Raw genomic sequence first — 65301 nt, forward strand, 5'->3', positions numbered from 1 at the left:
TGTGTTGATAGCTGTTCATTTATACACAAGTTTGTGGTGAGAGAATGGGGGAAATTTTGTGCACATCAATTTTAAATCCTTTATTTTAGCTCTTATCAAACAACAGAGAAAAGGATTCAGGGGGATAAAGTTCTGTGGAGGGGAAAAATACTGATGGTTTGAGGTGTTCATTATCCATAGATATGACTGTGTTACCTGCTTAGTGCTTCACTTTCTCTATGATTCTGAGCCTGTAAACCTGATTAATTTTCACACTGAGAACTGGAGCATGTGTAGTTTATAATTTTATATACACATTTTATAGCATGAGCAGTAGGTTCCCTCCAGCTTGCTTTATTAGTACTGTTTTTCGCATGGCTGGAGTTTTCTTCTTGTAACAGATAATCCCTTCTGAGATGAGTAATGACACAGAATATTGGAGTGGGTTTTTCCCTGAGCAGTCAAGGACAAATCAAAACAAAAGAAATGTGAGCAGTCACACCCAGTGTTGCATATTTTGATCATTATATACAGGGCACTGCTCTTGAGAATACACTTGGAGTCAGTCTGTTATTTTCAACTTCACTGCTTTTGATGTGGCCAGAACTGGATTTAAGATTTTTAGTATTTATCATGTGTAATATCTCTTAAACACCAGTTTAAGGGAGATATTCACACAAGAAGTTCCCCTGGTGTTCTGTGTGTGCACATCTTTGATTACTTGGAGGTTGGGTCCTTATGCTGTAAGGCATTGAGGTGCTGAGCATCCTTTTTTTCTCCAAAAAAGAAAATCCCAACAAACCAACTTTCATTATCACTTTGCAATAAATAACTTTTCATATCACTTCTTAAAAAAAACCCTTTCTTCCTCCTGTTTGATTTTGTCAAAGGCCCAATTAAAAGTGGCGTTCAGTGGTCACATTTTGAGATCTATTTAGGCACAGAAAGACACCTCAGAGAGTTTTCAGAAGTGTTTAGTATTTGGAATGTTTTCCCACATCCAGGTCTCTTTTCTGCTGCATGGAAAACAACCCCTGTTGAGAGAAAAGAGCAGCTGAATTCCAGTGACTCTCTCCCTGGAGAGTGTGAGGCTGTTAGAACTTGTTCTCAGTTTCAGCTCAGTAATTCTGTGTTTACTTCCCTGCTCTCTGGGATCCTGAGGAGGAAGTTCATAATATGGGTGTAATTTGAGTACCACTCTCTAGTCCTACTCTTTCTGTCAAGACTGACAAGAAAACTGCTTTAGATCATGGAGGAGCTCTCAAATTCATTTGGGCTCCTGTGCAGGGATACTCCCTGTGTTTATTTAACAGCATTTCGAGTTTCCAAAATAAATTATTTGCTGAAAGAACCTTGAAATTTGTCTGTGATAAACGTGAACCTGAAGACTTCCCCTGAACTATGTCTAGCATGAACTTTATTCACTGTAGGGATCATGTTTATATAATTGAAATTTTTGACAAGATTTTTTAGGATGTAACATTTTGTTTCCCATTACATGAGCAAAACAGATTATTGATTATGAAAAAAACTCAAGGTTTTGATTTACAATTTGTTTGCTGCTTCATTTCTTTTTCATTATTCAGTATCCTACATTTACAAGTGTTTAGCAAGAACTGAAACACTTTAAATGAAAGATTGTTCATAGAAGTAAATAAAATACTGGCAGAACCTTCCTCTCACGCTGTCCATGGGTGTGTCAGACAGTGTGCACACTTACCAGATTCATTTCCATCAAGATAATTAATTGCAGAGTTTTGATGAATTGTAGTGTGACCAGAGATGGTCAGTGTTGGTAAATATTACCAAATTTGTGAGGGTTTTAATTATTATTGGGTTAAAAATACTAAGAGTTCATATTAAGACTGCAGTTCCAGGAATTTGGTGATTTTTTTTTTCCCCCCCAAACCATGTATCTGGCATTTGTTATTTGTCCTTTTATACTGACAGTGTTTATAAACAGTAATGCATCTGTACAAAAGTGTGCACTAAAAATAAGTCATTAAGGGTTTTCAGCCTTCAACTCTTTTAAATCAATGCTAGAATAAACTTGGCAGTAGATCACAGGTTTGTTTAGAAGATGAGGCTGAGAATTACCTACAAAATGATCTCTTTAGCACTACCCTTAATTTGTGGGTGTGATTTCTAGTGTCAGTAGACACCAATTCTCTTCTCTGATTATGTGAGCACAGCTGAAAGGTGCAGCCAGGAATAGTTGGTTAAAGGTAATGAAGACTTCATGGCATTTCATCGGGGGTTTGTGGATAGTTGCTCTGCTTCTCCCAGAGGAACCACAGGAAAGCATCTGAAGTTTTGAGAAACTCCAGAATTCAGGTTTGAATAAATAATTGCTCAACAATTAACCCACAAATATTTTGCTACATGTCAAACTTCCTAATTACCAGTTTGCCACACTACAAAGCAGACTGGCAGCCTATCTGAAGTACTGGAAAGGCTCTGAGCTTTAAAGTTTTATTGTATTGGGATGGTCAAACAGAGCCTTTGTGCAGAGCTGTCACCTTCCAGTGGGTTTAGGAGTTCACAGAGGTTTGAAATTTTAAGGTTGGAACAGCTGCTGTAAAGTTGGGTGATGTCACACTGAGTGTTTTGGATGTGAAAGCCCTCTGAGCGTTCAGAAGCCTCTTAAATGTTTGTACTGTTCAAGCTTTTCAGAAAAGCTGTGAGAGCCTCATTAAGGAGCTGCTACTCTCTGCTACAGAGGAAGTTTTGCATGAGAGTGGTGAGCAGGACAAACAGCAGCAGCTCTGAGGCAGCTGTGAGCAGCCCCTTTTAACCTCATTGCAGTGTCACTTACACAATGGCCATTAATAAAGTTAAACTTTGACAATTGGAACACCGCTTGTTTCTAAAAATGAAGAATTAAATCTTAGCCTAATCTGATCCCCCTGGCTTTTTTATGCCACACCACCCTCTGGCTATTGCTGAGGGGGACTCCTTCTGGAAGAGCAGGCATCTATTTTAATTTAAACTTTTATATAAGAAGAAAATACCTCAAATATATTTGTCTTTACATTTTGGTCTTTAAACAGAGAAATCTACTGACGTGTTGTAACTTTACCTGGTCAGCAGAAGAATTTATTTTGCCATTGGCTGAAGATCTGTGCCTTTGCAGGGTGGCTTAGCACATCTTGCAAACACTTCACTTTCACCTTTGCTTGCAGCAGCAGTGTCAATCACTGCAGCCTGTGAAAACTGCATGGAAAATTCCTTCCAGTGCAGCCGTTTGGAAAAGATCCCTTTCCCCTGCAAGCAGAACAGATCCCATTCGTATCCTGGAAGGAAGGACTGCTCCAGAACAACTTGTTTTTGTTTCAATGGCAGCTTTGAAATTTTTTGAATTTTCAGTGGGGTTTCTCTGGGTTCTTTGGGCAGATTTATTAGTGATGTACAAACCCATTAACTTTTGTTTTGCCGTGACGTTGCCTGTATCTACAGCCACATGGAATCCAAGAGCTTTGTTTGCAGTCTTGGATTCCAAATAATTCTGTGATGTTTCCAGCATCCTCAGAAGCCAAGGATATATACAATCATTTGGATAAGAGGGGGGAAAAAAAAAATCACAAATCAGCTATAAACTGAAAATGGCACCCAGTGGTCATTTAGAAGTGATTCTTGAATATTTACTTTGTGGTAATAGGCACTGAAATGTCTCAGGAAAATATTTTTTCCTCTTATGCTAATTTACTTATTCTGTTTTAAAGCAATAAGGATCTAAACCCATAAGAAGTTACTATAACAACAGTGACATCTTGTTAAAATAATCATTTTAGCAGTGGGCCCAGTGGTGACACAAACACAAGGACTCCTTATCTTATTGGAAGAGTTTTTTTGCACAGAATCCTGCATTATTTGCAGTATGTTAACTCTGTTCCAGACATTTTACATCCTACCTGATAATCATACGTTGTGACATGAAAGAAATACCAAAATAACTGCAACTCTGACTCTTTTTCTGTTGATCTCATGAAGGTGTGTGCTCAAGTCAGCCACACCTGATCATATTGCTTGGGAAAGCAAGGGAGCAGAAATAAATGCCTCAATTAATCATTGTAGAAAAAAATCCAGATCTGTAAGCATTTTGCCCAAGTGAGGAATTGAGGATTAAACCTCAGGAGCAGCCAATGCTTTAAACATTTCAATGAAAAGGTCATGTCCAAGTGGCTTGTAGCCAATATCACTTATCCTGGCTTTTGTATTCCCTGTCAGTCACGAAGGGGGAACACACACATGCTGGAAAAAGGTAATTGTTGCAGATTAAAGCCTCATGCGAAATGAAAGAGCCATCAAAATTCTTTATAGTTGCTTGGCATGAGTTCTGATAATGCAGAGTTCTCTTTTATTAGTATTTTAAAATGCAGCCATCTACCACAGACTAAACAAAAGTCCCCCAAGACAATAGGAGCAGCCAGTGAGTAGAGTGTCTGGAACTGCTGTGCACAGCTGGAGCTGGCAGGTGAAACACAGGCACACAAGTGCTTGTTCAAATAGGAAGATTTAGATTTCTTTTACTTTCCCCCCCACCCTGTTTAAGACCACCTCATATTTTAGCTGCAGATCAGATTTTTTTTTTGTTCTGCCATATTTTAAATCTATCTACCAGCCTTTATTTTACAGAGAAACATCTTTTTCTCTTGTTGAGAGAACAAAAAATGCCCAATTCCCTGATGCTGCATGGCTGCTCATCACAGGAACTTAAAAAATAATAATGATTAAACTTATTTTTCGTGAAGCTCACGTGCAACAACTATTTTTGACACATTGTATGTGGTAACAGCATTAAGACATTTCTAAAAGACATGTAGTATGTGGTAACAGCATTAAGACATGTCTAAAAGACATGACACTTCTAAAAGAAATTTTCTGGAGGGTTGTGCTGGAGTAAGTTCCACACCAAGGAGGAATACAGGACATTTTCTTGCAGTCAATAGACATTGTGCAGCTTTACTTCTTGTTCCACTTGAATTTTTGCACAGGTGTTGACCTCTCTGTGCTCCCTGTTTCAGGTTCTGTTGTTCCTGGTGAAGTCAATGGGTGCTCTTAGTGCACACAAAAAATGCAGCCCAGGGAAGCTTCCACCTGCCCAGTCCTCAAGGAAATATCAGATGGGAAGAGGCCTCCTAAATTCAGAGGTGATTATTTTTGCTTTGATGCTTTTTAGTGCCTTTGTTGGCATATTCTGATCAGCATGATCCCAAAATAAAACTAATTGAGGCTGACAGATGCTGTCACACATTCAGCGTGGATGGAGTTCACTGAGATTTTGCAGCTTTAAGTTACCTAATACAGAAAAACAAAAAACAACTCTAAAACATTATCAGCAACTGCTTTAAGTGAAAAAAACCCAAAATGTTATGCTCAAGTATGTAAATGCAAGATATTCTCTCAACAAAGCATTGAAATAAAATGCCAATAAGAAAAATATCTTAAAGAGAATGTTTTAAAGAAATCACAAAAATGTCAGCTGGACTCAATTTTTCTGCTTGAATTTCTGCCAAATCATTCCAATTTTTGTCATTTCCCTTTTTTTTTCCTGAGCAGTTTTTGATTCAGACAACTGTGGAATTTCCTGTTCTGTTTTTGTTTTGCTACTACAGCTAAAGCAGCCAACAGCCAAGGTCACTGTAGAAAACCAAACTTTCAGTAAAATTTGAACAAATACATTCCCTCCCCATGTCTGCAGTTTCTGTTCTCTGACCCATTTCCTTTCGTGGTGTTTTGGTCTTTCCAGAGTCTGCATGTTCACTCATCTTCATGTTTCTTCTTGACCACAGTGAGCCTGTTTTCCTTTGCAGTGCCTGTTCCAGTGGGGGATGTGTATTTTTAATTATCTGCTGTCCTTAGTTGAAGAGATTTGTCCCTGCACTATATAAGTGTACTTCTGCTCGGTGAGTACCCATGCACAGCAGTTTTATTAAAATGGTAATTTGCTTTCTCCGAACATTTGTAGCTATCACTGCTACATCTGTAACAGAAATTCCTGAGTAAGAGCACTTGAAACTAGTCCAGGGTTGCTTTAATTTTTGAATTGTGCCTGTGCAGAGATCAGTTTCAGATTTTAAAGAACTTTTTCTGTAGATACTGAGATTCATTTTTCCTGACACTTTTCCATAGCTAATGCCCTCAGCAGTGGGAAATAAGAACACAGTATGATGATGATGATGATAACAGTAATAATAACAACTTATTTATTTATCCTTAAGATACAGTTCTTTCTGTTTGTTTTCAAGATGTTTTTCAAAAAATAAGAAGACCATCTGGAGAAGATATATTTGTTAGTAATATAGTTTAAATATGGATGTTTATCTACCAGTGTTAAAGCAACTGTTGGGAGGAGGAAGCCTTGAAATGTTTTTGGTTCATTACTGACTTTAGGCTCCCCCAGAATTCAGAACTGATCCAAAGCCCTCAAATCCTTGGGATCCCTTCCTATAGCCTTGGTATATTTTGGAGAAATTTGCACCCACAATGTTCTCCCTTCCTGAGTAAGGGCAGATCTGACAGCGTGTTTGGGAGATACCAATGCCCAAATTTCCTTTGTCTGGGGCTGCTTGGCCAGCAGCATCATTTATCCCAGTTCTAGGGGAGCTGTTAAGCTTTCTGTGGGAATCAGAACTCTCCCTCTTACATAACACCAACATTTTGTAAGAAGAATTATGAAAAACTGGGCAAAAAATGCACCAAAAAAGCTGCTTCTCCAAGTTCTGGTTGTAACTGCTTGGAATTAACAACAAGGTGTTGTACTGGATTCTTGGGCTTTATCAATTGCTTGTAAACAACCTTAAGCACTTGGTGCTGAGGAATCAAAGTGTTTTTCTTTTAGTGCTATTTTTACACACAAAAAAGCCTCTATGATAGGTAGCAAAAGGATTTTAACTTCCACTGGATGTGTTAGAAGAAGAAAATATCTCTTAAGCCACCGGTTGCTGCCTGTATATTAATGCCGAGCAGGTTATTTTGATAGCATGCAAGTTAAATTCATATTCTGTATTTGTTGCTGATGAATGATGCAGTGATAATTGTGAGCTTTTGTGGAAGGGGACTTGTAAGTTCTTGGGGGCATTTCTGTCCATAGCTGAGTAGAACTGCAGATTATGCAAGCTTTTCCAGTTGCCAACAAAATGATGGATCAAGTTCACAGCACAAGTAGCCCGTGAAGCAGAGCAGGAACTGCAGGAGAATTATCTTGATACCTGCAGGTTACAAAGGATCTGCTTTTTAATAAAAAAGTGCAAAACCTCTTTGAACTCCTGTGCCTGTAAATAAATCCCCTGAGCTCAGCAGGGATGTCTGGGAGATTGTGAGGACTGGGCAGGACTGGCGTGCCTGGGGACGAGATGTGATTCCCCATATCTCAATCGGGGTCAGCAAAGTCAAATAAGGGAAGGGGAGACAGGGAGAAATGTCTGATACTTCAGGCATGCTGCCTGCCAACATTAAGCAGAGCTGCCCTGGAAAAGGATTTAGTAATTTGCCCTGCTGGATTTGAGATCCAGTGTTTCACTGGAAATTGGAGCGGTTCATTCCTTAATCAGGATGTTTTGAGTGGAAAGTGTTCCCCCTGTACCCACTAAAGTCATGCAATAGGAGTTTTGCTGTAATGACTCTAATGAGGCTAAGATTTGATTGCACATCTTCTAATCCCACATTTCTGGGCTGATTCATGGCTCCATTTATTCCTCTGTGACCTTCTGGAGCCTGGAGGAGGCAGATTTGGCTTTTTGCCATATTTGTCGGCATTAGTAAAAACAGCATCTCTAAAACTTCTTGAATTCTGGGTAGTTCAACAGAATATTTTAAGCACAAGAAATCTGAAAAACACTGATGTGCCTAAATCATTCTGTCATTTAAAAAATGTGTAGTTTGAGAGCATTTTGGTGTAGTGTTTAGCTTGAAAGATGCCGCTAAGAACTTCTTGGTGCTTGGTTTGAGGAAAAAAGACTGGGAAGACAGATTGCAATCCTGAAAATTGATGAGACAATTGCATAATTAGGCTGTAGTTAATAATTGTTTGTCAATAGGCATTGTCTTAATTACAAAACCTGCCTTTAAATTTTGGGCTTGCAGCATTATTTTACCTGATAGTAAAATAAATGGAGCTGAGCTTGATTTAGGTTTGGTGCTTTATTGGGCTAGGATAGATGAGATGCCTGTTCCTGAAATATTGAAGCAAGAAGGTGTCTGAGATCTTTGAAAATAAAACTGTAGGGAGAAATTAGAAGGAAAAGCTGTGTGAATGACTTATAATCACAGTCAATGCTTGGGAAAACGATTATTTTTCTTTCTAGTAGTCTTTAATAGCATTTATACTGTATTCTGAGGTACAGTTTGGTAATTTGAAAATGCCAACTTTGTTGTTTTATGGTGAAAATTTTCACTCTTCAGTGACAAATAATTTCCCCTTTCCCAGCTTTCTTTTCTCAACCAGGAGCCTCGTGCAGCTCATTGCTGTCTGTGAAACTTGTAAGCAATTCTGAAATTCTTCAAAGCACACTCAAATCTTGTCAGCCCCAGAGCTCTTTGACAGGACAAAAGATGCACATGCAGGAGAGCATAAGGTCATTTGATCAGTGTGCTGCCTTCTGAAGGGGTGGGTGACCCTCTGAGGGCTGGGCTGAGGTGTGAGTGCTTCACAGTGAGATGAAATTTCACTTTATAACTCCTTGAGGATACGTGGATGTTTTAACTGCCCCTCCCCTGCCTTGGGTATCCTGTCCAAACCTCATGTCTGCTTCTGCAGGGGACAAACCTGTTCCCCACTGCTCCTGCCATTGAACAGAACAATCCAAGGGATGTGTGCAAGCACCTGCAAATCAGGCAAGTCTTTAGGCTGACTTGGGTTGGGTTTGAAATAGGTTCAGCAGAATCTGCCACCTTAATATGTTGAATTCAATAACACAGAAAAATTGCAGCGCCTGGAAAATTAAAAACTTGATCTCCAATTAACTCCTGTGTGTTCAGCATCAGGCAAGAAAAAAATAATCCAAATTAAACAGCACCATGTTTCTCATCCAGAAAATTTTTGACTAGAAATGCCATGAGCTGATGTTTTGAATCATCACACCAAGTACAGATCTGCATGTAAGGCTCTGGCCGGGCCAAACTCCACATTTCAGTGAACTGCATGTTAAATTGAGGGGTGTTTGTTCTGAATTTTTTTCCACATATTGAAATTATGCTGCCTTTAAATTCTGTATCTTTAACAGGGAATTCTGTGTCAGTAATGAATGGATGAAAGTGGGAAGTTTGAGGACAGCATGCAACTAGAGAGGCACAGACACCTTCTGGCCCTCTTCAGGAAATCTGTCTTGTCTGGTACAATTTGGCTTTTTGAAACATTTTTCTAGTACTTGTGGGCTGAAAGGGATTTTGGTTACTGTGTCTGGAAAACGCTGGGATGAAAATTACCCTGGAAAGTCCTTCTAAGACCTTAGCAAGTAAAGTTTTCCTTTGTCATATCATCAGAAAATGCTGTGTAAGAGAATGTTTGCACCTGCTGTGTCTCCCATAACTGTCCTGAACTCAGCACTGGATTTTGTGTTCCTATTTTTAAAAGCCATCTTGCTAAATAGGTACAGAGAATGTTCCCTCTGGAAGGGGAAGGGAACAGCAGTGCAGCATTAGGGGAGCACTGTGAACTTGGAGTGCCTCATATCAGCTGAGAGAGCAAAGGAGGCAGATAAGAGAGCTGAATAAATTAGCATGGGTTTTGTGTACAAGATACTGACTTGCAACTCTGGCAATGTCATCGAGGAAAAACTCTTTTTTAAGTCTTTCATGTAGTGTGAATCACCTAAGGGAGGGCTGGAATCCTCTCTGTAGGAATTTATCTTACCCACTGCTTAAGATGGAACAGATAAACCTAAGGAAAATACCTTGCTTGGCTTGCAAGCATTGGAATAAGCGTCTGCAGAAAGAGATGGCAAAGCAGGGATATTGCAAGCAGACTTGTGCCTGCTGCCTGCCAGCTTTGGAGTCCCTTTATAGAAGCTAGCAGCCTTGCCTGGAAAAAGAGCCAAGGAGTTGTTACAGCTTTGGAGAAAGCTGGGAAAACAAAGAGAAGGGAGAGCCACGCAGAGCTCCTGTTTGGACAAACTGCATATGATTGGGCTGAGTGTGTTCAGGGAAAGAAGTGGGGAAAAGGAGTTACAGCTTAGTGCTTCCACCCCCCCTCCCCTGCCTTTTTTTAATACGCGTTCAGTGGTGATTCACTGCAGGGCTTGTCTGTGCTTAAACTTGCCTGCTTTAATTAAACTGATCATTTAAATTGATGTTAATACCTGAGTGTGTGCAAGCACTCAGTACTTGGGTTTTACAGAGCTCTGTGTGCCTCTGTAAAGTACAAAGCGGATTTAACCAGTCTGATGAATATTCCCAAATGTGTTTGGAGAGTCTAAATTACCAGCAAGCAGTTTTTCCCCTTCTTTCACTCTGTGTGTGGGTAAATGTTCTGTTTTGGGAAGTGTGTTGCGCTGACAGTTCATTTGGGATTATTCATGACTGCAGAGATTCATTCTGAAACTCTGGAAGTAGTAGGAAGTCTTTTTGTGTCTTTATCTTTGAGTCTTTTCTTGATTTATGTTGACTTCTGGGAACTGGGCAAAGATACTGGCCTGGAATTCCAGGGAAAAGGAATTGCTTGCTTACGTTTGTTTGACATTTTGTAGTCTGTGTGCATATAAAGGATCTAGAATATGTCATTGATTTCTCCTCCAGCATGAGACTGGCAAAACTGCAGCTTGCTGCTTGGCAAAATGCTGATCATGATGTCAGAGCACGCACGCACACACCCCATTTATATATATATATATATATATATTGAAAAATGGAAGTGGTAGCTACATTAAATGAAGTGGCTTTTAAGGGAGAAAAGCAATAATGAATCTAAATAAATGATACAGAACTCCTCTAAAAGGATCATAAAAATATAAGAAGGTAGAAGCGTAGGCTGTTTCAGTGGTGTGATTTAAGAGTACAAATCCATACGAGATGAAATATTTAGAGCTGGAAACTTGTAGTTGCAATGAATATTATCAGGTGAAAACAAATGTGGAGAACGTGGAAAAGTTCTCACCACTTGTATTTGTAATAACGTGGGGGAGTTTTATGCCTATTTGTCCTGACACACGTGCATGTATCTGGTGTTAACTAACAAAAGTACATTAAAGTACTTTATAGTTCAGCTGCAGGGTGGCAGATGCACAATAGAGTAGGAGAAAAGGAGCAGTGGTAGCAAGTTCTGGGTGGTGTGAGTGGAATCGTTCCAATGTGAGAAATACTTTCATCTCCTCTATTAATTTGACTGGAGGCTTTTATTTGCTTTTGTTTGTTGTACATTTAATGAGCAGGAGGGAAATTGAGAGGAAAGCAGCTGTGAAAACTATTTCATTTTTTAATATGAACCAACCTAAGTTGTAGTCTGGGTTTGTCTGCCACCACCATCAAAAATAATAATTTTTCTTTTGGGTAAAGAAAATCCCCAGCGGGGCTGTGTTCCGCAGGGTGTCTCATCCAGCGAAAAAGGCTTTGGAAAGGATCTCCAAGTTTTACTTCCACACGAGGTAACTCGGAACAGGACGGGGAGCAGACAGACCTCAGCCTAGATCGTGGAATGCACAAAGCAGCTGTTTTGCCTATAAATAAACCAAGAGCCTCCTCTCGAGTGAGCCTTTTTTTCCCAGATATGCCATGGAAATGAGCTGCCGCTTTAACTGCTGGTGTTTAGAGTTGAAGTATGTGGTAGTAGCAGCATTCACATTCTGGTGTGTGAAAGTCACGCTGGCATCAGGTTTCAGCCTTATCGCGTTGATAATCACGCTGTGGTGAAACCACTTGTGCTGCAAGGGTTAAATCTGTCAGCCTTTCTCTTCCTAATCCCCCCGAGTGCCACAAGGTTATATTTTAGGTAAAAAGCAAAACTCCGCTGCCGTTCATCAAAAACATCTCCGTACACCACTGATTATTTTTGTAAATTCCTACATATTTTTAATAATTTAACAGATAATTTTACTGGGGGGTGGGGTGTGTGGAATATCTATTTGATCTCCTGGGCTGGTTGGCTTGCTTTCTTTTTTTTTTTTTTTTCTCTTCGGTTTGTGGTTTGGTTTGGGTTTGTTTCGTGTGGCTTTTTCCTTCTTGTTTCTCCTGTGAATCCAGGGAGAAGCAGCAGTAGGAATTGCAGGGATCTTGTGGGCTGGCTCAGCGCCCGGGGACAGCCACGGTGACCAGGTGGCTCTGGTGGCTCTGCTCAGCCCTTGGCACTCGCCACCACCAGTGACTCAGGTTCCTGCACCTATTGAATGCCGTAAATCCGCCCTTTGGTTACCCCCAGAACAGCAGGCTCCCACTTTGTGTTCCCCTGCCTCTGATCACCTGTTCCCAGGCAGGTGTTCCCACTCCCGCTGCATCCGCGCAGGTGGGAAACCAGCGGTTTTCCTCCATTCGGAATAAAGCAGGAGCTCGGGATGGAAACAGCCTGGCAAGAGGAGAAAGCACCGATAGCGTTCGATCCCCACGGGGCAGAGCCGCAGCTCCCGGATCCTGGCGGGAGGGAGGAGCAGCCGCAGCGCCGGGAGCGCAGCGACTGCTGCCGGCCAGGGCTGGCAGATCCCGCTGCCTTTCCAGGGGCTGGCTCGGGGCCACGGCTGCAGCTTCTGTCAGCTCCTCTCCTGATTGCTCGGCTGGGAGGGAGGCGAGAAGTTTGTACCCTGAGTCCCTTCCCTCTCCTGAGCGGCAGCTGCACACCGAGGATGGCACAGCGCCTTTTAAAGGAGCCTCTCAGGCAGTTTTGGACACAAGGCACGGCTCCTCCTCTGAGGAGCTCTGAACGCCTTCACACTCTCTCCCTCTGTTCGCTCCGAGCTGTGAACGCCCCCTCTTCTCAACAGGATAGCCAATCCCAAAAATAGAAGAGGAAAAAAAAAGTTTTAGTTCTATTTAATAGGTCTTGGAGTTCTTGTATTTCCTTTGTTCCTTCCGAGCTTTTGCGCTCACTTGGAGGAAAATTTGAAGGGGTGGAAGTAGATGATCTTTAAGGTCCCTTCCAAACCAAAGCATTTTATGATTATATTTCTTTGATTTCTCTGTCCAAAATGGCAATCCAATTCTTCCTTCTCTGCCTTAAGAAAATCAACCAAACCAAAAATTCCACAGTTGATGTTTTTCTCAATTGAAAACCCCCAAACAACAACCGAACAAAAATAAAAACAGTCACACAAACTACACTAAAATACTAAAATACTTTAACCATAGTGGCTGTTCACACAGGCAGTTCTAGCCAGGTATTAGTTCTAAATTTAATATTAGCTCAAAGAAAGTTCTTTAAGCTTTTCTTCTCAGTTTAGCCACTCAGATCCCAGAATGCAGTTTACATGCTGACAGCCCGGTTGTTAATAGAATATCCATTCTGTTATTTCTCTGACAAAAGAGCCCCTCCTTCTCTGATACAACCTCTTGTGTCAGAGGTGTTAATGACGGTACTTTAATAATTACAGTTCTGCATTGCTTGAAAGGGTCTTTCAAACAAATCTGCTCTCCTTCCAATAGGGAGAGGCTGCAATGGGCCAAATTTCTGCCAGCACGTTTTTGCTGTGGGAAAGGGCATTTCTGAGTTCTCTGCAGCTGTGTCCAGCCAAGCCTCACTCGGGACAGGCTTTTGCTGGGGCTGGCAGCTGTGGCTTTCATTGCTGGCCAGGGAGAGGCTATTGAATGCTCTCCCTGCACGGGGTGTGCACAGGGAAGGAGGCAGTGCCCAGGCTGGGGGCTCAGGGGAGGAAGGATGCTCTGTTGATAAGGTAACAGGCATCTGCAGCCTCGGGGGAAACTTGCCAAAACCTTTCTCCAGTAACTGCGGGGGATTATCTAAAAATCAATAATAAAGGCGGTCACCAGGGAAAAGGAAAATACATCTTCAAGGGAAGCCAAATTCTGTGAATGCTTCATGAGAGCAATCATGGCAGGATCTAGGGTAATTGTGAGGCAAATCAGATTGAGGAAAATTGTTTTAAAAGGGACCCTTAGCTGACAATAAGGACCATATGTTCTTTCTTATCTCTGCAGAAATAGCCACCTTGTTTAGCATATTGACCCATGTGAGTAGCTGCCACAGTCTCGATTTTTAGCATCTACAAACATGTAGTGAAAATAATAAAATGTCCTGTATGAATACGTTAAATCAGTTTTTGTGGCTTTAGCCTTGTTTCACCTCTACTAGGCTGTGAAGTGTGTCATTGTAACCTGAAACACGCAGGAACACTGGGATAAATTTCCTGAAGTCAGTGGAACTCTCTTCTTTTATGCCAGGAGTGATTTTGGCTCATCTGTTGCTCCCTGTTCTTCCTCCCAGATGGGCTGGAGTGATGATGTCATCTCCTCTCACAGCACTTTAGAACACTAATTTGATTTGTCTGTGTTTTAACACTTTATCCTTCCAGAAATTGCTCTGAACACTGAAATCTTGCTTTGTCTGCAGTGCTGTTGCAGTCAGGAATATCAGCGATCAAAGGAAGCTCCAATTATGTCATTTAATGCTGCTTTAATAATTGAATCTGGGTAGGACTTCAGAAACACTGACTTTTGTTTTGTTTCTAGGGGCAGGGTTTGTACTCAAGTTACTTCATTTTAGTGTTCAGGAGCATCATACCTCAGGATCCCTGAAAAATATAAGAGATACATCTACCTCCTCATAACTGGTGACCTGTAAGGCATTTTTGTGGCCTTTTAAAATTTCTGCTTCCACAGAATAAGAATTTATAGAAAGTTAGGCTGGGTGTTTTAGAAGACATCTACATGCTGTTAAAAAAAAACCAAAAAACCATCAGTTTATCTCAGAAGGAGCAAGGAATTGTGGTTTATTGTATTTTTTCATGACTTTGTTCTGGCAACTGTATCAAATCCAAAAAATTCAGTAACCAGCAGTGTGAAGATCAGCTTCACATCTACCCCTGAGTCTTCCCAGACCTGTGACATTAGTACTCCTTCTTTCCTTTGCCTTTCCTCCCTCTCTCCTGTGCTCATTTCAAAGATTATTAAATAAAATCAATTTCAGCCTTCCCTTAGCTTAATGCTTTCCAATTTTTCTCTTCCCTGGCTCAGTGTGTCTCATCCTACAGGGATATTCTTGTCTGCATTTTAACCAGCTCCTTGCTTCAAGTGCTTTCCTGAAGTCCAGACTGATGAGAAAAGTGATTCTTCTAAATATAGGTAATAAAATAAATCTAATCAAAGGCACATGTCTGGTTAGCTGAGAACTGGCCTTTTACAAATTAGTGTTATGTTATATTGGATTAAGATTCAATATTCATTTGGCTGGGACACTTCCCTACATTTTTGTTCTGTTTTTGTTGAGGATACAAGTTTGAGAGCGTTAGGAATTTTTATGCAAGGAAATTCCAAGCTTTCTACTTCTGACTCTAGCAATTCTTTATGTAATATTATAAATATTAGGTGCATTAATTTCCTTCTTAATTGCAGAACTGTACCTCATGAATCCCTAATTTTATTTATTCAGATTCCTTAATTTCACATAGGCCTAAATTGCACCTGGATCTTGGCAGCCAGACAGCTGGGTAGAAAATTACTGATACAATTTTAACACCTCAGTCTTTGACAGAGGATATTGCTGGCCCAAAGGACTTATTTTTTAATTATATTAAAAGAAAACTTTGAAATGCTTGTTTGTTTGCTGAAAGCCATATTGCAGTAAGGAGACCTGCAGGTGAGGTGTGAATCTGGGCTTTGCCATTTCCCTAATAGCAGGAGTTTTAATAAAACATTAAAGCATTGATTAAGAGGTACTGTTTCTATTGAAATGTGCTGTTCTTAATTCCTTTTCTTTTTCCCTTGGGGGGAATTAGTCACGCTGTAGTATTTTTCTGAAGTAGACGGTAAAAACACTGATAAAATCAATTTGGAATCAAGGCTAGGTCATTATTTAAATTTATGATACTCTGCCTATAAGGCTTATTTTTAATAAGAATGTGACTTTTTCTGCCTTAACCACTTAGATTATAAACTCTTGGGAACTATTTTTGCACTGTAATTCCCAGCACAGCCTCGGGCTCAATGGTCATGAGGTGCTTCTGCTCTGTGGATGTGATTAAACCTGGTGATTTTGTCATATGCAAACCTCTTCCATGCAGCAGTGAGAATCTGGATTAAGATTCCAGAAGCATTTACTTCATTTGGCATCTTTTCAGGAGCCCAGTCCTGCTCAGGGTGCTGTCAGGAGCAGTCCCATGGAATCACAATTTGGGATCTCTTAACTAAGGAAGCAGAACTTGGTTCTTGGATGATGATCCACTGATGGTCCTGACAAAACACTTCTTTATTGAAGTGCTGCATTCCTTGGGCTGCCTAAAGCTTTAACAGGAAGTGCTGTAGAAATAATAAGATCATTTATACATCTCCACTTCAGCATTCTCAGCTCCAGGTGGTTTTCCTAGTGTACTGATCCGACCAGTATCAAAACTTACATTTCTCAGATTTTTTCCGCTCCCCTGGAACCTTCTTTTTATCACTTCTTCTGACTACACAGGTATGTCAGTCAAGTGAGATGGATCAAAAATCAAACTATGGAGACCTTCCTATTTCAAGGTAGTGCTTGTCAGGCATAATGTGTTGGTTTTTTTCTGTGTTCTTGGCAATGTTTTTATGGCAAATTGTGAAAACTCATAGGTTTGTGATGGATAGGTGGCTTTACCAGGTGAGTTCACCCAATTCCTAACTGAAACTTATTCATGAAGAAAGTCTTATTGACTTTGCCAATAGAAAATCACCTCTGTAGAGAGTATAAATTATGGTTCCATGAGACATATTGGATTTTGTTGTTATTGATCTGATGAAAACCTGTATTGATCTTCTGCTATTTCTGTTTTAGCTGAAGAAAAACTGTGCACTTTATGCTCAGAAGGATCCAAGAGTAAAGAAAACTTGGAAATTAAAATGAAAGAAAGGTAATAAAGCCAAAGTTTTTGCCATTACATTAATTGTAATTAAATCGTGGTTGGTAAATATGCCTTTTGTTCCTCCTAGAAATAGCAAGCAGGGGCATGTGCTGACATGCAGCTTGTGCTACATCTGAAGAGTGAAATTCTGTTCACTTCAAACTGCTGTTCCTGACTTTTACTGCTACAAAATGAGATTTATAAAAGCTCCATAACACCAAAGTAAATGTGAGGCTGTTTGTTACTCATGAGGAACAAGACTGCCTAAAAATTCACCTTAATTCTGTTGGTGCTTATTAATTTTATTTTGTTTTGCTTCTGGGGCCCACGTTAATCTGTTACAGAAATCCTAGTGTTTCCTTCATCTTCTCCTCAAAAATTAAGAGTTATATTTCCTTTTCTGCTTTTATACCTGCTCTCTGTTCATGTATAAAAGAGAGAAAAAAGTGGTGTTTCTTCTGTTCCTCTGTGAATGCTTCTTAGAGAAACAGGTTTACTGCTTAAGTGAAGAGCTCTAAAATTGTGTGTTTAAAAGTTTTACTTTTGATAGTACTAGAAGCCAGTAAGCCCTCCCAACAAACCCCCTCAAATTAATTACCCACTTCAATAAAATCCCACTTTTAGTATGTTTGAGATGAAGTGAAGTGTTAAGAGAATATAGTATTGATAGTATGGATTATATCTGCTAGGTATATTTTGCTTTTTAATAGATATTCTTAGATATTCAAACATGGCAGCTTGCCAACATTTTCACTTCTTGATGACATCAGTGGTAACAAAAGGCCCATCGTTCATTATTTATTTGGTCTGTTGACAAAACTGATTACTTGGAATAATACCACTGAGTTTGTCTCGTGCTGTGAATCCCACCTTAATAAAATATCTCTTCAAGGAATAGATGAGGTGAAAGTCAGATGTTCCTTCTTGAAATGTTTGCAAGCTTTCACATCCTTAAGAAAATATTTTCTCCATCACATCAAGTAAGTCTTTTTGCACAGTAGGTGCCAGCTTTGAACTCAAAAAGAGAGTAGTAAGTAGATAGTGTGAAACTTAATTATTTTTGTGCCCAGCACTGTCTTCCTCTTTAAGACTGTGCTGTGCCCCTTGCAGGGCTTTGCCCACATCTCCTTTAGGTGTGGCAGTCTGGAGAGGGGAATGCTCAGTGCCACAGGCTCAGGGTTGGTCTGTCCATGTCTCAAGGGATTTAGCCCTTTAGTCCTTGGGACCAGCTTCCCTCTAGTGGTTGGGATGCATCTCTTGGTGGGCTTGATCCAAAACAAATCCAGTTTGTGTTTTTCCAGAGTACTCCACATGCGCGAGGCCTGTCTGCCCAACACCTCAGTGAGTATTGGGAATGTGGATGGATATTGTTTCTGCTTTAGGGATGGAGGAGCAGAAAGTCAAAGTCACTGTCCTGCCACCCCACAGTGGGTCAGAAGGAGAAGCCTGAATCCCTGTTTTCCTGCTAAGTGGATTCTGAGTAGTCACTGCATCCACCACCTTAAACTTTGTACAGCAGGCCCCTGCTCATTATAGAGGAAGTTCCTAACCCTGTTCCCTGTCTCCCCTTTCCCCCACAGGTGTTAGAGCCATTCCTGAGAAGGAAACAGCAAAAGAAAGGAATATTTTAAATCCTAAAACACTCTAGATGTCTGTGAGTGAGACAATATTAATTATACATGTAGCTGTGTGTTTAGAAACTCAATAAAACTCTGCCATTTCTCAGTGATCCAGAAGAACAGCTTGTTCTGTAAAAGGCATTTTCTAACTATAGACAGGTATCAATTCCATTATTGACTGGATTGATTCCTTCCCCTGCTAATGCATCTGCTGTCCTGATAAGGTGACTCTGACCTGTAATTTTCTCTTCTTTGGTGGAGGGGTTGAAGAAAAGTTGTGTTTTTTCAGGGTGCTGTCAATGTACAGGAGCTGCTCATCGGTGCTTTGAAACATCAGTTGTGAAAACAACTTGTCATCCCCAAAGTTCCCTCAGTTCTGGTCACTTAAGCAACACACCACGCTATTCTATTTCTTCCAACAGCCAGATATATTAAGAGAATGAAAGCAGTCAGTCTTGGATACTCCCTGATGTTATTTTTGTCTCTGACTACAAAATTTCATTTATTCAAAAGCTGACGAGTTTTATGTCTTTGTGGGGATCCCCCCACTGGAATGAACTCCAGGTTCCCCTTGCCTGGGAAACATTTGCCAGAACTGCTGATGTGATTAAGCAGTTGGGAGGAACTTCAGTGCAGGTGAATTCCAACCTTTGGAATTCCTTGAGGGAATGGTTGGAGTGAGTGTGAAGTCAGTCTTGGGTTTTTTTAAACATGGTCTAAATTTTTTTTTTTATTTTAAAGGATTCCAGAGTTTTGAAGATGCTTGTAAATCATCCCAGCAGGAATATTAAGCATCGTAGTCTTAAGAGCATTCTCTTGGCCAGAATATTCCCCTACAGCTCTGGGGAAGAGGAAAGTTGGGAAGGAATGCTAATGGAGAGACAAGAAGTGAAGAGCTGCAGTCTCCAGCAGCCTCAGCTGAGAGGCACAGAGAGCTCTGAGTGTGAAACTTTGCCGCAGATCTGGAGAAAGATGGATCTGCTCTGTATCCCTCACAGCTGGGGGAGGCACTCAGCCTTTGGACATGGTGAGTGCTGTGGCTGCCAACAGCTCGCTGCTTCAGGATGGAATCAGCTCTGCACTTGGGCAGAGCCAGGGCTGGGGAAACACAGATGGGATGTCATTAACATTAATGGACTGGCTAAGGAAGAGTTCTGCATGCTGACAAGATAATGTACAGCTTTAATATAGCAAATTTCTACAGCTGGTGGGGACTCTGGTGCCTTTCTTGTGGAATGTGCCCAGCTATAACATTTATTTTCACTGTTTAAAATGAGTCTTGAGGAAGATGTGGGTGAGATCCTGTTCCCTGTTTCCATCAAAGCACCCACTTCTCTGACAAGGACCTGACCTCCCACCTCACTTTTTCAAATGATTGCTCAGACTCCTTCTGCTGAGCAGAAAACATTTAAACTGTTGTTCAAAATGAACGCTTATCAGGTGGTGTCTTTCCCCCTTCCCAGAGCAGAGCATTAATTAAATTGGAGGACTCAAGGGCCTGTCTGGAAGGGATTCTGGATGGAGAGGAAGTGCAAACCCAGAGGACCAACATGAAATGCATCCAGATGTTCTTCTGAAATGGAAGAGTTAAAAATCCAAGCTCAAAAGGACAAAGAAAGGAAAAAAAGGAGAAATCTTGACTCTGGAAAACAAGAAGCTGCTTATCAGAGGAGATGTGGATGTGTGATGCCAGGGTGGGGCAGTTTTCTCTCCAATTCCTGTGCTTCCTCTGAGGTGGTTTGACTTGAAATATAAAAAAGAAAAGTGACTTGTTTGTTTCCTGCACTGGGAAAGATGGAATAGGAAGAGGGGGCAGATTTTGCACCATTAATGTTGCAGGAGTAGAGGAATTCCCTGTCTGTTGATATTCAAAACAGCATGAAATGGCTTTTTAACTTTTTACTGGGAAAACTAACAGGGATATCAAAGGACCATATTAATTAGGAAAGAAGCAAGAAGCCTCAATATGAATTTCGTGTTTGTTTGGTGTGAAGAGCAGCACTATATTGGTGGTGGCAGTGAAAATGAGTTCTGGAGATGCAGGTAAGATATCCTAATGCTTCCATGCTCTCCAGGGATGTCAGTTTGCAGATCACAGTTCTGGTCTGGGGCTAAGGGGAATGGATAGATTAAAAAAAACCCCGAACTCTAACATGTCAGATCCTGAGAACTGAGCTGTAATTCCTGTGGAGTCAGTGGCAGGGATCTTCCTGGGAATAAGTGCTTGGAAATGCTCTGTTAAGTGCTTTTCTGCCACACATCCTTCTCCTATGAAGCTGGGATCCAGGCCTGATCAACAAACAGCTGGTCACTGAACATCTGACCCAGTGAAAAATGAGCAAGTTTATCCAGAGAGCTCAGATGCTCCAACAAGTCAGCCTCACTTTCCTGACCTGCAGAGCCTTCCAGTGCTCTGGAGCACTGGAGCATGGTTGGAATTGTGCTCTAGGAAAATGTTACCCCTGCAGCAGCTCTGTTAACCTCTAGCAAGTCTCTTGAAACCTGCAGTGCTGGCCCAGGCAAACAAAGCACAAGCTGCTGTAGCACATTTGTGCCAGGGTTTCCTGATTCCAAGAGCAGTCAGATATGGCCTAAAAGGAACCATTGTTGTAACAATGACAAGAGAGGCTGGGGTGAAAATCATGTTATTTCCTTTGGAAAGAAAAGAGTTCTATTTTTAACTATTTCTCCCTTAATCTTACTATTTTGTTCTACCAGTGTTTATAGTAGAGAGTACAATACCTCTTGTTGTGATTGTTCTTTGTGTGACTGGGATATAAGTAGATATTCTGCAGCAAATTGTCTGGGATACAGAGTCCAAAGAGATTATGCTGCAGGAAGTTCTAAAAAAAACCCCAAACCCTTACACAATCCCCCACTCACTCCCTCCCTCCAAAAAGCCATAACCCAAACAAATAAAAACCCTAAAAGACTGTCATAGTTCCAAAATAACTGTAAAAAATGTGTGCTAGGCTTAAAACAGAAGTCTGGGGGAAATGATTGTCAGATCCCTTGGTGTATTTGAGAACTGATTTATGTACATTAAACAGAAAATAGAAAACACACACTTGGGCTGTGCTTGTGTGTTCTGAGATAAATGAACAGCTCCTCTCCTTCTTTGCTTCCCCATCTTTATTAGCAGTCATCTGATCTTCCCTCCCCTTCTGCATCCACCAATCCTCACCAAAATGAGGAAAGAAGAAAGAAAGAAACAGAAAGAACTTCTGTTGTGGTCTGGAGTGTTTTCCTGAGATTATTTCTACTATTTCAGCAAGCTCAGTAGAGTTACTGAATGCTCAGAAAGACTTTTTGATCTGGACTGGACCAGCCTTGGACTCTTTTCAACAGTAAGTAGCCAGGAGAGAGGAGAGGGACTGCTCCCTGTCACCTGAAACAAACTTTCAATTCATTTCAAACAGTTCTTTGAAACCACACATTGGTAAGGGATAAAAAAATTCACAGGTACTTTATCAAGTACGTCCTTCTGCCTCAGCTCTTTGTTCTCATTGATGTATCCACAGCCATCTATGCACAAATTACAAATAATTTATCAGGTTATAATCTTTTCCATATTTTGCAGAATGGTGCCTGAAGGAAACAGCAGAGCTGGAGGCTTGTGTTGAGTGGGTGATGTATGAAAGGGGCTTTTGGCAGTGAGTTAGGATGGAGCACAACTCACAAATAAAAGGGAAGCAGATTTTCAGCGTTTCTCTGCCATTGTTTAGATAATGTGTTTTACTGAGGTTTTGACAAAACTGGGATTTAAAGAAAAATCCCTAAATCTAACCCCATCATGGAAACTACCTGCTTCTTGCAAGATGATTTGCCTAAGCAGACAAATTGCAATGTGCAGCTTCTTTGGGTAATTTTGTGCTCTGATCTGAGAAACCTTCAGGCATCTCATCTACAGACTTGACTCTTTTATCCTAATATTTGGCCCTTCCAGAATTTCTTTTGCTTGAGGAATTCAAAGCTTTTTACAGACTTTGTAGAGTTTTCTTTGTGAAGACACAAGACTTGTGAGAACAGGGTGGAAAGTAGGGAGAGTGCTGGAAGGTCCTTAGGTACCTGGATGTTCCCCTCGTGGTTTCCCTGCCCCTTCGGCTGCCAGCAGTAGCAGGGAATGGAAATTCTTTTGGGATGTGGCAACTCTGACTCAAAAAGAAGAGTTCTATTCCACAGAACCATCTTCCAGGGTGAATTTTATTTTCATTTAGTGTTAAATAGAGTGCAGTCACAGGTAACCAGTGCAGAGTTCAGCTGTGTGCCCTCGAATGGATTTTGGAATTTTCCACATTTTGGAAGTGTTGGCTCTGCCTTAGGGTGGGAGTGCAGAGAGTTGAGTTGGGTGTGGTGCTGCCAGCGAGGTGTCTGAGAGAGAACTGACTGTTGCATAAAACTGAACAGCTTTTTCCTAGTTACCCTTTCCACAAAGTTGAATATTACCCAGTTGTGTGGCTGGTTGGAAACTGAGGGCTTTTTCTGGGCAGCACTGAGCTGCCTTTCAGTGGGAAAGGGAGGAGAGGGAGCTGTGGGAACAGGAGGGGCTGTGTGCCAGCTCTCAGGGTCAGGAACAAGCTGGAGCAGGCAAACAGGTACCCAGCCAGCTCCACGAGCAGAGTTAAACTCAGCCTCAGCTTGTTAGGCCTGAATTAAATCAGCATTAGCAGAGTACCAGGAGAAGGAAGGTTTCACCAGGAATAAGCTGTGGGTCTGGTTAACAAGCAAGGGATATAGGGAACTCTCACTGCCCTGGGGAGTCTCATAGGTTTCAGTATCACAAACTTTATGAACCCATTGATAGGTTAGGGTTATCCCATTTGTTAGGAGTGTTTTGCAGTGGCACCACGAACAGCCTGTGTGTGTCAGTCAGGTGAGCTGCAGCACTCTGGGCCAGAATTCTGCTGTGCAATGTTTTTGGTTAGAAAACTCCGAGTTCAAAACCCCAAAGTGGTCCCTTTCAAGTGCTGTTGCCTCACACTCAGCTGTTTGTGTGGCCCCTAGTGTCAGATGTGAGTAGCTGGGATGGTGCCCTTGGCAGTTCCAGTGCCTTGGGGATAAAGGTGTTACAGGATGGAGATCCCCAGAGCAGAGCTTAATCACAATGACACACACTAAAAACTGATTTTTGTTTGCTTTTACTACTTATTACAAGCATAATTTGTGTGTCTTTTACCCATCTTAGAAAATGTGGGATGGCACGGAACACACATTAAAAAGTGTGCAGCAAGTTAACCTGAGAACCAGGTACACCTACAAGCGTGGAAAGCTGTGCCTGAAATCATCTGAATAATTTGGTTTGTAACAACTCATTATCCTGGCAACCAGAATTTGCTGGCTGTGTTGGTAGTGTGGTTGTTAGAGCTAATCAGCAACCTGCCTAATCTTACTAACCTTCTTATTGTAACCTGCCTAACTATTGTGTAATCTGCTTATGGCACTAAGCCCTGACTATTAGTAGCAAGTTTAGAGCTGTGCAGGTGCAAATATTCTTGTTTTCAGTCCTGTTGACAACTGACTTCCAGTGTTTGTGCTGGTGAAATTAAACATGGTCTCACGGTGTTTATTATCAGAAAATAAGATTATTTCTTGCTTGTTCACATCTGCCTCTGTGCTAAAGCCACAGAAGCATGTGAGGGATTGTTCCACTGGCTAATCCTGGGATGCAGTTCTGTGGGACACGGATCATAACTGGCCAGAAGTGATGGGGGATGTCCTGCTGTCCCTGTCACCTCCTGACCTTCAGCCCCTACGAGTCTCTTCATGTCTGGGTGCTTTGCCTTGTCCCTGGCACCCCTGATTTCTCTGCTCCATCAGATTGCTGTGATTTCAGTAGTCAGGAGAGACAGGAATTTTTCTGGTATTTTTAAGTCTCGGTTCATTCCTCAAATACCTGGAATTCCTATTGAAGAAAGAAGCAATTTTGAGTTTTGCTGGAGTATGAAGGGTTTTTGTTTGGTTTTTTTTTCCTAGAGTCAGGTAATTACCAAAAGAGATGTAAAACTATAATTCGACTGAAGGGTGAGGAGTACAGACACCAAACTATTTTTAATTTTATCTCATTATATCTAATTTACCTGATTTCATTATTTTATTGTTTGTAAGCCAGCAGCTGCCATATCTTATAATAATGGACCGACAGTATTCCTGGAGAAATGTATTCTGTATACAAAACTCATGTTTGACTTCAAGCTGTGAGCAATGGGACAGACACACTGTTAGAAGTAATTTTTAATAATATATCTTGATCTTTAGAGTGCCTATTATCTGCCAAACTCAGGCAAATGTTTTGCTTGCTGCCATTAGAGAAGCCTTGAGGATTCTACATGAGACCATAATTCATTCCAAAACAGGGATGGCTTTAAACATTTTCTTCAAGAATTTGAATTCTTTTGTTACTCTCCTTATCTGGAACAGCTGTAAAAGGTAATGATGTAATAATTTTTTCCTCAAAGGAAAAGAGAATGCAACCTGCTTGGTGTTGTGATAACTACGTACAAGAGGGGATGGTTTCTAGAGGAAACAATATTGTAAACACAAAAAAATGCTTCAAAAAGCCCAATATCCAAACTTCTGGCTTCTTATTTCAGAATATAAATATAATTCTTATATAGAAACACTATTCTTGCACTTCAGAATTATTTCATACTACAGTTCACATGCAAAGTTACCCCCTTCTTCCCATGTGGTATTTTTAATCCTTTTTTCAGATACACCTTTCTCATTTTCTTTGCAAATTTTTGAGCTTGTTCCTACTTTTGTGCTGTGGCCATTAATTAAAATATTAAAGACAGAATATTCAATAATCTGTGAGAAACTTTCCTATTCCTCTCCCTCCTGCTAGGTGGCTTCCCTGAAAGCATAACTCATCAGCATTTCTCCTCTAATCAGCTTTGTGCCTTAAAATGCTTTATTACACCTTTGGATTTTGATTTTCATGTTGAATTTAGTGGGATTTTTTTCTTTAAATGTAATTTTGGGGATTTTTCCAGTGCTCTCATCCTGTTAGTTATTCTGGTTAAATCTAGTTAAATCTTCCTCCTTGCAAAAGAAAAAAAAAAAAAAGGAAAAAAAGAGGTCAAATAATGACTTGGTTTTTAGGCCAGAATATTTTTCATCTCCTGACAGGTGTACATGGCTGTCCTTTGCTTGAAATACTTTTTACTGCTGTACTTTTATTCACAAAGTTTAATTCACCCTGACCCGTCTGTCTCCATTTCTGTCCTGTCATCTCTGATTTTTCTTTGCTTTTTAATTCCTTATTGGAATGTTTATCCCTTTATGTTTGTAATGCAATTTCTGAACAGCTTTTTTTGACTTTAAATCTCATTATCCTCCTCTTCTGAAAACCTTTGCTGCTCCAAGTGATTTCCATAAGTGGTTCTTTTAGTACCTCAAGGTTTGATCTCCCATTCAGGAGGATCTTTCTTTTCCTACAAAAAGGTTGGTTTCTTTAAGATCTTTTCCTAGTGATTTATGTCCTAGAAATGCTTCCTGGAAATCCTGGGAAACCACAATCAATTGGATCTCCTTAGTCCACACAATTCTGGTTTTCTTTTGCAGAAATGCTAAAAAAGCTGAGGCATAACCTCCAAAAGCTGTCCTAACTCTTCCTGTTTATATAATATTTATCATGTTCATTAATTCTGTTGTTATTATTTAGGTTTATATTTAAAATATTTAAAAATTTGGTGACAATCTAAATTATACACAGGTCCCCAACTGTGCTGGTTTTGCTAAACCCACTACACCAACTCCTTCTAAAACCTTAAAAAAGCATCGATTTCTCTACTTTCTTTAAGTTCAGAGGAATTTTAGTGATATTTTTAATCCCTATCTTAGTAGTTCAACAATTACATATTTGTTCTGTGAGAACACTTAGACTGCTGTCAAATCTTAGAAACAGGTTTGACTTTTTTTCCCCTTTCAAACCACTTCAAACTATCAGGGAAATTAAACCCCATAACTTAAGAGCTCCTCTGCCTTCTTTCAGAAAAGGATTTGATTTCCTAAAGAGACACCAGTCATATGTGATTGGTAATTTTACAACTCTTCAGAATTACAGAATACTGATAACCACAAGCAAACTTCCTTGTGGAATGAGAATTAATATTTTCACAGACATTTTATTCAAGTTTTTAAAAAAAAGTTTAAAATTCACATTTAGTTATGTTCATAAATAAATAAAAGTAAAAATGCTTTAAAAACTTCCAAACACGGAGAAATTGTGTGATAAAATAAGGAAGAAAAAATAATAACAGATTTTTTAGCAAGAAAGTCAGTAATAGTAGGAGAAGTACTACTGATATAAGAAAAAAACCAAATCCCCAACATTTTTTGTGAGTTTTTTTGTGGAGTAGCTGAAGTCCTGAGTAGCCAGTGAGTAAGAAGAGGTATTAAAGCACTTCCTTGCATAGTTTCATACAACTAGAGTTACCTGAGGTAAAAAGATTCCCCTTTTCCAGGGATAAAATGGCAATTCCTGCTCCAAAACCTCCCCTGGCTTTGCCTCACTAGTGGCCAGTCCCTGAAAGAAGCAGGCACTCACATTCAGGCAGAGACAGCAAATGCAACTTTGCACCAAAGTGGACACAAAGGTGTTTAATTAGGGCAAGACTACTGGGTCTTGGTTTTTAATTTATTTTTTTTATTATTTTATTAACCTTTTTGCAGGTGTTTCATGAGGTTTTTGCTCTGGTTTGTGGGTGGAGGCTTTTTTCTCTCAGTTTCTCTCAGTTTCCATGAAAATTTTGTCTGTAAGTTAGTTTTTTTTGATGACATGTTAAGAATTAAGCACCTGATTGCCATTAATTTTCTCTGAAAATTGAAACCATACCCTGAATTTATTCCTTTCTTTCTTTAAATCCCACTCAGTAATTCATATTACTTTGAGAAGCTGCTTTGGGTTTTAAAAGGTTTTTCTGTCCCAAGAACAGAAAATTCACTTATCTCAAAAATATATTATCTATGAGCAATAATGTTAACCTTTTACTATAAGTCAAATTTATTTTAAAATCTGAGCCCTAAGTAGTTACACAGCACACTGTGTAATTTATTATTAAACAATGAGGTTGCAGCTCATTTTAAGAACAGAGATGCACTGATGTCTCAGAAGAGTGTAACAAAGAAGGTTAATAGAAAACTAAATTATTTTCTTGGTGAAAACTACTAACCTGAGCTTTCTTACTGGAAAACAAATGGAATTCCTGCACTGGCAGGGTTTTTTAAGCTAAGAGGTAAAAATTCACAGAATTTTGGATGTGTAGCAAAGCACCAAGCTGTTCTCCCAGGCAGCAGGGAGAGGTTCCTGAGTTCCAGCCCCTCCTGTCACTCCCCTTCCTCATCGCTGGGCTTCTCCTCGAAATCATCGCTCTCGTACTCCTCATCCTCATACTGGAAGGCACCCTCAGCTTCAGGGTCTGACTGAGCTGCTTCATCGTGCTCGTGGGACCTGTCAGACCCAGAGCTGGCTCTGGACTCATCCTCCTCCTCCTCCTCCTCTTCCTCTTCCTCCTGGGACTGGCCCCGGGATGGGCCCGCCTTTGCTTCCTCTTCTTCCTCCTCCTGGGAATGGTCAAGAGACAGGCCTGCTTTAGCTTCTTCCTCCTCCTCCTCCTCTTCCTCCTGGGAGTAGCCAAGTGACAGGTCTGCCTTGTCTTCTTCCTCCTCCTCCTCCTCTTCCTGCTGGGAATGACCAAGTGATGGGCCTGACTTTGCTTCCTCCTCCTCCTCCTCCCTGTGCCAGCTGGATTCAGGCTCCAGGACATCAGGGCTGGCTCTGGCCTCGTCCCCATCCTCCAGGTCACTGCCCTGCTCATCTGGGGTGGAGGTTTTGACACCTCTTCCCTTCTCTTCCTCCTCCTCCTCCCAGGACTGCTCAGACTGGGGGTTGTCACCAGCTGCTTCCTCAAAGGATTTCCTTTTTTTCTTTTTAACCTTGATGATGCTGAAAAGACAAATTGCACGTGGGGTTTTATTTTGTGGGAAGATGCTTTCCAGGAGGTGTTAAACCACCTTTGTGTAATCCAGGATAAAGCCTGGTAGTCTTGGCTGGGGTGGAACTGGGAAAAGGGAAGGGGGGACACAAGAGTCTCTTTTTATGCTAGAAAGTAACTCAACAATATTGTTTATATAATCCTTTTTTAAAATTAATTTCTTTAATTAATTTAATTTCTGCTTCCTTTTAAATCATAACACCCAATAGATATTAAAAACTATTTTTAATAAGGTTCATTTAAAAAATTTAAAATTTAAAGGTGGTGACTTACAGCAACCTGCCAGAATTTTTGATGAAAGGAACAAACAAGAAATGTTTCTCTTCATTTTTTTTGAAGTGCATTACATAACACAACCAGTTTGGTTAAGCAGCTCTCCTCTGTTTTACAAAACAATATTTAATTCAGGAAAAACAGTCAAAAATACATACTAATGCTAACATACCACATAGTCAAATAATTCCACGGGAAATACTGAAAATCATTAAAAAACCCTTAAATCTACACATGAAAAAAATTCCAGTTATTAGATATATAGTGGGTAAAAAGAGAAAAGCCTTCACTCATCTGTACCTTTGTCTGACAGCCACAGAGGTAAAATCTCTAGGAGTGGAGAATTGCAGTGATTTGGCTGCTCCTCCTTTCTTTGAAACAAACTCTGGGCAGATCCCCAGTGCTTTCAGTCTGTTTGAATAATACTTTTCTGCAGCTATTCTGGCATTTTTCTGTAAAAAAAACCCACAATGGTTAACTGTTATCTTTTGCATTAAATGCCTGGCTTTTGGTACTTTTATTTATATGAATCCTCTGATTCAATTGCAGCTCACAAGTGGAAATGATTATTCACTGCAGGTAAGAATGGAAAACAATACTTGAAAATTTTACACCAGATTTTACTTTTCTGTACCATCAGTGTTTGGTTGTGGTCAGAGTTCCTCATGTTGTAAGTGAACCTGACACATTTACAACAATTCTCTGTTCCCTGTGCAAGCATATCTCAAAAATTACTGATATTTATATGGAGATGGGGCAACAGAGATTGAAAGGGAGAAATACTGCCCTGAAAAGTGTTTTTGAAGTATCTTCTAAAAATGTCAGACTACAAATCTCTTTTTCAGTATCACTCCAGATTAATTAGTAGTTCAGAAACAAGGCAACCTGAGTGACTCTTTCAAAAAGCAGCGGCATTTGTTTCACTCTTTCTTCCATTTCTCGCAATTCTTTCAAATATTCCCGCCTTCTCTGCTTCTCGTTGTTCCTAAAGGGAGCAGAGAAATCATTATTAATTTATAGTACAAGGAATAATTTTGTACAGCAGTTAAATTGCTCGTAACAAATTGAATCTTGTCATACTTCAAGATACATAAAAGGTCCTGAACATTTCATCTCTGAAGGAGTCACTTTGGCTAAGCAGAGGCAGGCCCTGGCTACTGGAGTTAAATAGAGGCTGAGTTTGGATTCTGGGGGATTTCTGGTAAAAAAATTTGGATACTTAGGGTTTTTTACATGCTGATTTCATATAGATCTTCCAGCTGTTCTATGCAAAATTAAATAGAATACACCATAGGAGAATAAGAGCATTAAATGAAAATCAGTATTTTTAAAGTCTGATGCTGAGAATTTTGCTGCTTTAGCAGTTGATCCATCAGAGAGAGGTGGCCACGTTCTGGATCATGGAACACTTTTTCCCTGGGTCGGTTTGTCAAGGACCCAGTCAATAGAGCAGGATAATGAACCTGTTGATTCTTAATTGAAATGATCTCTGGGATCACAGGGAGCACTGGGTGATCCAGGTGGAACGGGCTGTAACCCCTCCTCAGCGGGGGACAGGCAGCCCTGTGACGTGCCTCTGAACTGGGCACGTCTGGCATTGCAGGTCAGGCACTTCAGGGTGAGGATGAGATCAAGGGGTGGCATTTTACACTTCTGCTTCCTCCAGCCTCTCTCTCTGACCATCTCTGAACTCCTCACCACGTTGGGAAGTGAACTTCCATGTTGCTCCTTGCTTTGAAGGAGCACTGACAATGACAGAGCTCATTGCCCAGCTGTGCTGAAATGAGCATTATCAGGTTAAACACTTGCACCAGGGGAGTCACCTGGCTTTTTACACCCAAACAAGAGCTCCTGAAATCTGATTCAACTGAGCACTGCAATGTGAAATTTGCTGTTGAACACACTCAAATCACATCTACAGTCACCTATACTGTCTCTTTAAATTCTCCACCTGCTCTGACTCCTGTTGTTTTCTGCTTCAATCCCAGAGTCAGCAGATCACGTGCTCGAGGGCACACGGATTATAAAGCTCCTGTTATTAACAGTATGCCAGGCTACTGGAAATTAGGATTTGTGCTTGCTGCCCAGGCATGAAGCAACAGGGGCAGAGCAGTCAGTGCCTCTCACCATCCCCACATAACAGCACCTTAAATTGACAATACTGCAGCAGCACCGCCGTGCCAAGCCAGATCACAAACCTCACAAAAGGCTTCTTCAAACAGGATTAATTTTTTTTAGGATTAGAAAAGCAGATAGGGTTAAATTAGCCCCAAACATGAGGCAAAGCAGCAGTCATGGGGTTAGAGCTGTGTCAGAGCTGGAGCCATCTGGAGTGGCAGCTTACAGCACTCTGAGAACGCCCTGGTGTTCCTCCCTGCGGGCTCAGTCACACACAAACAGCTTTTGCACTGCATCTCTACTCCAGGGAACCTTGGATCCCATTCCTCCTGAACACCAGCAGCTCCCTCAGTCCCTGCTGTTACACTGTAAAGTTAAAATATTCCTGCTTTAATTTCCCTCTTCAGTGGGGACCTACTGGGGACAAAGAAGTGAATTGTTAAATGTTCACTGCGGCACCAAATCTGTGCAGTATCCAGCTCTGCAAGGATATTCTGTATCCACACTGTTCCCTTTCCTCTCCATTTTTATAACCTTTTCCTCTTTAGCTGATACATCAATGGAGAAAACACTGTTACTGATCTATAATAATCTAATATGGAATATATATATATATATATATATATATATTTCTACCTGCTATATATTTCTATACTCTGAGTTCAGTACAGGCTGGCAACAATTTCCCAGCTGAAATGCTAAATTTGGCCACTTTTTAACCAGCTGTTTGCACCATGTTTAATTTATCATGTGTAAGTATCTAAACTGAGACTATGCTATTTTTTTACACATTGTATGTTTAACATACAGTGCAATCCCAAACCTCTCCTTCTCACTGCTGAATGAGGTGTTCAGGATTCAGGGGAATGCAACAAAATACCTGAGTGTTTTTAAGCTGGATTTAGACATCTGAGCTAGGCTCTGATGTGGGTCATTGGCCTCAGCCCGAGCCATCACAATTTTCTGGAATTTTTTCGTTCTTTGTTTCTGCTTGGTTCTGTTCCTTTTTTGTTGTTCTTCCAGCTTTCTCTTTTCCTCAAGGGAATTCCTAGTGGGGAAAATAAACTAAGGCTGAATTAATTTTCAATCTAGAGCAAGACTTCAAAGGAAGCTTTGGCAAAGATGATTCCAAAGAGAAAAACAGGGTGAAAACAGGGTTGCTATGAGAGGACAGAAGGTATGTGCCATTTTAAGGGATTCAGGATATCCTGGGAAACAGCAGTCATTTGTCTTCTTCTTAGGGACATGCTGACAAAAATGCACTAGTGTTCCTTTAACAATAATAAATACTAATTAAGCCCTGTATTTAAATATTTTAAGATTTCTTTTATAAGCTTTTATATTAGCAAATTAAATCCTATATTCACCGCATGGAAGAATTAACTACATATGTAGAAGTATCAAAAATAACACCAAATAAAATACCAAATATATACTAATACCATAAAACCCCCTTACTTTTCATGTACATAGAAAGCAGAGCATCTCTAAGCAGTCACCTTATGGCTTGTAGTCGTTGTCTCGTGGATTCAGTGTTTTTGGGAGATTTGGATTTTCCTCCCAAGAGAAATGGGTTTGCCCCTGACTGCCCCATCTGAGGTTTCCGTCTTGGAGAGGCAAACGGCCACCGTGTCTCCTTCAATTTTTCTTCATCCTCTTGAATGTCCTTTAAGATCTTGTCCTTTTTTGAGGGAATGTATGAAGTACAAAGGTCGAAAGGCTCACAGACCGTGAGGGGTTTCACTTTCTTTTTTTTCAGGAGGCGTTTCTGGAATTTCTCGTGTAGGAGTTCAAAATCGGGAACGCTTGGTTTGACCTTGGGTTTGTGTTCCGGTCGCTTTGGTTCAGTGCTCTTGTGTTTCTTCTTTTTGTTGGTCTCTTTTAAGGCCAGTCTGCTGTTGGGTACAGATGAATTCTGTAGCAGTTCCTCAGCTCTCATCCTGATCCTGATTTCCCTGCAGAGCTCCTCCTCCTTTAGCCTGTCATTGAAATCCGGACTATAAACACATTTTGGGACTGGCTTCGCTCTGAACACTTTGGTTTTATTTTCAGGTAGGGAAATGTCTTTTAACTGCATTTTCCTCATTTCACTCCTTTGCCTCTCTCGCTCAATGAATTTGAATGGCTTTTGGGAAGCCAGGAGCTTGAGTTTGCACCTCTCCTTCACAGACCTCCTGCGCTCCTCGTTCCGCTGCACGATGTCATGGTAGAGCGGCAGGAAAACGGCGGCAGGCACGGGATTGGCTCGGAATTTTTTCTGACACTCTGCTTCCTCCTCCAGCTGCTTCTTCAGTAAGTGATTTTCCAGCTCGATCTGTGACTTGGATTTGATGTTCTGCTCTTTCTTCTGAGCTTCTCTGATGGTCATCTGGAAAGGCTTGGGCACGGTGACTCTGGGGGACCACACTTTGTGTTTCTTGCGCACCTTCCTGCCTGTTGGTGAGCTGGGCAAGCTGTGCTTGGCACGGGAGATGTAGTCTTCCAGACAGAACCCATCCCACATTTTTTCAATCTGCTGCTTAGCAAATGAGGATGATCCAGTTTCACTGCCGTTTCCTTCAAAGGCTAATTCTTTATCAGACTCGTCGGATACGCTTGAGCCCAAGGGATCACTCAAGTCTGAGTCTGAAAAGGATTTGTGTAGGTTAAGAGGCTGATATGAACTCTTGTCCCAAGTTGGCCTTGAAAATAAAGGGGAAAAAAACAAACTTGGATTGAGCTAGTCCAACATCGATGCAAAGCCGGTGACTTCCACCTAAGGAATCATCACTAGAAACAAGAATGAGTGGCTGAGAGGGGAGAGAAGAGAAAAGAGCAGCTCACAGGGCACTCAGAGCAGATCCTGATCACCAAGTCAGCACCTCCTGACTGGGAAAGGCCCTGTGCTTTCCTGGATGTGCTGCCCAATCCCTGCTGCACACCCACCTCTAAACCTCACAGACCATTAGCAAGGTAATCAGCATTTCTATCATCAAAACTGACTTTTCTCTGATTATGAGAGATGGGGAGTGTAACACTTTCCAGCCCAGAAACACACCCTGCTGTTTTACAGCTGCCTGCAAAGCATTTGGGAATCTTCAGCTAAAAAGTGCTCCCAAACTCACCTACAGCACTTTGGAGAGGCGTCATTGCTCTTATCCAATGTTTGTACTCCTTTTAAATACAGTTTGTTCTGATACATACTTTCCAGTTTTGCCATGGTCTCCATGTGGGCATTCTTCAACTCTTCCAGCTTCAAGTAATACTCTTGATTTGAATTGTACACTTTGGAAAAGTCTATCCACTCGTCACAGTCTCTCTTTGGAGGGCTGGTCTGCTCTCTGCTGGTATTTGAATCCAAGTCAAAGCCATCCTAGAACAGATGTTTGTAAATTTTTTTTCTGCTAGAAGGAAGTAGAACAAGGTTCTTAATATTGCTTTATCCTAATTAAGTCTAATGAATGGTAAAGTAACACAAATAGAGATACCTGTAAACAAATGTTAATGTAGAAGTACATGGAATAATCATATTGCATGTTAATTTATATCCTAAGGGTCCTATTTAAAGCCTGTAAAATTTCCCTAGTCTGCCCTGTAATCAATATGTTTATAACAGGAAATATGATCAAAAGGACTTACCAAAAGAAAAAAAATTAAGTGTTTTGTAAAGCATAATTTTTCCTTGATTACTATGCAGCTCTAAAAATGCCTTTATTTACAGGCAAACAGAACCTTCTCTGCCTCCTAGTTCCATAACCACTCTAAAAATAAGTCCTCAGAGATGTGGTGCATAAATGTTTATTCCATTTCCATAACTTACTGTGAAATGAGAGGGATTCTGCACAGCTTATATTTCCAATACTGTTTGGCAGTTGGCAGCTGTGTGCAGTTAATATTCTTTAAGTATTTTTAAAGCTTACACAAGGCAGAGAAGTTACTAAAGCCAGGTTAGTCAAGCATCACAAAAGCTTCAATTTGTTCTAAGCAGCATGTTTTAAAAAGTCATTTTTAAAAATGTTTCTTTATAAAAAATTAGAGTACTACTTTTCCACACAGGGGTATTTTAGTAAGCTTTGACTTACTAAAACAAAATAAAACCATCTCATTTATGTTTTGTCAGGCTTTTACTGCAAAAATATCTTTAAATATTTTTTCCCCAGCAGTGACCGAACGCAGTAGGAATTACGGGATCGAAGCAGCGAATTTAAAGAACCTCCAGCGCCAGCACCTCCCTGAATCTGCCGCTGCCACCAGCGTGTATAAACCCAGTTTCTTTTCTGGATCGGCGGAAGGACCCCGGTCCCTTTCCCGGGCCATTCCTCCATCTGCCGCGGTGCCACAAGCTCATTAGAGGATCTGCAGCAGGGCCATCTGCCAGGTGTCCCCGGTGTGTGTGCGTGTCCCCGGTGCCGCAGGGAGGCCGGGGGAGCGCGGAGACCCCTCTGCGGATCAGCTCCGGCTGCAGCCGCCGGCCCCGCGTTCCCCCCAGCCCCTCCCGGCCGTGCCCGCGGTACCTGCGCGGCTGCGGGCGGCGCTCCCCGCTCGTAGAGCGCGGCGGGGGCCCGTGTGCGGGGGTCGAGCGGCGTGCGGAGGCAGGAGGCGGCCAGGAGGGCGGCCCGGTGCGCCTCCTCCATGCCGGGCATCCCTCCCAGGCGGGGCCGGGAGCGCAGGCAGGGCCGGGAGGCGGCTCCCGCTCCGCCCCCGCGGAGGCGGCCCCGGGGCGCGTTAACCGCCCGGCCCGAGCCGCCCCAGCCGGGCAGGGCTGAGCCCAGCACCTCCCCTCCCGCAGCCCCTGCGGGCTTTTGGACACCTTTTTGCAGCATTTTAGTCGGAACCGCCAAGGCTCGCTGGCGAGACCACGTTTTTTCCAACCTCAAGTTATCAAAAGTTTCTGCCATCCTGAAGCTTGTACTTCAGGTAAGCAGTTGCAGGGCAAGGCTAAACCGGGATAAGCAGGAACATTCTGTCCGAGGAATATTCTATCCCAAACCAGGTTAAACAGCGGTATTCTGTCCTAGGAATATTCTATCCTAAACCAGGATAGACAGCAATATTCTGCCCTAGGAATATTCTATCCCAAACCAGGATAAACAGCGATATTCTGTCCTAGGAATATTCTATCCTAAACCAGGATAAGCAGCAATATTCTGTCCTAGAAATATTCTATCCCAAATCAGGATAAACAGCGATATTCTGTCCTAGGAATATTCTATCCTAAACCAGGATAAACAGCGATATTCTGCCCTAGGAATATTCTATCCTAAACCAGGATAAGCAGCAATATTCTGTCCTAGGAATATTCTATCCCAAATCAGGATAAGCAGGAACATTCTGCTTCTACAAAGAGGCATTAATGCTGGATGAACCTATTTACTGTAGTGAAATTACAAATTCTTTTTGTGATGAAATCACACAGGATAGTTGTTGTTTTTGTCAAGAATTGTAGCTCTGTGATAATGGGGGATGAAAGATTTAATCATAGTACCTAAACTAAGAGATCATTGTTGGATGTGACCCTGTGGGGTAAGGCACCATTTGCAATTTTGAACAATCAATGAATAATTGATGCAGAGCATTAGTGCCTTAAATCAATTGTCTAATGTATTAATTAGTACTTGAGTTATTCTGTTTGTTCTGCTTAGCAAGTTACAACAACAGCAACATGGTGGAAATTTACTCAAAAGCTCCAGCTCCAACCAATCATGAATGGAAATGTGAGAAGAAATGGAAGAAACACTCTCCTTTAAACATTAAGAGGAATGAGGTTGTTTCAGTATAGCAAGAAGAGAGATGAAAGGGTTAATTCAAAATGTCAGGCTAAGAATTAGAAGTTGGGAAGCTAATTTGCATTATTATAGAACAGTGTACTTTTGACTTCTCAGCCAGCTTTGGGAAAACCCATTTATTCTGGGATCAGGGGGAAGAAACTGTGAACACCCTTTGTAGGGCTCTGGATCATGTGATGGCATCAGGAATCCCTGCAGACATCAGGAGAGCAAGGAATGGGATGTGCTCCCACTGCAAAGATCCTCCTCACCTCTAGCCTGGCAGCACTGAGGACAGCAACACCACTCCCTCAGGGAAAGCTTTGGGAGAAGCAGCTCCAAGGGTGTTTTTGGAATGTATCACAGATGACTGTTTGCCTTAAACTTTTTAGCCACAAAGAGGAGTAGAGAAAAGCCAATGTCCCAAAATGTAACAAATTCAAACAAAATTATACAGCAAAGAGTCAGGTAGACTACTGCATGTTTATTGATAAAACAGCATTTTCTTTTTGAAAACAAACTGTTTTTAAAGTTAAACCTGATCAAAGTACATCAGTCTTGGTGGAGCTTAAGACAATTCACACAGGCGCTTTTGGTGAGGAATCCATATTCCAGCTACAGGGCAGGAGCTCGAGGCCATGGTCCCCACCTCTCTGCTCAGCTTATCCTCGAGTGTTCACCTGCAGGGAGGACACACAGTCAGGCACAAGAAATCACAGGATACATCACAATTCCTTCTTTGTTTAAGGCTTTTAGTGACACTGATTCCTTGCTTTATGGTGCTGTATTTGTCATGGTTTAGGGACAAGTATTTATACTGCGTTTAATTTCAGCTGCAGTTATTAAAAGGCTGAATGGTCTCAAGTAGCACACAAACAGAGAACACACAGTAACTGCATTTTGAAGCACAGCAAATGAATGACAATATCCTGGTGCTTGTGAAGGAAGGATAACCCAAAGCACGATGCCAGCACCACTCACCACATCATCAATCTTGAGAATGCTGCGCACGGTTTCTGTCGCCAGGGTCAGTGCACTCAGAGACACCAGCAGAGGCTGCACCACCAGCTCCTCCAGGATGTTGGAAATGCCACCCTAGGGGAACAAGGAGCCTTCACTTCGTGCAAGACAGACTACAGTCACCTTTAGCATGTTTTCTTTTAGCAGAATCCTGAGGAAAGTCAACTCCTAGACTATCACAGGGCTTACACCTGTAAGAGGGGGGCATTACAACACTCATCTTTTCTCCCCAAGCATTTGACATATCCAGTCAAAATGAGCCAACAGGAAAGGTCAACAGTGCCAACTGAGAAAAAGCTGTGGTGCTACTTCTGACTTATGACCACATTCCACTGCAGATCCTACTGATGGATCTATTGTTGTAGCTGAAACACTTCTGTAAAGACATGAGATGTTTCTTGTCCTGTGGATACAGCATTTAGTATCTGGTACTATCAATGCTCAGGGTGAGCTCTTGTGAGAACAAGCTGTAATTTCCCTCTTTTAAGGAGGGGATTCCCCTAAATTTTCCCTAATTTTAGGGAGGCTACCACTGTGAGACACCACCTTGCTCTCCCCTAGTCCTAGGTTAAGCATTTCCCAGGTACTCTAACCCCTCCTTACCTTTCTGACGTTAATGCCAGCTGTTTTCTCTCCTTGGGCATGTCTGTTTCTGAGCTCTGTAACTGTGGAGATGGGATTGAGCCCTGCATTCTCAGCCAGGGTGGAGGGAATGACCTCAAGCGCATCCCCGTAGGCACGGACACAGTAGGACTCCATCCCCTTCAGCGTCCGGGCGTACTCGGTCAGCCGCAGCGCCAGCTCAATCTCCGGGGCTCCACCGCCAGCAATCAAAGCCCTGAGAGCACAGAAACGAACATCAAACCTCACTCAGAAGTGCACACACAGTCAGGCTTTGTGTGGTGCTAATTAACCCAACTGAGACATTACCTTTTCTTCACTAAGCACCTTATGACACACAGGGCATCGTGAATGGAGCGCTCGGCTTCTTCCAGGACGAGTTTGTTGGATCCACGGACCACGATGCTCACAGTTTTCCCAGGGTTTGTGCAGCCTGTAATCTAAAACATAAAACCAAATACTGACACTGGGGAACAAATGAAAGTTTGGGACAAAAAGACACTGCCACTGGCACTTTGGAATTCTCTAACAGCCCTCATGCCTGGCCAAGCAAAACCACTGCACTGCCAGAGTCAGTGGCTACTCAGAGCTTAGAAATAGGTACTTAAATATAGTAAATTCCATAGTAAAAAACATCAAAGGTACCAGTTATTAAAATAAGAGACAGATATTGAGTAGGTATTAACATTGTTTCCCTCACCCACCTTTATTAGTTTCCCAGAACCGTTCAAGTTGACCTCCTCTGCCAGCTCAGCAGAGCCCAGCATGTCAGGGGTGAACTGGTCAATGTGAGCCACAGGCTTAGTTCCAATTGTCTGAAAAAATAATGGGAAAAGAAATTAATCCAGAGGCTGACTGCAGAGTCAGCAAGTACACTGCATGTTGTTCTTTTGCAAGAGACAGTAAAATGCACAAGGGCCTGTAGCTTTTACATTTGTTCTGAATCTTTCTATAGAAGTATGACTGCTCAGCAGAGCAGGAATGTTTTTTACGGAAATGTCTGCTCTTGCATTATAGTCAAAACATGAAACCTGTGAAAATGTCACAATAAACTGGCCCTGGCTGGACAGATAGTTTTGGGGTAGATTTTAAGCACTGCTGCTCATTTATATGACCCACCTTACCTTACATATAAACTCAATGTCCTCTCTTTCAATGTCTTTAACCACCATGATCTTAACTTTGTTCAGAAAATGGAGGGCCAGGTCACTGAGAGCATCCCTGAAAATGAAAGGGAAGGAGTCAGGTCCCAGTGCTCACATTCTTCAGAGTACAAAGTAAGGATGTCATCAAACCCAAAATACAGCCAGTGCTGGTGCTTTCCAAAGCTACTGTTACTCTGCCAAGCATGACTGTGTTTGGCTGCAGTTTTCCAAACAATTGCAACTGTGTCCCCGAGGACCCGCAGAGAGCCGGTGCCTGGGTATCAACGTACCGCAGGATGGACTTCTGAATGAGCAGCACATTGCACCCAGCCTTCTTGATCTGCTTCACCAGGTTCAGGATGTAGGCTCTCTCCTCACGCAGCACTCTGTCCATTTGAGCATAATCAGAAACAACAATCTGGTTGTCCATCTATTTCAAATAAAGAAGAGAAAGGCAAGTGTCAAAATGTGCCATGTTCTTCAACGTACGATGCTGTCATTCTAAACAAAGAAGCTTCACAGCAAAATGCTGTTAGAGACACTTCAGGTAACACTGAATTAAACATAAACATTTTTAAACATAATTTATAATTTAAACAATTCTTTTTAAACAAACTATTTTTTTAGGACCCAGCAGCCCTTTGCTCTAGCTGTGGCACAGAGTTGACCCCACAGTATCTTACAAAAAACATCTTTTACTCCATTTGCTTGTCCCATGTCCTAGAGCATGAGGCTTTGCTCAAGCCACAGTCTGACTTACATCTGTCTTTGGAGCAGACAAGCAGAACTGAATGAGGCCAATTTTGGCTTTTTCTACTCTGGTTACGCCGGTATTTGCCACCTTCTGAGTCAGGACGAGTCCCTCAACCAGTTCACAATCATCAATTGTGCCTCTGGAAACAAACACAACCCATTACTGGAGCACTCTGGGAAACTGAGTTCACACAGACAAAATCTTTCTAATTACAAATTGTTCCTTACCCCAACTTCTTAACAATTTTAATATCTCTGAGGTCCACACTATTGGCTGTGGTTGGGTCAATCACCTTCATCACTGCATCCACGCTCATTGGAGAAAGTAAACTGGAATACTGACACACAACCTAAGGGAATGAACAGTAAAGAAAACATGGTGAGAGACCTCACACTGATGAACAGCAGTTTCACAACAATCTTGTCATTGTGTTTCAGTGTTTGACATCAGAACCTTGAAGCAAAGATGTCTTAACAAGGCATCTTCTTAATGGCTGCTCCAGGGCAAGGACAGAGCAGTGATGCTGGGGGGAAAACCCACACTCAGAAATAAAAAGGAAATGGAACTGCTCCTTCTTAGACTTGACAAGCTGAAAGGCCTGGCTGGGCTGGAGCTGCCAGTGCAAGTGCAGCTGTACCTTGGAGTTAAGGGAAGTTGTTGCACTGTTCAGCAGAGTCTCCCTGTCACTGAGCTCCACGGGCTGGGCCATGTTGGTCAGCACCTCGATACCTTTATCCAGAGCCTTCTGGAATGACTCTGAAATGATGGTGGGGTGAATTCCTGTGCAGAGCATAAAAAAATGCCTGTTAGACAAGTCATGCTTGCAAACATACTTATTTTGTTTTTTCTTCACCAGCTCTTTCCATTTTAAAACTCCAGGTACTCAGGTCAGAGTAAATTTAAGGCATTTCAGCAGAATGTTCTTCACTGATGTATGACCTCCCTTCTTATTTTCTGCTATTAAAACCGAGGGAAAAAGCTGTAACATTCCAAGGGATTTGTCCTCACAGACAAGACCTGCACATCTCCCTACAATCCCTGAAACTCTTTCTCCAAGTTCTCTTGGCATTCCTAAAGCTGCTGATGCCCAGGAGGAGGCTGACCCTAATTCAATTTCAGATTTCCAAAAACTGTTTTCTCACAGTCCTGTATGAAACTCCCCAATTTCCCTGGAGTGTGGGATACACCCTTTATCCTTCCAAATGATTACAGCTACTTTAAGCTTCATCCCACACATGGCAAGAGGACAAAAAGCCTTCAGTACCTACAGTGTTAAATGAATGTTAAATGAATAGATTTACCTTTCTGAAGGAGTCTGGAACAGGCATCCAAAAGAGCTCCAGCGATGACAACGACAGAGGTTGTGCCATCACCAGCTTCAATATCTTGTGCTTTTGACAGCTCTACTAACTAAAAGATAAATTATTACAGAAAATAAATACATAGAGTGCTGTTAACCCACACCCAGACACTTCTTTGGCCAGAGCACAGCTATGGTACAACAAGTCACTTCCAGAAGCAAAGCTTTCTTTCCTGTATTTAAAACTGAACACGCCTATCTAACAGGTTTACCTCTTCCTTCCCTGGAGGAGGGTCACAGGAAGCTCATTTCCATCTCTGATCACAACCAAATCCAAGAACATTGAACATCTCAAAGGACCAGCTATCCTCAGACCACCTGGCCATATCTTCACTCACTCCCTTCTCTCCTAATGGTTTGGGGCATGAGTTTTTCCTGCTTAAATGACAGAATGGAGGTTTGCCCTACATTTTCTTATGTCTTAAAACATGTCCAGAGAGATTGTGCATAAGGAACACTGGGCAATAAATAAAGGTTTGTAACTTTTAAGCACGTGCCACAATAAAAATAAATGTTTCTGGAGCACAATGAACAAAATTTCCTGCTCTGCCACTATGCTGGGTAATGCTCCTCAAATCCAGACAAAAATGGAAAAGAAACCACTCACCATTTTGGCTGCAGGGTGCAGAACCTGCATTTGTTTCAGGATAGTGGCACCATCGTTAGTGATTGTCACATCTCCCTTAGCATCCTGAATCTGGGAATAAAGGGCAGGAAAACAGTTCCAATCAGCAGCTGCAAATCATTCATTTGTGCCTCACAATATTTTTAAACATAATTTTCAAAACCAAGATGTCCATTTAGTTCCCACTTTCCCTTAAATACATGAAGCATGGGAAAGAACTAAGGCAAAAAGTGGCATCCTCTATGAGACACGTTGAATGTACAGCATTTCCAGTAAGCTTAATACTTTGAGAATTTAAACCACAAAGTTTACCATTTTATCCATTCCCTTTGGTCCAAGGCTGGTTCTAATGGCATCAGCAACAGCTGGGAAGAGAAGAAAACATTTGCAAGCTGATCTAAAGAACTACAAACACTCCAGCATTTAAACGTGTTTTCTAAAAAGAAAATTCCTCCCACTTTTCAGCAAATCTCAGACAGATTAAAGGATCCCAAATAGTGGAATGATGTAAAATCAGGCCTGATTTCCACAGTTCTTTATTTTTTTAAGCAATCAGCCTCTGAGCACTTGATTGCAGCCATTTTAAATCTGGGGAATCACAAAGGAACAGAACACAGCTCGCAGTGCGGCCGGGGCTCCTGTCAGTGACAGCATCGCATTCCCTACAGGCGCCGGCCCATCCCGGGCAGCTCCCAGCCACCAAACCCCCGGAATTCCTGCTCGTATCCCTGAGGCACGGCCCGCCCGGGGCCGAGCACCGGGGCATCCATCGCCCCCCGCCCCAACCGCGGCCCACGCGGGGCCCGGCCCGGCTCCCCCCGCGGTCGCCGCACCTTTGCCGGCGGCGATGTTGCTGAAGCGGATCTGGGAGGGTTTGTCGCGGTCCTGGTAGGCGCCCTTGGCCCTGCCGCCGGCCCCGCCGGGGGCTCTGCCGGGCGCGCTCTCGGGCATGGCCGGGACAGACCGGGATGGGCCCGGGATGCTTCCAGAACGGGGCCTTCCGGCCTCGCGTCACGCCGGGCTGCCCGACCCGCGCCTGCGCGCTGCTCAACCGACCAGCGGAACGCCCCCTTCCAGCTGCCTGCCGGCGAATGGCGAGGACGCCTATAAAAGAGCCGCGCGCTCGCTTGGGGGCTTCGGGGAGGTTTTCCCGCCTAGCGGGGCCGGGCTTGTCTCGCGCTGCGCTCGTGGCCGCTGGGGGGCGCCAGGGCGCGGCCGCGGGTTCGCGCCCTGAGTGAGAGATGGTGCGGGATGGGGCTCACAGACCCCGGGATTCCACCCTCAGCTCCCGGGATTCCGCCCTCAGCCCTGAGGGAGAGATGGTGCGGGATGGGGCTCACAGACCCCGGGATTCCACCCTCAGCCCTGAGGGAGAGATGGTGCGGGATGGGGCTCACAGACCCCGGGATTCCACCCTCAGCTCCCGGGATTCCGCACTCAGCCCTGAGGGAGAGATGGTGCGGGATGGGGCTCACAGACCCCGGGATTCCGCCTTCAGCCCTGAGGGAGGGATGGTGCCGGATGGGGGTCACGGACCCCGGGATTCCACCCTCAGCTCCCGGGATTCCGCCCTCAGCCCTGAGGGAGAGATGGTGCGGGATGGGGGTCAGAGATCCCGGGATTCCACCCTCAGCCCTGAGGGAGGGGTGGTGCGGGATGGGGGTCACAGACCCCGGGATTCCACCCTCAGCTCCCGGGATTCCGCCCTCAGCCCTGAGGGAGGGGTGGTGCGGGATGGGGCTCACAGACCCCGGGATTGCGCCCTCAGTCCTGAGGGAGAGATGGTGCGGGATGGGGGTCACAGCCCCAGGGATTCCACCCTCAGCTCCCGGGATTCCGCCCTCAGTCCTGAGGGAGAGAGGAACTGAGGGAGGGGTGGTGCGGGATGGGGCTCACAGCCCCCGGAATTCCACCCTCAGCCGTGAGGGAGCCGGGAACTGAGGGAGGGATGGTTTGACTCAACGCCAGGCGGCCCCGGCGTTTCATTTTTATAAATCTCGGTGTGTCACCTTGTAGCTTTTCCCTGCTAAGTCCAGGACCTGCTGTGCCATCCCACCTGTCCTGGGTAGGTTTTGAACACCAGTTTTTTTCAGAACCCTTTGCCAAAAAGGGGTTTAAACAGCACCTTTGTCACAGGTGAACTTAGACAAGAGTGAATTACAGGAAAAGAACAAATACAAGGTAAATTTTTTGTAACAGCCTGAATTTGCCATGTGTCTGAGAGGCTCAGCTTGTATCTCCACTGTAGAGCTGTAGGCTTTACCATCACTAAAAATAAGGCTAGAGTTGAAAAATAGCTTATACCTATTGGGTTGAGCTTAACTACTGTGTTTCTATAAGAAGCTCTTGTTTTTTTCTTTTTTATTTTACATTTCTGAATAGCTGTTTAAGTTATTTTCTTCACCCTAAACAGAGTACAAATGTAATACAGTTCAGATGCAAAGCATAAACTTGAATCCACAAAGTGAATTAATTTTGTATTGTGTTCACGGTAAAACACAGCAGCTCAAAAAAATCTCTGACTGAAAGGAAAGTGCCCACATAGTACCTAAACCCTATAACTTTGATGGCATATCTTTGGCTGGGTATGAAAAGTCGGGGTTTCAAGTGCTCCTATGTAAAGAAAATTATCCAAGAAATGTTCCCTTTCACCAGCAAAGTGTAAAAAACAGGCAGAGAATGGGACCTCTCAAGGCTCTTTTCCATTTTCAAGTTCCTGTAGCTGTACCAGGAGCTCATTGCAAGTGAAACACATCCTCGTGGTGAGCAGTGTTCCAGTGCCAGCAACAGCTTTGTATGGTCAGACATCAAAATTCAGCATTTGGACAGTTGTCAAAACAAATAAATAGGGAAAACATGACTCTATCAGTCATGTTTTAACATCTTTCAACCATTTTTAGCAGTTGCTTTTGATTTTTTTTTTTTTTGCTGGATTTATTCACCTTTAAAACAGCTGAGAAGAGGATTTGGAAATGGACGATCTTTGGCTTTTTATATTCCATTTTTAGCAGGCAGAGAGGAAACCAATTTTTGTATAAAGGCAGAGAAATGCACACCATGGTCATATACAGGGAAAAGGTCTACCTAGTAATAGTCTGGATATGTCTGGATTTATATCACCTCTAAAATGATCCAAACACACCCTAAATGGCAAAAAATCACTGTGAACTCTGACCCTGCTCTTAAATTCCACCAGGCAAGGATGACAGCAGTACCAAATCCTGGATATTTAGCACTAATGCAATGTTATAGCTGGAATCAATAAAGACCTAAGCTTTTAAAGAAGCTGTTGGGGAAGATTTAGGTTGTGGTTGGCCACCTCCTTGTTCCCTCAGGTTAGGGATCATTTCGAGTTTGTTGTGGTATCCCAGGAAGTTCCTGGTTTCTCCTGGGTGTGCATAATCAGTGGCACAGGTAAATCCGAGGATATTGTGTAAATTTGGGTGGTGGCAGATGTCATTTCTCTGGTGCTGAGCTGGGCTTTGGGTTTGGTTTTGCCACAGCATGCCACAAAGGACCTGAGAGGAAAACACAGAGAGACTGTGTGCTGTTACCAGCAGTTGTGCTGCTCAGAGGTGCCCCAGGGCTGGGAGCAAGAATTTTCCAGGATTTTGAAGAAAATAAAGGTTAGAGCTGGTGCTGTCCCAGCCACCCAGCTACACAGGACTCTGTGCTTGGCAAAAGCAGCTCCTCCAGTGCTGAGAATCATTGGAGTCAGTTCGTGCCGTTGCTGGGTGGAGCCTGCATTCTGAGTTGGTGGGTAGTGAGCTGCTGAGCTAAGTTTAGAGCTGCTGTGGTCAGTGGGTTCCTTGCTAACAATTTTGGTCTGGCATGATTCCTTCCCTGAAGGGTTTTGTCAGCCCTCAAGGATGTCCTGGATTTGAGATGCGTTGTCTGGCTAACTTAGGGGGGTTTTGTTATCCACTTTTGTTATCCTGCCACTCTCATCTGCCTTGTTCTGTGTCCAGTATGAGCTCCCTGGCCATGGCTTGGTTTCATCTGAGGCCCTTGCAGGTGTGAAGGTGGCATCAGATGGGGACTGACCCAGAGCAGGCTCTGTGGTTTAGGACTTGTCATGTCAGGATGGAGGCTGAACTTCCAGCCAGGGCTGAAACCCAAGGACCAAATGTGTCATTAGGTCACGTTGAAAGCCAGCACTCCCTGAAGCCTTTTGGATTTGTCTTAAGAGCCAAGTTTAGACTTGGAGTTGCCTGCACTTTATATTGTTATATATCCTTACCCTCTTATCATAATTTCTGGCTGTTCTGACCCTTTCCAGCATCTCCAAGAAGCAAGGAGACAATAACAAGTCCCACAATAAACATCCCCATGCAAGATCCTGGAGTTGTAACGGAGTTCTTTAGCTTAGTTTCTTGAAAAAAAAATGGTTTGTATGCTTTGTCCTTCAAATAGAACTTGAACCTAATTTTGACTAAATGTGGTAGAAACCCTGCATTTTCTGGCTTTGTGTGACTAGGCAGCTGCAGGAAGAAGTGAGATTTTTAGTTAGAGCTGCACTGAGGACATAGCTCAGTGCTTTGGGGGTGTTTGTTGCTGGCACAATTGTTCCTGAAGTGGAGGATAATCTTCCAGGGGGTCTTTTTTGCTTTTCCCTGGAGATGACTCACCAAGAATCCTCGAGGCAGCAGTGATGGCAGCAGAAGGGATGAATGCCACAAATAGGGTGACATCATTTCACCCCATGGCCTTAGTTAAGTTATTAAGTACCATTCCTTAATCATGCTCTGATAAGAGTGAGTGGCTTCTAAACATTTAATAAATGCAATACTCAAGTCTTCCCAGCATGAAGTTTTTGCATGAGTAAATTTTAGTTTTTCAGAGAAGAAGAAAGTCTCTACCTAGAGAATATATTTTTCTTCTATCTGGAGTTTCATGCCAGAAGTTTTGGCTCGTGGTGCCTGAGGCTGAGCCCTGCAGGAGCTGCCAGCCCTGCCTGCATGGAATGGCTGCATGGCTGCTTCCACCTCCTGGAGCGGACACTGAATGAGGGATTCTGCTTTTTATGGATTTTCTTGGGATTCTTTTACTTGATTTCTTCTGATTTTCTTTGTTTCATTCCTGCTCTGGACTAGTATAGCAGAGTTTTTGTCCCTTTCATCCTCCTCCATTACTTGTTAATATTTTCTGAGGGGTTTTTCTCCCTTATGTTCCTTGAAAAAATCCAATTTGACATCCATAGATGGAAAGGTTGCTCACACGTCCTTTTCAGCAAAGGATCTAGGAAAAATGAGGACACATTTTGTGGGAGGAAATGCATGCAGTGCCATACAAGTATTACCTTATTACTTGTACTTGTAGGTAATGTCACCCAGCACAGAAGGGTGAGGGCTCTGCAGCAGCACAACATACAGGGCTGGCCTCTGGTTTGGGAGGGAAGGAAAACACTTTATCCATAGTGATTTTGTTCTGCTAAGATATCAGTGTAAGCATTGCTATTTAATTTTCTCTAAGTGCAATGAATGCCATCTGATCTCTGCTTCTAAATCTACAAATTTTTTTTAAAAAAATAATCTTACTTTACTACGCTTGTGGACTGACTTTCCAGTTTTTCCAGGCACTAATTCCCTCCTTGCTCTTACCAAAAAAAAAATTAAATTTTTCCTTTTCAGTGTCAAGTTGGCAGAAAAGTTCCTGGTCATAAGGCTACAAAAGGAATTAGAGGCAGGGACGGAAGAGCTGCTGAATGAGTTTGTGGGACTGGGACTGTTGCTGCTGTTAATTCTCAGCACTTTTCCCTTCACACACAGGAGGAGGTGAGGACACACAGGAGCACACTGGTAGTGTTAGTCAGTGACCCTTGGTCTGCAGGATGCAGGTGGAAGCTGTCTGGTGAAAGAATGAGTATTTCTCTGTGGGAATACCTGGGGAGATGATTCCCCCCTCTCCCTCTAGATGCCAGCAGAGCACTAGCCTTGCTGTGAGGCGTTGCCTCCTGGATGTATTTCAGAAGAGTGTTAATTTGTAATGCTGCTTGATCACTTTTTAGAGAGGTTGGGATTAACGGATTGTCCTGTTCAGAACAAACTTTGCATCCTTTGGAGAGCTGATGAAAAGAAGAAGCACCTGGAGTTTAAACATGTTTTTATGAATATCTGTTTCTGCAAATACAAAACATGTTCTCACCTGTGATACATCTCTCTCTATTTCACAGGTAAAGAACGAATCACAGGCTTCTTGGCAAGCACCATCCTGAGCCCTCAGAGGCATCCTCGTTTGTATCTCCACATAAAGGTGTTGTTCCAGAGATCCCTGTGGAGGAGTATGGCTGTTCCAGGGCAGTGCTTGCTGAGGGAGCATCGTGGTTGAACTTGTGCATCCTTCCATGAAGAGGCTGATGGAGCCTGGGATGTGGTGTGAGCTCCCTGCCTTGGGCTGTGTCATCTCCCAGCTGGCCCATTTAGCGTCTGTCACCCTTCTGGCCTGTGTGACTGGAAAGTGGGATCCCTTCTGGTGCTGAGATGGATCAGGCTGAATCACCTTGTCCTGCTCTCTGGGCTTTCCCACATGCTGGCTTACAGGCATGCCTGCTCTCAGGGACTGCTTCTCTAATGGCATTTCTTGCACCAAAAGCAAGGTGTCCCTCCCTGCTCCCGCACCGCCAGCAACAGTTCTGGCCCCAAAGAGGCTTTTTTTTACCTGTATGGAGGGGACCAGCTCCATTTCCCAGGGTGTTTCTGCTGGGAGACTCTGTGAGACTCAGTGACTGATCTTCAAGTGCTGTTAGAGACAGAGCATCGTGCACTTCTGCCGTGACAACCAGGGATGCACCCACAGGCACCCTTGGCTGCTGTGGACTCTTTGCTTGGACTTGCTTCTTTGGAAAGAGGACAAACACAAGGGAATGGAGAAGGATCTTGATAAGACTGTCTTCCAAGAAAGGACATAGGAAAAGCTACACAAACTGTTCAAAAACTGTATTTCGATGCTCTCTGCACTTCCCCCAAGTGATCTTCCTCTCAGAGAAACAGAATAAGTGGAACTGCGCAGCAGTAAGTGAAGTATTAGTTATATATTTTTTTATATTTTGGCTTTTTATAGCTCTTAAAAATTGTTTCAGAGATGTTTGGATATTCCAGTCACGCTGCCAAAGGTTTATGTCTTTGAAGCTGGAGTTACAGATGGGATTTGCTGTTGGGTGCAATCAGGAAAAAGGGGGAGGAACAAGCAGGTGGAGCAAAGCAGGGCAGCTTCCTAACATGGCTTTATTGGGAAAGTTTCTGTGCAGCCCCTGGGTTGCTTTGTTCCCCTCACTGCCCCAGTCCTGAGCAGTGCTCTGAGAGCTCCCTCCACTGGAAAAAATTTAGTTGGTCACTACTAAAATGAATCCTGGTGAAAATACAAAGTGGTAGTAGGAAAAAAAAAATAAATCTGCATTTTGAAGCACTGATACTTCTCATAGATGTTGATAAATACAAATCCCATGTTTTTGACCCTGCTGCTACATCCCATAGATTCCACTTTCCACCTGTGGAAGGGTTGAGGGTTACTAGGCAAGAGAGGGGCACTGCCCCTGGCTGGGGCATCTGTGCTTCAGGATGGTTCATCAGCTCAGAGGGAATTGGGCTGCTGAGGGTCACTTTAAGCTGGAACAAGTGGGGATTTTGGGAGCAGGACTTGTATATTTGTGTGGCTCCCAGAAAGGGCACTTTAAATGGGAGGCTCTGATGTGTTCCCTTGGCTGTGAAATTCAGGAGAGGCTGGATGGAGAACTGATTGGAGAAATCAATTGTGATGGACTTCCTAGTTCAGTGATTATCAACTGCAGTGTGGTAAAGGGTAGTGAGATATGTCCTCTCAATATCTCATTTAAAATGATGTCCTCTTGCTTTGGACTAACACATATTTAAGTGGGAGCAATCTTTATTTTCAGTTCCAGTATCTTTTTTTCCTGCCCTTCTCTGGAGCTAATCTTTGAGACAATATAAATTGCTCTTCACAAATCTCTTATTTTGCTTTGTTTCTGGTAAAACCAAACACCCCAACCAAGGTCTCCTAGAGTTATGCTGTGCAAACACAAGGGAATATATGATCTCTTCCCCAGTTTGGCATAGTGAGTCTTTGGCAATTTGCTCACTTCAAATGACAATCATCTGTACCTGTTTACTAAACCCTCCCAGAAAATGCAGGAAAAACCAGGCCAGAAATAAGTGGAAAAACCTAGGTCCAAACAGAGGAAGGTCCAAACTACCAGAATGAGAAAATAAAAGAGATTTTCAAACTGAAAAGGTGACACCATCCTGTCTTCTTCATTTGCATTTCACTTCCATTGAGAGTTTGAATCATGGGGCTCAGGACAGACATGGCAGGAATTTGTATCTGTCCAGTCAGTCATTCCCAGACCAGTGCTGGGGAGAAAACAAATTTCCAGGAAAGGTTTGTAAGTCCATAGTGGTGAGAAGGCACAAGCCTCCTGCTGCCACATACGAAATGAAAGCACTTGGGACATCAGAGAACACAACTACCATAATAAAAACATTTCTTTACTATGTTGAAAGTTCATTCTAAAACAACAAAAGGAGTTAATTTTTCAGGCTAAACACTGTAGACGGTAAAGACAACACCAAGATCCATGTCTTTAAAAAACAGAGTATAGCTCTGTAGCTTTTATTTCTGTAATACTGAAAGCATTAAAAACCCCAAAAGAATAGAACTTCTACACAGTACAGCACCTTCCCCTCAGAGTCCAGGGGGTTTTATGCACTGTGTTTGTACAGCACTGTACAGCAGCAGGAACAGGCAGCTCCTGGAACTGAAACCTATGGGGAAACATCAGATTGGGACACCTCCTTGAATTCTAATGGCATCTCAAAGTTGGGATTGTCAGCATCTCTTATTATTGTACAGAAATTGGCACCCAGGAGTTCATTTGAAAGGTGTCTGCAGAACTGTTTGCTGCTAGTGCAACAAAAAACTAGGGTTTTTCAGGTCTCAGCAGCACATGCGTTAAATTGCTTCATTACTTGGCTCTTTGCCTCTGTATGAGGTAAATTTTGGGACAGAACATCCTCTCTGCTTAAAATCCACTGGGAAGCAAATGTTAATATGCTCCCCTCGGCCGTTCTGTGGGTCACTGCTGTACTGCAAACCCCCCACTGCCTGTCAGCTTGCTTTGGAGGCTCAGTTGTGGACAAACTCATAAAAAAGTCAGAACAAAACAATTACCTCTGTCCTAAGGATCCTGCACAACCTGTGACTACAATTAAATTTCATGTTTCTTTTTCCTGAACGGGTTAGGTTGATGATCTGCATCCACTGCATTTCCTTGGAGCAGTCAGAGCTGTGCAGCACCTTGTCACTGAGCCCACTCACTCCTTTCAGCTGTACTCTCTTCATGGAGAATACCTTTAAAAAATTGAACCCCAGCTTTGCTCTGTGAATAAAAGCAGTGTGTCTTGCTCAGCTTAATTCACCTTGGATTACAGCTCTCATCACAGACTGTGCTCATGAGAGATACTGGAGGCAGACAGCTGGCCAGGCAGCCTCTCACTGTGTCAAATTTATGCTACTCCATTTGTAGGTGATTACAAAAACAACTTTTCAAGGTTAGTGTCCAGGCTTGCTGCTGCTTAGCACAGGAACAGGAGTCCAAAGCCTTTTTTCTGGTTGACTACCTTCATTATTAGTTTTTCTTTTTGTTTTGGTGCTTTTCTCTCCCTTAGAAACGTCAGGGTTATGGAATCTGATGGTTCATAGTTTTGCTGAAGGACATTTTCAGAGTCTCACAAAAACACGCCAAGGTGATGGAGATAGTGAACTTTGAATGCGTAGAAGAATCACCCAGAGCTAATTAGTGGTTTGTACTTTTAAGGGATAATCAAATGCTGGGTTCTTGTAGGAAACTAAGTGTGTACCATACTGCTCACTCTGAGGCTTTTTACATGCCTTACACAGGCACACAGACAAAATAATTGTGGTAATGAGAAAGAATCCACTTGCTGCAGACAGACCAGCAAAAACATACTTGTAGCTGGGTTTTGTTTTAAAGCTGGTGCACGAATTACCTGGAATTTCCTGGCCTGTTGTCTGGCTTGACCCTGCTTTGTTGGAGGCAGTCACACAGATTTGGTAAGTGGTGAATGGTAGCAGGTTATACAGAGTGTACTGCCTGGCTGTGGGGTAGATGTTGTCCATGACAAGCTGCCTGTCATCGCTGTCCTGGGCACGAATCATCAGCTCATAGCTGTGAACAACTGAATAAGGGGCACACCAGCGTACCTGTGCAGAGCTGTCAGTGATTTCAATCACCTCTCTGAGCCTGGGTGGGTCTGGAATCTCATCTTCCCTCGACGTGCCGGGACATGAACACTGGGATATGTTCTGGAGTTCCCTGCATGGCTTCTGCAGGTGCCTGCAAGGATTGTAGTCACAGGCGATGTGCACTTGTGGGCCTTGCACCGGGGTTTCCTTTGCTGCTTCTTCGTAGTCATAGTCATCGATGTAATGTGGTGATGGTGTGGTGGGTGCAGGCTCTGAGTGGGCACTGCTCCTTGTGGAGTTCAGCTGTGGGGGGCTCGTCTGGGGGGCACCTTCCTTGGCATGGGTGGCAAAGGAGTGAACGTGGTGGTTGGTGGTGTGGGGAACTCCTGTTCCTCCAGTGGAATAATCACTGGTGGTCTGGTTGAATTGCCCTTCCCGAGGGAATGTCGTGTCGGTTGTTCTGAGCCCTCTCTGTAGCTGTTCTGTTCCAGCTGGACTTGTGGAGCTGTGATCTGGGGACTGAGCAAAGAGCTCCTGGAGAAAAACCGGGAAGGAGGTTACAGATGCCAAGGAAGGGGGATTGCTTGTGGATTCAGAAACTGCCTCCTCCTCATGGGAGGAACTGTTGGCTTTTGTTAGGATCAGCTCCATTGTGTTGGATGCTGCAGTGCTCATCACATCCCTCTGGATTAAGGAGCTGGTATAAGTGTCTTTGGTTAGCATTGTGTTGGATGCTGCAGTGCTCATCACATCCCTCTGGATTAGGGAGCTGGTATAGGTGTCTTTGGTCAGTGTTGGGTTAGGTGTTGCTGTGCTCCTTACATTCCTCTGGGTAAGGGAGCTGGTGTGAGTCAAATCTTTGGTCAACAGAGCTGAGTCTGTTGTTACTGTAGCAGAGGCATCATCACTGGTGAAGCTGAAAGCATCGTGATTGGGAAGGGCTGTGTTTGAATCGGGCAGTGTAACATTGCTCTCTGAATGGCATTTATCGTAGAGCTCCAGCAGTGAAAAAGATGTTGGAGGTCTGCCAGAATCTTCCTGGGATGTGCAAAAAGTCTCCCGAGCCCTGCAGGGGGAAACCAGAATAGTCAAGATCCAGAAGAACATCACATGTGTCTGTAGGCTGCTTGGACTGGAATTGATGACCTGCTGTCAAAACAGTCTACGTTAGTGAGAATGTGAAACCTAGATCAAAACTAGATTGTCTTTACAATAGTCTGGGCAGATTTCCACAGCACTGACTGTGAAATTTAACTGGAACTGGCTTTTTGGTTTTGTAAGGTGCAGGGATATCTTTTGCCCGAGGGGAAGTGTCCTTTGGTACAACAATGGCTGTGAACTTTAGCAAAGGGCATCGGGATTCAAGGCAACTTGTCGTAAAGGGTCAGATTTTAATGCCACAGTAACAGGGGAACACATGCAGAGAGATGTAACAGGATTCCAAGGATTCTTAATCCATCTGGTTTAGGCAGTGGGAGGTGGGACTTTTCAGTGACTAAGATCGAATTCTTTATTTACTCAGACACTGAAGTTTTGGTAAAGAATGCAACTGCTAAACCCATCCCGGTGAAAAACTAATTTCAACAACCTAAACAATCTACTTCCCTGCTCTCTGAGAGATTTGATGACAAATCTTCTCGGTGGCCTTTCAAAAGGAAGAAAGACCATTTATATGCAAATATTTCTTTTAACTGCAGCTTATTGTAATTAGTCTGTAAAACTGTAGGGGAGCATGAAAACAATAGGTGAGAAATGGTGCTATTTGCAAGGGGTTTTGTTGACTGGTGGTGGTGATGTAAGCGTTGGGAATAGCAGGGTTAGAAGAAAATAATTCGTTAAAGATATTCTAAAGTTTTCCAGTTACTGCTCCCAGAGCAGGTCCATCAAGACAGCTCATTTTCTGTCTTCAGCTAATAGTGAAATATGGTCCAAAACAGAAAATATTCTCCCCTTAACGTAGAATCCACAGCTAATAACACTTAATGCTTTGTCCCTGAAAGGGACATTATTTTGCACTTCTGCCTCTTGTGGAAGGGAAGAACACACAAGGAATTTGAATCACTTAGTGAATGGTGGTGCATGTCTGCCCCCCAAACAACTCTGCACATTGCAGTTGTGTCTGAGGAGCATTACTTGATCTCCTTGAGCTCACTTACTTTTGCAGAACGACTTTCTTGGGCTTGGACAGCAGCCAGGAGAGCTGGCAGTTGCACAGCAGAGGATTCCCATACAAGTTGATGGTGGTGATGCCATCCGATGAATTGGTGTTCCAAGGATTAAAGGAACTCAGGTTACAGCTACAAGAGATCAAATGCAGTAATTAAAAAATGCTGAGCTACCTTAAACAGCTGGAGTGTGCTTAGTATCCCTTATCCTTAGTGTGTGTAAGGCACAAAGCAATATTCCCAGTTCCCTTGGCAGTAACCAGTTATTAAACCCACCATCCTGCACTCTGCAGGCTCAGAAGATGCTCTCTTTTTTTCTAGGATTTTAACAGCAATTTCTTTAAGTTTGGGCATGATTTTTAGGGGTATGGGCATGATACTTTGGACTGGTATTCCTGCAAGTGTTGGAAAGTGCTGTGTAAATCCCATAGGGCAGTCAAGGGGGGATGGGTTCCATAGGGTTTTTGCTTTGTATGGGTTTATGTTCATGAAACTGGTTTCTAGGCACAGCCAGTGCTCTAGTGTTTGTTTTCTGATATGCTTATATCTGGATTGGTATTATAAAAATGTTTCAAAGTGCTCTCCAGGTTTTCTCCTTTGTATGCATTTCACCTGCTCTTTATCTTTTGATAAATCACTTTTGGACTTTTGTTCCTCTTAGTATTTCAGGTATGTAACATACCAAGAGGTGCTACCCCTAGAATGAGGACTAAAACATTGCATTCATCCTTGCAGAGCAGGGGACCCTCAGTGAGCTGCTTCTCCTCTGATGGGATATTGCCACTGTAGGTGCTGGAAGCCCAGTCTGTATCACAGGTGGGATTCAGTGGATCTGTGCTGATCTAAACAGTGCTGGGTGAATTCATCCATAGGACAGGGTGATAAGGCAGAGGAGAGAGAACACAATGGATACAACCTCGAGCAAACAATTAATTGTGCTATGAGTCCCATGCTGCTCTTTGAGCTGTATCAGCTCTATCAGGCCAGATCACAGGTTTTACATGGCAAAGACAGCAAGTCCACACCTCCTTCCTAAATCTGATAACAAAATGTTTGAGTCAGTGCCCAGGCACCACAGCACTGTGAGGCAAAGGCTGCATTATGTGAAGAAGGACAAAAAAAACCAACTCACTTCTCAAATGAGAGATGGCTCAGATGAGGAGCACTGGCAAACGTCTCTGTCTGCACAAAACCCAGGGAACGGGAGTTCTGACAATGCAGCTCTTGGAGACCAGGCAGAGGCTTGAAGATGTCGCTGTCGAGGCTTCTTAACCGTGGCATGTTGGTCAGGTGAAGTGATCTGAGGTTGGCCAAGTCTCTGACCCACTCTGGCTGAACTGAAACAGAAAAATACTTAAATCTATTGCCTAAACATTCCTGTGGATTTCTGCCTAGAAAAAGGGTTTGAATTCATAGATATAATGTATCTGTCACTTTCTGCAGCTATTCTCTTTGGGAAAGGAATAGAACAAAAGTCAATACATCAGTGTATAAACACTCATGCAGCTGCATTTTTGTAATAGTCCCTGCAAGTCGGGCTGTCATAGGGCAGGGGAAAAGAGGGAAAATAAGGACAACAAAGCTGATAAGAGATATGGAATAGATTTCTCGTTGGGTGAGATTAAATGAACGAGGATTTCTCTACTCAGGAAGGTGTTCTACGAGGTCCTGACTGGTGCAAGAAAGGCAAATCACTTATTTCTCCTAGCACAGGAAGAAGAGCCAAGAGGCATGAAACAGAAGGAGTAGGTCTTGTACAAAAGGGCCTTTCCATCCCATGACTCAATAGGATAATTCACTACCACAAGAGGGATTAGGCAAATTCATGGAGGAAATTTGGTGGTGCAGATGTTTAATGTGAGTTGAAGTGAAGCCTCTGACTTGAGGAGGCCCTGGCCCTGCCCCAGGCTGAGCAGCTGGGCAAGGCATCTCACATCTGTGTGTCTCAGCACCTCAGGTGTAAACTGAGGCTGGCAGGGGAGGCCGGCAAAAGGGAAAAATCCTCCTGTGGATTGTTCGGGGCAGGGATTGTCTCCCCCCTCAGCGGAAGTATCCAGGCTGTGGATGGCACAAAAAGCCTCTCCCTGTGCTACTTCAGTGCAGCACTAAAAGCTGAGTGTAGCTGTGGGGACAAAGAAAGATTTCAACAGCCTGTTTGGAAAGAAACTAATTTCCTCCTGTGCTTCCCAAAACTAATCCCGGGGCTGACAGGGGGATGACTGTCAGTAGCAGACAGTGGGATTAGGATGGAAGTGGGTGACTACACTGGGATAAATCGTCCTGTCTCATGGTGTTTGGTCTCTGCCCTTCCTTTGGGAGGCTGGTTTGCATGAGAGTGCCTTGCACGCTTGGACCAGCTGTTTGCAGCTTTCAGTGTGGGGTGTTCCCCCTGCACTCCAGGCTCAGCCAGGATGGGAGCCATCGTCCCAGCAAGGCTTCTGCTCCCCTGGCCTGACCAAGCCCCATGCCTACAGTGGGAAACCCAGAAACTTACTTTTCTCAAAAAAGGTCCTGCTCAGATCAAGCACATTGATGGAGTTTCCAGGCCTGTTCATGGCCTCGTGGGGATCTGTGCTGATGGCAAAAGCAGAGTCCCTGATTCCTCTGCTGTCATCCTGCCCGAGCAGTGTTGCAGAGAGGTTCAAGACCTGCAGCTGAGGGTAGCAGGAAAAAGCCAGTGGCTGGATTTCCATCAGTGGATTTCCAGCCAAGGACAACCACCTCAGGTTAGGCAGGGCAGAGCCGTGGCAGGATGGCACAGATGACAGCTTATTAAAGCTCAAGTCCAGCTTGAGGAGACTGCTGAGGGCTTCAGATCCCCACCTCACTGACCAGAGGTGGTTGTGCCTCAGCGAGAGGACATGCAGCTGTCGGAGGTTTGCTATCTCTGTGCCGTTCACCTCTTCCAGGAGGTTATTGCTGAGATCCAAGGTCTCCAGGGCCTCTGGAAGGCAGACAGGAAAAGCTGTCAGGCTGCTGTTGGTCAGCTGCAGAGTGATCCAGGTCTTGTTCTTCCGATCCTCACAGGACATGCTGGTAAGATTAACATTCTTCCAAGTGTCTTCCTGAGCCAGCTGGAAAAAGGTGGTGACATCCCTGGATGCTGCTCTGCTCACGGGGCCTTGTGCTGTGGTCCCCAGCAGCAGAGGGAGAATGAGCAAGGGCAACAACATCCTTCTCCAAGGTGCCTGCAGTTTGCAAGATCTGTTTCCTTTTTGTTTCAGGAAGGGGAAAACAAAACATCAACATTTAGATTAAAATTCTTCCAGGTATCTACAAACTATTTAAAAGAAAAACAGTTATAAGCCCTTTCCTATTATATTTGGACAGTGATAAGTGATAATTAATAGCTCTTTTGTAATTGAACCTAAGTAAACATGTTTTTCACACGTGAATCCTTGGGGACAGAAGTATCATGCAGTCTCAGTCATGCAGGAAGCATGAACCGAGTTGTATCCCACACCAGGACCCTCAGTGCCAGCAGGCTGTCCTGCATAGTGTCCAGTTTGGCCAGCCCAGTGGGAAGAGTTTTCCTGTGGGGTGATGCCCAAACAACGGGGTCAAGTGTGCCTATGGCACGGGACTGTTTCCTGTGATATTGTGCAAAGCAAATCAGTGGATCTGAGGACAGAGGAGAGTTGCCAAACTTTAAAGCACAGGATCCCAAACTGGGCTGAGTTGTGTTGGAGTGGGCAGGTAAAAGTTTCTTTCCTGTATTTGGAAGTACTTTCGTTAGCAAAACCAGGGACTTGTGTGGGCTCAGCCAGGGCAGTTCTGTCCCATTCTGAGGACGGTCACAGTGGGGACCCCACAGGGGTTTGGGGATACTGAGCAGCTGGCAGTGCCCCACAGCCTGTCTGCCAGGCAGCGGCAGGGCTGTGCCCTGCTGGAGATGAGAGCTACAGACAGGCTGCACAGCCCAGCTGCTGGGAAAGGATGCACTGAAAATGCAGCTCCCGAACCACATGTCAGTGGAAGTGGTCAGAAATCGAGTATGCTCCTGGATCAGGGCCCTAAAGGCCTGAGCGCCAAGAAACATGTTATTTAGTGTTACAGCTCCGTCCTCCTCCCAGCCCTGCTTTTGCCTTCGTAAAAAAAAATGTCCTTAATGACCTGTGCGAGGTCCCCACAGGTACTCTGTGTCAGAGGAAGGAATTAACCCCAGCCCCAAACCCGTGCTTTTTTTAATGAGCTGTCTTTTGTGCTTCCCGGCATCAAAACGATCATTCCTAGTCCAGAAATATATTACAGTGTAGGGTGATAACTGAAGCCCCACGTATTATAAAATATCTCCGACCTATTCCAAAGTTTAATTGCTCCTTGCTGTTCCCTGAATGATGCCAGGTCTTGCCCAGACTGTTACCCTTTGCTGCCATCCCAGGTTTGAAGTAGGGACCAGTAAAATAGCATAGACCAGACCACCAAAGTAATGTGTTGTGTTTGCCCGTGTCGTTTTCGTCAGATGGAACCGTGCAAGAGCCAAGCAGCCTCAGGGCTTCCCGGTCACCGCTGGATCCCCTGCTCCGCAGCACTGGGAGGGAGAGGATGGGAGGAATTGGGCTGCCGTATTCCAATCTTAGATTTAATCTTAATCCTTGTATCTAAACCGCATCCGCTTGCACGTACCTGTCCTAAAGTCCTGGTGCCTCGTGCCTCCGCTCGGAGTGGCTCCGACTGCCTGGCCTTGATTTTATACGCTTGGTGTGACTCAGCCGACGGCGTGAAATGCCTCTTTTCTGTTCCCAGCTTTCCCTGCTCCCGGCTCTGCCCACAAACTCAGGCGAGGTTTGTTCCAGGCTCACTCCCCCGCATCCAGCTTTGAGAGGGGGCGGCTCCGGGCAGCTTTCCCCGCTCCCTTGGCCCTAGCAGGAGGTGGGTGGGAGGGCTCTTATTTCCCAACACTCAGGCAGGGCTGCTCCTGCCTGTCTTTGTCCAAGCAGAGGGGGGCAAAGGGAACAGATCAGTGTCAATAGTCCCAACTCTCACGTCTTCCACTAACGGGGGGAGGGAGACGAATTGTGCTCCTTTGTTGGCAGGTCAGGATGATGTAAAGCTGGGGCTCTGCCTGCTGACATGAGCTTGGCTCTCTCTTTAGGCGCCAATGAGGGGTTTCAAGTGTTTAAATTTCTAAGACTATTGCTCTTGGGGAGTAAATCCTACAAAAGTTCACGCAGGACAAATTACTTTTCTAAGGAGGCCCTTAGGATATGTCAAAAGTGAAACTCTCACCTGCTCCCGCAGAGAGGAATTCTCTGCCGATGGAGAGGGCGTGGATGTCACACATTCCCCGTGTGACAGTCCTGGGAGGCCGCTCTTGGTCCCGCTGTGCGTGGGTTGTGCTCTCCGTTCTGCAGCTGTGTACCACATGGCTTGGGAGAATTCCCTTCCTGCTACTTCTCTCATCCTTTGCTGGATAAGTAAAACTGACAACATAAACCATCTCCCACTGAGAGACCTGCCCTTGAGCTGGGTTTTTCAGCATTCCCACAATTCAAACAATAATTAGGTCTAGAGCAGAGAATAAAGTCAGAGAAATGATCCCAGAAAGGGATGAGTTGATGGAGACTGTTCCAAAGTAAAAGCAAAAGGTGGATGTCCTGTTGCTACTGTAGGACAACTAATTGTTCAAATTTCCATTAGAACAGTAGTCAGCGCTTTTCCTTTATCGAGGCAACAACAGACCCCTGACATGAAGGCAGCAACGACCTGTAAACTTTGGTGCTAAAGTGCAGATAAAGGTCTTGCTTGACCAAAAACCTTGAGCCTGCAAGTAAACTTTACGCAGACCTTATCTATTGACCGCGTGGGTTATTATGTGCGTGGGGAGAGAGCCTTGAAAAACACCAGGACATCCACAGAGCAGAGATAGGGGCTCCCAGTAGGACTCTCTGGAGCCATTGCGGTTCCCTTGGAGGCTGGGCGAGGTGCACATGTTGTTCCCCCGTGGAATGGCTCCAGGGCAAGATAAATGGTTTCCTCAATGAGGGGCTAATCCCACCGCTGACCCTGGAGGGGCGGCCGGGCCCGGCACGTGCGCGCCCGCAGGTACCTTCAGAGCTCTGCACTCGCTGCGGTTCAAAGGGTGAAGTGGAGCAGGTTACAAAAATCTGAAGAATTTGGTATAAGAGGAGGAAAGTTCAGCTCCAGACAGGCCGGTGGAAAACCTTGCATTCCCTCTGGCTTCGCAGAGCTGCGGCTCTCCTCTTTGGGAAGCCGAGGAGCAGGGAGGTGGCCTGGCTTTGCCCTGGGCTATTAAATACTTGTGTTTGCTGCCCTTAGCTCAGTATTTACAGGCAGTGGATTTTTATTGCTTATTTTAGGGTTATTGGTTATCTTACTGATTTTAATATCTTACAAAAATACTCCAGGAAACTCCGTGAGCCAAAAGCTGCCTTAATTTGAATGAGTTCATCCTTACTGACTTCATTTTAGAGACTCATTTGAGCAGACTGTCAGACTGGGAGAGCGGCTGCTCGTTTTGGTGAAGGTGGAAGGGAGGTGGAGGTTTTGTTTGCCCAGAGGCCCTTGATTTCTGAGTGATAAAGAGAACCTGTTGCAAGGGGCAGAGCACCCTTGGAAAACGAGCTTTTGTTATTTTTATTTTCCATCGTTGTTTCTGGCTTTTTGGATGGCCAGTTTTTTTTGTGGCAGGTATTGCATCTTCCCAGCTCTTGCTTAGCTGCAAACTCCCATCATCTGAAATATTTCTGCTATGGTGCTACATCTCAGGCAGCTGCCCAGGTACTGGCAGGTTTCCCAGGGCAGGCAGTAGCCCTCAGTTCACAAGTTTCTTTGAAATACCTACTAACAGCAGGCATAGATTTCCCCTTTGTGAGTCACTTTGGCTTGTTCTCATGTCGCCTTTTATTCTTTTTTTCCGCTTTTCTGAGAGTTTCAGTGACAACCTGAGGGAGCGGTTAGCAAAGGCAGGCGTTCCTGTCAGCCTTTTCACACGCTGATGCGCAGAGAGCTGAAGCAGACGCCCCCTCCCCGGGGGCGATTCAGGGCTGCACAAAGCCCCTCCGCCCGCAGGAATTCTCAGGCTGAGCCCTGCATTCCTTAGTGACACCAAGATAAGCAGAACTGGGGTGAGCAGAAAGGTGAGGATGGTACCAGGCTGTAAAGTTTAAGAGGTGAATGTTTATTACTGGCCATGATCCAGGTGATGTTTAACAATGAAAATATCTTGAAAAAAAATCTGGAGAATGGCTTTTAAAGCCAGCAAATGAACTGTTTCACAGGTCTGCCCACAGAGCAAGCACAAGCAAGACATTTTCCCACAGAGAAAGGAGAGAGAATGGAAGAACAGGATAATTTAGCCTGAGGTTTGAGAAAACTATGGGGTGTGTGTCTCCTTACACGGGATGAAGGCAATGGTGAAATCCTCTACGGAATTTGATGTAAGAGCAGCAGGATCCTTCTGACATCGGCAGTGCTTTACCCTGACCTGGCTTGGGTTTAATTAAGCACTGTGTATAGAATAGGGTAGCAGCTGAGCTGAGATATGAGTTTCCTAAAGGTTTGTTTTCATCTAACAACATTCCTGTCCAGGATTTCATCTCTGTATTGCAAAACTCCAGGGCAGATGCCCCTGTCCTGCTTTCACTCATTCTGGGAAACCTCTCCCACATCTGGCACTGTGCAATTAATAACATGGTTTCTACAGCCCACTGAGCCCGTGGTCTTCAGCCCTGTGCATAAATAGTTGTGATGAGCTCAGGAGAGCCAAGTGTGATCAGGTTATTGCACAAGTAAGGGAAGCTGTGGAACCCCACGTGCATTAAGGGAATGTCTGGAGCTGGCTGGGACGTGCTCGGTGACATGGGATGAAAGATGACTCGAAGCTGTGGCTGGTGCAGGGGTCAGGCAGAGCAGGCTGGGCCAGGCCTGCTCTCAGGTGCTGCCCACCATGTCCAGCCTGGAATTATGGAAGTGCAGGAATGCCCTGGGTCATGCCTTCCCACTCCTACCTCTCCAAGGAGCCTTCCTACTGAAATCCCTCCTCTGCTTGTAGGAAGGGGAGCTACAGTCACATGCAACACTCCAAGCCACCGGATAAAAGCAGTTTCCTTTCCTACCTGTTCCTTACCTATTGTGAAAAAGCCTTGCAAAGTGAGTGGGGCAAGGAGAAGAGAGTTTCCTGGAATGACCTAAGGAAATATGGAGAGAGGGCATCAGCAGGGGATCACTCTCTTAAACCTAAAATGGCAAAGGATAAGGCTTACAGCCAGCTGGGATGAGCTGGCAGAACTCCTCCTTGCAAAGCAGCAGCGGAGGATTTAGTCGAAAGGCAGTGACACATGAGGTAAGATTGAAGGAGGGGCAGGAAAGAAAATGGAAATATTTGTCTAGTTTTTCTGAAATCCCAGTAGAGACAGTTTGAACTGCAAGTGAACATGCTTGTTTAGCAATGAAATGAGCCACACACTCATACTAATGAGAGCTATGCTCAGATTTCCCGTCTCTGCATTCCTTTGCTCAGGTCACGTAGGCAAGTGCAACAACAGGGTCTCCATGCAGCACTCCGAGACAAGTTCTGCTCCCAGAGTCCCAGGCATGGGCTGTGCTTCCCATGGAGACATCCACAGGAATCTGGCATTGCTCACTGCCAAATGAGGGCTCCCATGCAGGCATGGTCAAGATCCTCACTGCGAAGCCTAAGTGGAGCCTGATCTGGAAGGCTGCTGTCTGTGGAAGAGGTGCTGCTGGCACTAATATGAGCATTTAGCTCTCCCATGGCACACTTAGGCAGGCTTTAAATATGGCCAGTGTTTGGACTTGGGTGGATCTCACAACATGAGGAACATACTTGGCTTGTGTGAAGCAGGTGACAAGTGAGTTCTCTACTGAAGGAAACTGGATGGTCCTTCAGCCTGTGCAAAACGTGCTGAGGAGAGAGAAGAACAGAGGGCTGGGAAGCAGACCATATTTTTATCTTTTTGCAAATGTAAAGCTGTAGTTTGAACTGCACAAACAGAGTGATTGCACTGAAGCCCATTGACAGGGGCTGGGGAAAAGCAGAGCACATGGCATGAAAATCAGGGCTCTCAGTTTCCAGTAATGTTTATGAATTTATGCAGTGATTTCTGCAGCATCCCTTTATGATATGACAGTACCTTTCCATTGTATTTCTTCAGATATGTGAAAGCAGTTTTGGTTTGTCCAGTAGTTTCATGAATTCTCCCAGCTTTACTGTGTCCTTGCTTTACAGGGTAATACTAAATTTCATTCACTTTGGTGGACGTGTGTGGCTCCTTCAGGCAGGCAGAGCTGCTGGCTTCAGATCTGGTTCCTCAGAGACATCCCCAGCTCCTCTGGACAACCTGTGCCAGGGCCTTACCACCCTCACTCACAGGGAAGAATTTCTCCCCAGTATCCAACCCAGCCCTGCCCTCTGTCAATGGGAAGCCATCCCCCCTTGTCCTGTCACCGTGTGCCCTTGGCAAAAGTCCCTCTCCGGCTCTCTTGTAGCCCTTCCAGGGGCTCCAAGGAGACCCCAGAGCCTCTTCTCCAGGCTGAGCACCCCCATCTCTCTCAGCTGTCTCCAGAGCAGAGGGGCTCTGGCCCTTTGAGCATCACTCTCTGCATTCTGCATTACACACATCACATCATTTCCACAGGCTTTCCAGATCCTCACCTGAACAGCTTAGTTCAGTGAGATGTCACAGTGAAACAGAGTAACAGGGACAGAAAATAGAAACACTCACACTCAGAGGCCTCTTTAATAGTTTTAGGTAGTTCCTAAAGCTTATTTTTCAACCAGATAAGTAACAATGTTCCTCAAAAGTTGAACCTTTTGGATCTAGTTTTGCCAAGATGAATGCTCTGCAGCTTGTCCAGCTTTCAGGATTCCACTTCAGTGAATGAAGGTAGACACGGGTACTACATTTTTGAGCAACTAAGTAATCTCTACAGGAGTTTCGATAGCTTAGTCTGCAGGACTTTGGAATGTTTTGTGTTCTCAGGGCAAGTGTTAGACAAGCCATGGAGCTTTAAAATAGGTATTTATTCAGCTTCAGTTCTGATACATGCTGGGATCTTTAACAATGGCCAGTTTAACAATGGAAGTTGCCTGGCTGTAACAGAGAAGAAAATTCACTGTACCATATCCTCAAGTTAAATGCCCTGAATGCTTAAACAGATTGCTGCAATTAAAAATACTAGATTAAAAAAAATGTCCAGTAGCTAGACACTGTTTATTTAAAAACATTGAGCTGTACAAAAGGAAAACAAAGACAATTAAATTTTCTCAAGTATTGATGATGGAGTTGCCATACTGCATCCAGTGACCTTAGCTTCAGTATTTAAAAAAAACTATCAACAGTCCCAGTCATAGTACTAGACTGACATGTACAATAATTAGTAGCCAGCAATTAACAATCAGAGATATTTTTGTTTAATCTCTGGTAGTCTTAGCTATAAGAAGAAGCAGGCAGTGGGAAAAGAGTTTACTTCAACTCATTCCTGACCTCCAGTTAATTTGTGGAAGAGTTCTTCATCCAGTGTTTCATTATGGTCCTTGGAACGTGTTGACAAGAAGATGTAGCCCCCAATATATTCATGGACGATTTTGCAGTCTGCACTCAGGCACGTGAAAGCGATGGACACATTCTGGTCAAACTCGATGGCAACCTAAGGAGAACACGTGGCAAAATCAGACAGAGATAAGGTGGGAAGAAGGAGAAGTGTGAGAGCACAGCTGGA

General features: G+C 43.6%; 3 protein-coding genes and 1 long non-coding RNA gene across 6 annotated transcripts; 1 reads left to right on the forward strand and 3 right to left on the reverse strand.

The window, feature by feature from the left end:
- The first annotated feature begins 5023 nt into the window (after positions 1 to 5023).
- Positions 5024 to 35564, forward strand: LOC131574256 (uncharacterized). Of its 2 annotated transcripts, XR_009276425.1 has the most exons (6): positions 5024 to 5129; positions 5793 to 5885; positions 16874 to 16949; positions 19301 to 20602; positions 21699 to 21906; positions 35085 to 35564. It is a non-coding gene; the product is annotated as an uncharacterized LOC131574256 (long non-coding RNA). The 2 variants fall into 2 exon arrangements; XR_009276426.1 differs by lacking the exon at positions 5024 to 5129 and having other exon boundaries at positions 5676 to 5885; positions 21702 to 21906.
- LOC131574254 (protein FAM161A-like) lies at positions 26665 to 35822 on the reverse strand. Of its 2 annotated transcripts, XM_058828674.1 has the most exons (7): positions 35439 to 35822; positions 34050 to 34297; positions 32445 to 33626; positions 31826 to 31993; positions 29713 to 29812; positions 29128 to 29279; positions 26665 to 28505 (listed from the first exon to the last, which is right to left on the reverse strand). In XM_058828674.1, exons 1-7 carry the CDS (start codon positions 35820 to 35822, stop codon positions 27887 to 27889), a joined length of 2853 nt encoding a protein of 950 aa, XP_058684657.1. In that variant the 3' UTR covers positions 26665 to 27886. The 2 variants fall into 2 exon arrangements, with proteins under 2 accessions (XP_058684657.1, XP_058684658.1); XM_058828675.1 differs by lacking the exon at positions 31826 to 31993.
- Positions 35823 to 37153: 1331 nt separating this feature from the next.
- On the reverse strand, positions 37154 to 43236 carry LOC131574255 (T-complex protein 1 subunit delta). The gene is made up of 14 exons (XM_058828677.1): positions 43048 to 43236; positions 42527 to 42579; positions 42197 to 42286; positions 41531 to 41639; positions 40867 to 41009; positions 40457 to 40578; positions 40236 to 40368; positions 39766 to 39905; positions 39455 to 39551; positions 39035 to 39145; positions 38640 to 38770; positions 38313 to 38547; positions 37671 to 37784; positions 37154 to 37369 (listed from the first exon to the last, which is right to left on the reverse strand). The coding sequence occupies exons 1-14, from the start codon at positions 43163 to 43165 to the stop codon at positions 37352 to 37354; spliced, it is 1614 nt and encodes a 537-aa protein (XP_058684660.1). The 5' UTR covers positions 43166 to 43236; the 3' UTR covers positions 37154 to 37351.
- Positions 43237 to 50823: 7587 nt separating this feature from the next.
- Positions 50824 to 59434, reverse strand: LOC131574257 (leucine-rich repeat neuronal protein 4-like). Its single transcript, XM_058828678.1, has 5 exons — positions 59224 to 59434; positions 57092 to 57808; positions 55730 to 55934; positions 54589 to 54729; positions 50824 to 53498 (listed from the first exon to the last, which is right to left on the reverse strand). Exons 2-5 carry the CDS (start codon positions 57768 to 57770, stop codon positions 52019 to 52021), a joined length of 2505 nt encoding a protein of 834 aa, XP_058684661.1. The 5' UTR covers positions 57771 to 57808; positions 59224 to 59434; the 3' UTR covers positions 50824 to 52018.
- Between the last annotated feature and the right edge of the window lie 5867 nt (positions 59435 to 65301).

This window comes from Poecile atricapillus, unplaced genomic scaffold (genome assembly GCF_030490865.1).
Source record: "Poecile atricapillus isolate bPoeAtr1 unplaced genomic scaffold, bPoeAtr1.hap1 scaffold_209, whole genome shotgun sequence".
In the NCBI taxonomy this organism is placed as follows: Eukaryota; Metazoa; Chordata; class Aves; order Passeriformes; family Paridae; genus Poecile; species Poecile atricapillus.

What these genes read in the sequence shown, in the direction of transcription:
- LOC131574254 (XM_058828674.1), bottom strand. Translation starts at nt 35,822, where the DNA reads ATGGCAGAAACTTTTGATAACTTGAGGTTGGAAAAAACGTGGTCTCGC. An exon ending in CGCCGCCCGCAGCCGCGCAG is followed by an intron (nt 34,298 to 35,438) that starts GTACCGCGGGCA and finishes CATCTGTTCTAG; the next exon opens with GATGGCTTTGACTTGGATTC. An exon ending in CAACGACTACAAGCCATAAG is followed by an intron (nt 31,994 to 32,444) that starts GTGACTGCTTAG and finishes TTTCCCCACTAG; the next exon opens with GAATTCCCTTGAGGAAAAGA.
- LOC131574255 (XM_058828677.1), bottom strand. Translation starts at nt 43,165, where the DNA reads ATGCCCGAGAGCGCGCCCGGCAGAGCCCCCGGCGGGGCCGGCGGCAGG. An exon ending in TGCACCCTGCAGCCAAAATG is followed by an intron (nt 41,640 to 42,196) that starts GTGAGTGGTTTC and finishes TTTATCTTTTAG; the next exon opens with TTAGTAGAGCTGTCAAAAGC. An exon ending in GTTCTGGGAAACTAATAAAG is followed by an intron (nt 38,771 to 39,034) that starts GTGGGTGAGGGA and finishes TTTATGTTTTAG; the next exon opens with ATTACAGGCTGCACAAACCC.
- LOC131574257 (XM_058828678.1), bottom strand. Translation starts at nt 57,770, where the DNA reads ATGTTGTTGCCCTTGCTCATTCTCCCTCTGCTGCTGGGGACCACAGCA. An exon ending in CAGGACCTTTTTTGAGAAAA is followed by an intron (nt 55,935 to 57,091) that starts GTAAGTTTCTGG and finishes TTTCTGTTTCAG; the next exon opens with TTCAGCCAGAGTGGGTCAGA. An exon ending in AAGAAAGTCGTTCTGCAAAA is followed by an intron (nt 53,499 to 54,588) that starts GTAAGTGAGCTC and finishes TTCCCCCTGCAG; the next exon opens with GGCTCGGGAGACTTTTTGCA.